The following is a 71,669-nucleotide window of genomic DNA, read 5'->3' on the forward strand; positions in this document are numbered from 1 at the left end:
AATCTCAGGGACCTTAAAAGTGTCATTTCTGGAATCATAGACAAGCAAACTAAATATCCCATTTTTCAGAAACTCCATCAGCACTTGGCCATCTTCTGAAATATATACTACCTTGCTATAGATTGAAAAACCACAAAGTCCCGGCCTGTAAGGAACACTTAACAATTTATTCCAAGACTGTTCATTTCCATATTCGTTCATAATCCAAACATCAACACACAAACCACCGTGCAAAAGCCTGCCACCGTGTGCAAGGATGCACAAGCAACCCCTCAACTCTCCGAATACCATGTTAGAGTCGAATCCATGGTCATAGAGAGGCTGTGAAAGCTTTTGATAGCACTCTTTCTTCAAATCAAGAGAAACAATGATCCATAAAGAACTACAAACATCATATGCCAACCAATTAATGGTGTCACTGACAAATATTCCGAGTCCACAAAATATACAATTGTATGGGATGTCTTGGATCCTTCTCCAATAATGAGTACCCAGAGTATGAACATGAACTTGTTTTTCTTGTTTATCAGGGAAAGAAACAGCTATAATCTTATAAATATTAGCGAAACGATCATAAGCTAAGGTGTAAAGGCTCTGTGCATAGTCTCTGTCTGGATTTTCCAAAGGAGGCAACATCTTAAATTTTCTAATGGAAGGGTTAAATAAAAGAGCTAAAGACTCATCAATTCCAAAACAGAACATGCCATCATAATTAGAAATTGCCCCAAAAGAGTATCCTTTAATAGGAAGGAGAGGGTACCTTAGCTGCGTGACACTAGGAGTGGATACGGAGCTGCTGAAAATAGAGGACAATTGGAAATCAGATAGAAGAAACTCACGTGAGGTGCGCGTAGGGGTTAGGATGAGGTGGCGGCGATGCTGGTTGGAGGTTGACAGAAAAAGGTGCTTCCTGGCGAAATTGGAATCACGAGAGATAAGATAATTCCATGACTTACAGACACAGCAGAGTTGAAGGAGAAATTTCACCGGAAGCCAACACATGATTTCTGTAACGAGATCGAACGGAAGAGTTTCAGATGAGGAGGAAGAATGCGAAGGAGGCTGCAGCGTCATGGTGGTTGTTTCCTCCGACATATTTTTCACTCAAAATCCAAAACCAAAACGGGGATGGGTTTGAGAGTGAAACACTTTGTTGCGTTAATTACAAGGCAAATTCTAGGCTAAATTACCTTTTTTATACTCCAACTATTTAATTGGTATCGTATTGGTCCTCTAACTAAAAATTAATTTATTTCGATCCTCTAAGTTTCTCGCTGTTACTACATTTAGTCATTTCTGTTAGTTTTATTCAAATAAACGTTAGGGTTTGTGTTATGTGGGTCCTCTAACTTTATTTATTAGTATGATTTTGGTCCTATGCCTTATTAAGGTATTATGATTAAATAGTTACCGATATTATTAAAAACTGTTATGGTTCATATGTATGTGTGAAATAGGAGGTCTGATACCCACATAACACAAACCCTAACGTTTATTTGAATAAAACTAACAGGTATGACTAAAATGTAGTAACGGTGAGAAACTTAGAGGACCGAAATAAATCAATTTTTAGTTAGATTGACCAATCCGATACCAATTAGTTAGAGGACCAAAAGGTAATTAAACCCAAATTCTATGATACACCACAAAATTTAAATGTACAGTACACCAAATCACCCAATTGTTAAATTAATAATTAGATGTGTTTTTTTTTTTTAAGAAAAAGAATTATATTTTATTATTGAAAATTATAATAATTAAATCTTATTTACCAAAAGCTTCGACGAAATTTACTTTTAAAATTTTTTTTAAGAAAAAAAAATTATATTTTATTATTGAAAATTATAATAATTAAATCTTATTTACCAAAAGCTTCGACGAAATTTTCTTTTAAAATTTACTTTTTTTTTTGTCAGGTAGCATTAAATCTTATTTACCAAAAGCTTCGACGAAATTTTCTTTTAAAATTTACTTTTTTTTTTTGTCAGGTAGCCTAGTGGTTAGAATTCACTTTATAAAGTGAATAAGTGGGGTGTCCGGGGTTCGAACACCGGCCCCTGCATATAATAATGCATTGTCCTACCAACTGAGCTATGCTCACGGGACACTTTTTTTAATATCTATAAAGAATATTGATTGTTTTTAATGATAAAATGTTAAAATTTAATATAGTAAACCCTCATTTGGGTCTCTGAAAGTGTGCCTCGTTATCAGGCACATCCCTGGAACAAGGAAATGAATAAAAAACTCCCCCAATGTCTCTTCCGTTAGTCATTGAGGTCCAAAACGTTATCTGCGTGTTAACTGTGCTGATCTGGCCTCTTTTTTTCCACTTCATGGGCTTGCGTGGCAAATGAGGATATAAAGAGACAAGACTTAAATGAAACTGTTAGAATAACATCAGTTGCTAGCACATATAAAAGGAACATAACGTCATTTTCCCCCTCAAAAGCGTTTGTTTGTTTCAGCTCCTCTAAAAGAAAACCAACTGATAACTTGTCTTTGAGCTTCAACTTGGAACCGTCGCTGTCATCTTCCTAGTGTCTCTTGCTTCTGCTTATTTAAGGTAATAAAAACATCACCTTTAAGCTTTGTTCATGTTGTTGTTGTTTTGTGTAAAAACTTGCAAAATATGAATAATGTGTAAAATACTATGTTAATATGAAGATGAATATCTTATAACATTATTTATTTTAGTTTATTGCATGTTTATTGCATACAACAATAAAATCGATCTCGGTTTTTTTTGGTAAAAAACACTTAGGGTTTGATTTATGTATATGGTTTAGACTGACTATGGTGTTTATGGACATGTTTTGATCAGATGGAACCAAAGGCAACATTGATTTTGTATCATGGTGGACATTTCATCGCTGCTGATGATGATTTGGACTATGTTGGATGGGAATTTTGTGTTTGGGAAGACACATGTACCGATTGCATCAATCGTTTTATGCTTGATGATCTTCTGAAGAGTTGTGCTCGCTATTTTAAGATTTCACACATCTGGTGTTTGGATTCTGAGCTAGGGTTTAGAACTGGATTGTTTGAAGTGGTGAGTGACACTGATGTTGTTGGGATGATGAACATTGCTATTAGATCCAACAATGAAGTTCACTTGTATTATGAGCATGATGTGGATGATCCTGTGATTGAAGCTCCATTAGCATTACTCACTAGTGGTGAAGAAGTTGTTGGTGAGACTGAGAAAGAAGATATTCAAGACCATCATGTGCCTGAAGAAAATGGTGAAGATTAACCTAGTGCAAGCTATGTTGCTGAAGAGATACCTGATCCTAGTGCAAGCTATGTTGCTGAAGAAATACCTGATTTAAATGCAACTGCAAATGATCACATGTCTGGTGATGATGAATCTGAGGATTCTATGTATTTACCTTCTAACACACACACACACACACACACACACACACACACTGAGGATGATTATGAACCTGAGGAAGGATATGATGCTGAGTTTGATTATTATGATGCTGCAGTTGAATATGAAAATGATGCTGATGAGCCAGAAAATATGGAGGAAGTAGCAGAAAATGATTTTAATGTGTCAGTGGAAAATTTTAATGTGCCAGTGACAGGAAATTATGCTAATGTGCATGTTGATGTAGCCAGTGAGAATGATGATGTAAACTCATATCATTCTGAAGAATTGAACAGTCTAATTAGCAGTGATGGAGAGGGGAATGGGAGAGATGTATTCCCTCGGTTTAATCCAAATGCACAGTTTGGTCATGTACACTTGGAAATTGGCATGGAGTTTGATAAGCTGATGACCTTCAAAAATGTTGTCAAAGATTACAACATCTTTTATGGAAGGAACATAAATGGGCTAACAATGACAAAGAAATAGCAAGAGCAAAGTGTGCCCAAGCTGACTGTAGATGGGAGATATATTGTTCATGGAGCAAGGTCAATCAAAGCTTTCAAGTCAAGACTTACTATCCTGATCATACATGTTGGAGAGGTTTCAAGAACAAGCAAGCAACTAGAAAGTGGGTTGTAAACAAGCTTCAAGATCAAATTAAGATTCAACCAAGCATCACTTATAGTGAGTGTTTTGATTACTTGAAGAGGGATTTTGGCATACATGTCAATGACTCAAATTTGTTTAGGGCAATCAAAGAGGCTAGAGAATTGGTGGAAGGCAGTCTGAGGGAGCAATATGGTAGGATATGGGATTATTCTCATGAAATATTAAGGAGCAATCCAGGATCATCATGCTTCATAGATGTGATACTATCCCTAATGCCCCTCCTCAATTTCAAAGGATTTACATATGCTTGGAGGCTTGCAAATTGGGTTTTTAGGCTGGCTGCAGACTCTTTATTGGGCTTGATGGTTGTTTTTTGAAAGTATATTATGATGGGCAGTTGCTTGCAGCAGTGGGTCAAGATGCTAATAACCAAATTTTTGTTATTGCATATGCAATTGTTGATGTTGAAAATAAGGACAACTGGAAGTGGTTTTTGACATTGCTTCATGCTGATTTAGGTGATTTCAAGGAACATGGATGGAATTTTATGAGTGACATGGAGAAGGTACATATTTATTGCATATACTGTTTTGATTTTTTGTCTTAACTATCAGGGATACATATGACAGTAAGTGGCAACTTTAGGGGACCACGAGTAAAAATATATCTTTATTGATTGTGTGTTTTTTTGCTAGGGTTTGATACCGGCCATTGATGACTGCTAGTCAACACTATGTTTTTAGTTCGTTTTGTGTCATTTTGTTAAGTTTTTAGTGTTGGAGAAGGTCACTTTACATGTAAAACATCAGAAAATTGGTTATTTGGAGCCAAGGCAAGAGTTGCTGCAACATGCCACGTTTGAAGATTGTGGGACATCAAATTGGTTCGTAAATTATCGTGGCACGTTTGACCCTGTCACGTGCCACGTTTGGGATTAATGTCTGCTGCCACGTCAGATAAGTGTATGAAACGTGCCACGTGAAGGTGAAAACGTGGCACGTTGATGCGAATGCTGTAACCCTAATTTTGTGATATAAAAGGGAGAGGACAGCAAAGGACCAGGGGTTCGGAATTTTCTGGTTTTTGAAGCATAAGATTGGAGCTGGAAACTGAGATCAGAGGTGGGAGACCATCCAAAACTCATTGCCGGTTATCGATTTATGTAATGAACTCTTCCTTATCACTAGTTATTTATGCTCTAGCCATGAGTAGCTAAATTTTAGATTGATTAAGCCTATGATGAATCTGATGTAATGTGTAATTTGTGATTGCCAAAACTCTCTTTTATCAATGGAACAAAGTCTTTATTCAGAATTATTTGAGCTTAATGCGTTTCATATATTTTTGCATGACTATTAACCCTAGCTTCAATTGTGCTATGAAATTGATCCTTGATGTTAGATGACTATTAACCCTAGCTTCTAAATCCGTTTTAATAATTCTGTTTAACTCAACATATGAACTAGAGGTAGGAATTTGAGGGTTATGACTTTGGGATTAACGCACTAGATATTGCTTCCAAGATTATTCAATCGACTTAAGAGATTAAGAGGTTATAGTTTAGGAATGGGTCATGAGTCAAGAGATTGATCATGACTATTTTGTTAATCCGTCGTCTAGATAAGTTTCATTAGTATAAAAGAGGAAGTGATCACAGTTGCAACAACATCAGAGGATTCTAAGGCTTGGTCAATTGTTTTAATCCGTTCGTTTCAAACACATTTTGCATTTGTTGATTTCTCTTAATCATTTCAAACCAACTTAACTGCCTAGGGCAACCCCCCATTTTATTACATCCTTATGATAATAATATGACTAGTTGATAGGGCCAAACCGCAAGTGCACGGCCTATCGAAGTAATAGTAGTAAGTAAGAGTATCGTTCCGCTAGGGAGTTGGTCAATCTAATTAACTTTTAGATATTGATTAGAGGAGAAAGAATTAAGAAGTTGGAGAGTGCAGTTTTTGAAAGTAAATAACAATGATAATAAAAAGCCTCGGGATCATTGGTTCATCATAATAACGAATCTTTTCACAAGTAAGCCTTAAACTTATAATTAAACGTTGATCCTAATTACTAAGGACAAGTTTCTCTTTAGCATATCACAGCTCCTCTCGAAGTCAGTGAGTGTATCCCTCCAACAACCACACCTATTCTCATGGGTGATTGCCTTTGGGACCCTTGAAGATCGAAACTTTATGTGTCCCAAGGTTTGCTAGACTATTCTCATGTTTCGCAAACCTTGTCTAAATCCACTTGTTCGGATATCAAAGCTCCGCGTTCGCTTTATGAATTGATATCTGTGATGATGAATTAACCATTATCAAACCCTCCGCGTTCGCTTCCACAGTTTGATAATAATTAATTCATGTTAAAACGGTGAATTTAGATTAGGAATTAGGGTAACAATTAATTAAGGTTTAAGACTTGGCTTGATCCGGATTACGTCATTAGACTTATCCAATGATCCCAAGACAAAGAGGTCTACTCACTCATGTTCATCGTAGACATGGGGGAAGAAGAGAGAATGCGATAAAAGTAAATTGCAAAGAAAGTAAAAGGAAATAAAGACTTTTTATTGAAATAAAACTTGAAATAAACAAAGTAAAGGATGATTGTTTATGGTGGAGAGCTACTCTATTTATAGCTTTTACAATCGACTTAGAAACTAAGCAACAAAAAGGGTAAAACAGTAAAGCTGCAACAGGGTAACTTGGCCTTGAAGAAAAAGCAGCAAAAGTGGCTCTGGAGGGTGGCACGGCCGTGCCACATGTTGGCACTGGCCGTGCCAAGCTTCTGACTTGGTGGGAACATATTTTTGTCCAGTATCTTCGTATTCTTGCGCTGTATTTGCTCCAGTCCTCTTTCTTTTGCTCCAAGACACCTTCCACCATATATTTATTCCTAAAATAAAATAAAACACAATTTGAAGTAAAATATTCTAAACTAAAATAAAATGCAATAAAATAAAATCAAATCTAAAATAAAACTAAACTAAATAAGGCAATAAATAATACTATCTATGACTCATCAAACTCCCCCACACTTGAATCTTTGCTTGTCCTCAAGCAAAAGGCAGCAAACATAGTAGCAACAAAAGATTTGATTATGGCAATATTAAGAACAAATGTCTCAAAAGAAAGGCCTTGCCTCAAGTACACTAATTACAATTTCAAATACTTCTCATGAACCTATTCTACCCGACATCAAGTCTCAAGTGAGTGAGTGTGTGCAGTCCAACCCTTTTCTTGCTCCTGTATAAGACAGATATTATGAGGAATAGGTTCTATCCTTAGTGCTAAAGTAACCGAGAAAAGTCCTTTCTTCATTTCATATAAGAGTGATGGGAATTTGAGTTAAACATTAAATTAGATATAACAATTAAGCACAAGGGGCTGCAGGTGCTTAGGGGCTATCTATCCTCGTAGGGAGTCTTCTCGGATGTAATTGTCCTTTCCCCCTAGATTCAAAATCACCCTAAGTAGTGCTGCAAATTTATTGTTTGTTTCATCTCCGCGTAGGAAGTCTTTTTGGATGTAATTGTCCTTTCCCCCTAGCATTGATGAATTTGTTTCACTTTAGGTTCAAATTAGGGAGTCACCACCACAATTAGGAAGTTAGGGATTGTCCTTTCCCCCACATGTTGGTGCCATTCTCCCGCCCCATTTAACATTAACAAATTAATAAGAATGTAACAATTAAGAACAATTTGGTTAATTTTCCCACACAAACTTATACTACTTTTACTCTTAAGACTTTAAAGGGTCTAAGTTAACACTAAAGATAGAACGTGTTCCTTAAAATACCTATTCATACATTTACTCAAGGATTGCAACCGGGTGCTTTTCTCATTGGAGAATTTCACAATAAAACATGATATGGGTATAGCAAGAACATAAGAAACACAAGAAACTATTTTCATGTACAAGAGGCGACCTAAAGAAGAGACAAAACAAAAATTTTCATGCCATATTTACATTAAAAACAAGCTACTTAGTCATGCCTCTTGCTATAAAAACAAAGCAAAAGAATAAAGTTCAAGGGAGTTTGGACACTACGACTCTAGACACTTTATTAGGCCCCCCCCACACTTAGGGGAAGCATTGTCCTCAATGAGTCAAAAGAAAAAGAAATTAAAAGAAGAAGAAGAAGAAGAAGAAGATGAAAGAAGGAGATGAGTAGAAGAATGAGAGAGATAGGGAGAAGAAGAAGGGAAGAGAGGAAGAGGAAAGCTCACATTTGTTTATTGAGGTCCGTAAGGAGGACCTTGAAGTTGGAGGTGTTGCATCATCCGACGGAGCATCTCATTATTTTCATCATTGACACGGTTGCCCCTTTGAACTTCATTGCGAAGGCCGGAGATCTCAACACCTTGCCTTTGTTGCTCGGTGCTCATCCTCTCGATTTCATTGTGAATCCATGTCCATCTTTGATTTTCATTAAGCTCACCGGCTTCATGGCCATGGTGCTCCTCTTGGTGCAAGTTAGCACCTTCTCCTTCATCATGGTGCAAGCTAGCACCCTCTCCTTCATCATCTTGTTGTTCTAGAACCTGCACATCATCAACATACAACCAATTTTCTTCCACCTCGGTGGTAGTCCGAGATGGGTTAGGCAATAAAAACACGATTGGCACATTTAGCTTAAGTTGGTAATGGAGTGGTGGACGATGTTTAATGAAATTCATAGCAATGAGGGTTTCCCGGTTAAGCTTATTGTTTCCCTCAATTGGTTTGATCCCCTCATCCTCACTCACACCAAAACACTTAGCTATGTATGTAATGATGCCACCCACCACTATGTCTCCCCTACCGGCTGGTCTAGTAGCTACAAAGTCTAGGTAATCAATCAAATAAAAGCCAGTGTTGACGGGGTGGTTGTAGAGCATTGCCCATAACATGAACAACTCATCGGTTCTAGTGTTTCCTAGCTCGGTTCTACCCCAAATGGTGCAAGCCATGACCCTCTGAAGGTACCTAAGTACGGGGTTGTGAATGTTGCTAGCTTTGTTGGCTCTAGGGACATAGTTATCAAGGCCGGTGATACGGTTCCAAAAGGCAGCTGGGTCATAGTTATCCGGTTTCAGACTATCATCCCAATGATCATGAATATACCCCTCATTGACAAAACCTAAGGCTTCACAAAAGTGCTGAAGAGACATATTATAATCAATGTTCATTAACCGGAAAACAACTCTATGATTAGGGTTATCAAAATTCAACTTATCTTTGGTAAAAACAAGTGAGCTTAAAAATTCATAAGTAAAATTCTCATAACCCCTCATAGGTGTTAGCATATCAGTCCAACCTAGCCTACCCATCAACCTAAAAACATCATCTCTAAGCCCTAGCACTTGCAAATCATAGGGATCAGGATATCTAGAGGGATGTAAGGTTTTAGAAGTAAGAATTTTGTACCTGTCCCTTTGTTTGTTGTCTTTGAACTGAATTCCATGATTCTTGACTTGTGTTTGCTTCTTTGGGGGAGGACCGGAAGAACTTGCTGGTTCCTTTCCACTTCTTCTTCTTGAAGCCATTTGACCTTGGTTGTGGTTGGTATGAAAGTTTGGGGTTTGGGAAGATTTTTGGTGGAAAGGATTGGTTTAGGATTGGGGTTGATGTTTAAGGAAGGTTTGTTGGTTTGGATGTGGAGATTGGTTAAGGTTTTGTGGTTTTTGGGTTAGGTTTTGAAGGATTAGGGTTTTGGTGAATTGTGGGTTTGGATGGATGAAAGATGTTTTTGATTGGTGGTTTTTGTTTTGGGTGAAGTTTGTGGTTGATTGGTGAAAGAATGGAGTGATTTGGTTAAGAATTGAGGGAGATATGGTGGTTTGAAGGTTTGAAGGTTATGGAGGTTTAGAGAGAAGTTTGAAAGATGAAAGAGGGTTGTGGTTTGTGAATGAGGAAGAAGGAAGAAAAATTTGATGTTATAGGGTGTGCAGAGATCGGGCACGGCCGTGCCACCCTTGGCACGGGCCGTGCCAACTTTCTGTGGCTCATGTCCCTTTTTTTGTTCACAAACCTGGCACGGCCGTGCCAGCTTCAGCACGGGCCGTGCCAACCTTCTGGTAAGGAGGGCTTCAAAAATTTTCAATTTCTTGATTTTTTCGAATCACACTTGGACAATTACCTACAAAACAACTTAAAACAAAACAAAAGCAGTAAAATGCGTGGGTTGCCTCCCACGAAGCGCTCTTTTAATGTCATTAGCTTGACGGTTAGAAAGAGTCCTTAGAATGGATCAAAGATATCATATTGTGTAGATGACGCTATAAAACGTTCTTTCACAACACGATCGTTAAGCATGCAACAAGAGTAAAGAGCGGGACCCTTCATAACATTTTCCAACTCGTATCCTACCATTTTATCACTCACTTGAAAGACTATCCTACCAAGTTTCACATCAATGAGAGCTCCCGCAGTTGCGAGGAAAGGTCTACCTAGGATTATAGGGACGTCGTCGTCCTCTTCAATGTCAACGACTACAAAATCAGTGGGGATGTATATCCCCTCTATCTTAATAGGTATGTCCTCGACAAATCCTACAAGTTTCATGGTAGAACGATCAGCTATCTTTAGTTCCATTTCGGTAGGTTTCAATTCTCCTATCCCTATCCTTTTAAAAAGAGACAAAGGCAGCAAACTAACACTAGCTCCTAAGTCACATAAGGCTTTGTTTATGGTTTCATTCCCAATTTCACATGGTATGGCAAAGCTACCTGGATCTCTAAGCTTAGGGGGTGCTTCTTGGATGATTGCACTAGTTTCCTTAGCCAAGGCTATCGTCTCATTATGCTCTATAGCCCTTTTCTTTGAAAAAATTTCCTTTAAAAACTTGGCATATAGAGGCATCCTAGACAAAGCTTCAGCAAAGGGAAGTTTAATGCAAATCTTCCTAAGTATGTTAACAAATTTTTCAAACTTACCCTCTAGTTTAAGCTTATCAGGATTTAAGGGGGATGGAGTTTTGTTTTCTTCAAGTGGTTTTGCTTCTTCTATCACGACTTTATCACCTAAGGGCTTGACATTCTCTTTCCCAATGTTTTTAACCTTAGCAAAAGTTTCGCCTAACTTACTACCCCCAAAAGATATGACATTAACTTGGGCTTTGGGATTGGCTTCGGTTTGACCAGGAAAGACTCCCGGTGATTGGGAAGAGGTAGCCACTTGTTGGGCTATTTGAGCGATTTGAGTTTCAAGCATTTTAGAGTGAGTAGCAATAGAATCAACCTTGGTATTGAGCTTGGAAAGAGAATCATTCAGAAATCCAGTTTGGTTTTTGAGTTCTTGAAGTTGTTTGTTTTGGTTGGCAATAGAATTTTCCAACAAAATTTCCAAATTGGATTTCTGAGTGAATCTTTGGTTGTTTGCATAACCGGGTGGTGCTACTTGTCCATAGGGATTTTGGTTTTTATAAAAATTTTGATTTTGTCGCATCCCTTGGTTGTATTGAGCATAATTCATTTGCTCAACACCATTAATAGCACTACCTAGTTGGCAATCAACACCAGCATGACCAGCTATACCACATATTTCACAAGAAGGAGTAGATGCAGAATTGATAGCACTAACATTGAATTTTTCAAGTTTTTCAGTTAGTGTATCAATTTTAGAAGCAAGGTGATCATAGTTAGAGACTTCGTGTATACCTACCTCCTTTTTGGAGGGTGAAGAACTAGAGATGGCTCTCTCGTCGGTCCATTTGTAATGATTCTGAGCCATGTCTTCAATCAAGGCATACGCCTCCGTGTAATTCTTGTTCATAAGTGCTCCACCTGCAGCTGCATCAACAGACATCTTAGTGGTATAAGACAAGCCATTATAAAAAGTGTGGACTATAAGCCACTTCTCTAGGCCATGGTGGGGACAAAGTCTTAGCATTTCTTTGAAACGCTCCCACGCCTCATAGAGAGATTCCCCATCTTTTTGATTAAACCGCGTGATTTGGTCTCTAAGTTTAGCGGTTTTAGATGGTGGAAAGAAACGGGCAAGGAATGCTTGCCTCATCTGATCCCATGAAGTAATGGAACCGACTTCGAGGGAATGGAACCAAGCGCTAGCTCTATCCCTTAAGGAAAAGGGAAAGAGATGAAGTCTTACGGCTTCTTGGTTCTCCTTCATGGTTCCACTAATTCGTAGGAAAACAGAGATGTGAAGATTGGGATCCTCAGTGGGGGATCCCGAGAATTGGTTTTGCTGCACCAAGTTAAGTAGGGCAGGCTTGATTTCAAAGTTGTCATCCTCAACCGTTGGGTACACAATAACAGCTTGTGGCTCAGCCGTAGACGGCGTTGCATACTCTTTGAGAGTGCGATTGGCCATGTCGGTGTTATTTTGTGCTGCTCTCCTCCTTCTATGTAAGAACCTTTCGATCTCGGGTATGAATACCGCTTGATTTCTAGTTCTTCGCATACAAGGTTGAGAACCCAAGAAGTTAACGATAACAGAAAAATAAAAAGTTAAAAATAAAAAGAAAAAGAGAAAGAAGAAGAGAGAATTCTAATCACTAAGAAAAAGCTAATTAAATTAGTTAACTCCCCGGCAACGGCGCCAAAAACTTGATAGGGCCAAACCGCAAGTGCACGGCCTATCGAAGTAATAGTAGTAAGTAAGAGTATCGTTCCGCTAGGGAGTTGGTCAATCTAATTAACTTTTAGATATTGATTAGAGGAGAAAGAATTAAGAAGTTGGAGAGTGCAGTTTTTGAAAGTAAATAACAATGATAATAAAAAGCCTCGGGATCATTGGTTCATCATAATAACGAATCTTTTCACAAGCAAGCCTTAAACTTATAATTAAACGTTGATCCTAATTACTAAGGACAAGTTTCTCTTTAGCATATCACAGCTCCTCTCGAAGTCAGTGAGTGTATCCCTCCAACAACCACACCTATTCTCATGGGTGATTGCCTTTGGGACCCTTGAAGATCGAAACTTTATGTGTCCCAAGGTTTGCTAGACTATTCTCATGTTTCGCAAACCTTGTCTAAATCCACTTGTTCGGATATCAAAGCTCCGCGTTCGCTTTATGAATTGATATCTGTGATGATGAATTAACCATTATCAAACCCTCCGCGTTCGCTTCCACAGTTTGATAATAATTAATTCATGTTAAAACGGTGAATTTAGATTAGGAATTAGGGTAACAATTAATTAAGGTTTAAGACTTGGCTTGATCCGGATTACGTCATTAGACTTATCCAATGATCCCAAGACAAAGAGGTCTACTCACTCATGTTCATCGTAGACATGGGGGAAGAAGAGAGAATGCGATAAAAGTAAATTGCAAAGAAAGTAAAAGGAAATAAAGACTTTTTATTGAAATAAAACTTGAAATAAACAAAGTAAAGGATGATTGTTTATGGTGGAGAGCTACTCTATTTATAGCTTTTACAATCGACTTAGAAACTAAGCAACAAAAAGGGTAAAACAGTAAAGCTGCAACAGGGTAACTTGGCCTTGAAGAAAAAGCAGCAAAAGTGGCTCTGGAGGGTGGCACGGCCGTGCCACATGTTGGCACTGGCCGTGCCAAGCTTCTGACTTGGTGGGAACATATTTTTGTCCCGTATCTTCGTATTCTTGCGCTGTATTTGCTCCAGTTCTCTTTCTTTTGCTCCAAGACACCTTCCACCATATATTTATTCCTAAAATAAAATAAAACACAATTTGAAGTAAAATATTCTAAACTAAAATAAAATGCAATAAAATAAAATCAAATCTAAAATAAAACTAAACTAAATAAGGCAATAAATAATACTATCTATGACTCATCACTAGTTGAGAAGAAATAGTCCCTGTGGATACGAATTATTTATTACTTCGATATAAATTAGTACACTTGCTAATTTGTTATCAAGTTTTTGGCGCCGTTGCCGGGGAAAGTAGGAGTTGATTATGCACGTTCCATTGTGACTGGTCATCCTCTGAGGGTGGATGTGGTTGATTTGAAACCAGTTTACAAAGCTTGGGCATCGTTTATCCACTCAAACATTGAGAGTGTCTCGGCAACATCAGAGTTACCTATTACCCGGTTGTACATCATGGAAGCTATTGTCTTTGGTTATGGGATCAATGTAGGGAGGCTGATTTCTATGAGTATTAAGGAAATGGCTGATTGCAAGACGTCTACCTACTTGGGTCACTGCTGCATAATCAATGCTTTGTGCAAGGCTAAGCTAGTTGAGGTGGAGAGAGGGGATCTTGTGGTGAAGGCTAAAGGAGACATTGATGACACCGCAATGACCAAGTTTGAGAAGAATCCGAGAGAGCCGGAAGGACAACCAAGGGCAAGAGGAAGACAGAATCAGGCAGACCCGATGGAAGAGGATGCGCCTCCGGTACAACAGCACCCACCTTTACACCCTATGATGCGAGACTACATTTGTGGAATGGCCAACTGGGCCCAAGATGCATCATCGCAGTTTTATATTGATAGCCCTTATTTTGGAGTGGAACTCTCGATGGCAGCAGATCAACACCGTCAGGGAGTGCTTCACAGCAATGCTTTCCAGAGGTTTGGTACGGAAGAGGCTATGGAGAACTATTTTGTGGAGCAAAGAGAAAGAGCTCAAGTAAGGGAGCATCGTGTCCGAGAAGATTATGCAAGGGGAAGACAAGCTAGTCAGGAGCAGGCGCAAGCTTTTTATGCTGATCTTCAGAGGCAAGGAGACGATGATCATGATGGGGAGGACGAGTGATTGGATTTGGACATGGAGCAGTAGTGTAGTTTTCCAGCTTTCTTTTCATTTCATTTCTTGTTTTGAATTTGTCTTTGTTTATATTGTGTCGTGTTGAACTATGTGTGACTTTGTCAGTTGTAGTATTTGCTTATTTCCCCTTTTTGTAATGCTCGTACTTGTTTATTATCAAATGAACTCACTTTTTCTTGAATTTTACCAGTTTAGTAACAAAGATTTCACCAATGGTTTGTCAAAAGTTCAAAGGAGGTTGATACTTGCATGGATATCTCAAAGGGAAGTTTACGGCAGGACGAAGCTTAGGTAGCCACAACTTCCAGAAACCTCAACTTGTAAGATCATGGCCTAAATTTTATTTTTCAATTTTTACAAATTAGAGTGTTTCCATGTGGATGCTATTTCTAGGGCTTTCAATCTTTCTTTGCTATTGATTGGTTATGTTTTGCACACACTAAGGCAAATTGCTTGTACCTTGAGCCTTTGAAGCCAACCTGAGTTTATGTTGAATTATTCCTTTGTTTAAGCCAAGTTGAGCCATTAGGATTAGATCCCTTGTTTCGGTGACGAACCACATTACAAGCCTAGAGACTTTAGGATTGTCCCATTGTTCTATTGTTGGAGTTAGGCATAATATATGTGTTTCAAATGATAAAAAAAAGTTCAAGTTTGGGGTTGCTCATGGAATTAGCAACGTTTTAAGTTTGGGGTAGGGGTACTAGAGAATTAAAGACCGTCTTCTGTTTAGTCTTGAAAAAAAAAAAGCATAAAGACCGTCTTCTGTTTAGTCTTGAAAAAAAAGCATGATAAAATAAGCTGGAACATCAAAAATCCAGCTCAAAAAAAAAAAATATATGCTTAAAGACAAAGTTGGTCAGTTAGTTCATCAATTTTAAATCTCTCTAGTCCCCGAAGTTAAATGTGGTACATATTTTGTTTTGTTTTTAGAACAGTAGGATGAGGCTTAACTCCATTGTTTTTCTTTAGCCTACTTTTCCAAATTATCTCACCCTTAACCTAAGCCCTGTTATAACCAAAAAAGTCCTTAAAGTGTGTGCATAATATTGACTTTGATTGATGCTTAGAAATTTTTCAAGTCTTGGTAATATAGTAGTTTGCATGTCGACTGTGTGAACCTTGTTCAATTTTCAAATATGTTGCGAGAAGTTGTGGAATGGATGTGTTACCAAGCAAGTTAGCTCATCATATGCTAACTAAGGAGAATGAACTTTTGACATGACCATTGGTGAAGTAAGTGTTATTTTACTGTTATTTTTCAATTTTAAGTTTGTTCCTTGAGGACAAGTAACGATGTAAGTTTGGGGTTGTGATGACTGCTAGTCAACACTATGTTTTTAGTTCGTTTTGTGTCATTTTGTTAAGTTTTTAGTGTTGGAGAAGGTCACTTTACATGTAAAACATCAGAAAATTGGTTATTTGGAGCCAAGGCAAGAGTTGCTGCAACGTGCCACGTTTGAGATTGTACGTGGCACGTTTGAAGATTGTGGGACATCAAATTGGTTCGTAAATTATTGTGGCACGTTTGACCCTGTCACGTGCCACGTTTGGGATTAATGTCTGCTGCCACGTCAGATAAGTGTATGAAACGTGCCACGTGAAGGTGAAAACGTGGCACGTTGATGCGAATGCTGTAACCCTAATTTTGTGATATAAAAGGGAGAGGACAGCAAAGGACCAGGGGTTCGGAATTTTCTGGTTTTTGAAGCATAAGATTGGAGCTGGAAACTGAGATCAGGGGTGGGAGACCATCCAAAACTCATCGCCGGTTATCGATTTATGTAATGAACTCTTCCTTATCACTAGTTATTTATGCTCTAGCCATGAGTAGCTAAATTTTAGATTGATTAAGCCTATGATGAATCTGATGTAATGTGTAATTTGTGATTGCCAAAACTCTCTTTTATCAATGGAACAAAGTCTTTATTCAGAATTATTTGAGCTTAATGCGTTTCATATATTTTTGCATGACTATTAACCCTAGCTTCAATTGTGCTATGAAATTGATCCTTGATGTTAGATGACTATTAACCCTAGCTTCTAAATCTGTTTTAATAATTTTGTTTAACTCAACATATGAACTAGAGGTAGGAATTTGAGGGTTATGACTTTGGGATTAACGCACTAGATATTGCTTCCAAGATTATTCAATCGACTTAAGAGATTAAGAGGTTATAGTTTAGGAATGGGTCATGAGTCAAGAGATTGATCATGACTATTTTGTTAATCCGTCGTCTAGATAAGTTTCATTAGTATAAAAGAGGAAGTGATCACAGTTGCAACAACATCAGAGGATTCTAAGGCTTGGTCAATTGTTTTAATCCGTTCGTTTCAAACACATTTTGCATTTGTTGATTTCTCTTAATCATTTCAAACCAACTTAACTGCCTAGGGCAACCCCCCATTTTATTACATCCTTATGATAATAATATGACTAGTTGAGAAGAAATAGTCCCTGTGGATACGAATTATTTATTACTTCGATATAAATTAGTACACTTGCTAATTTGTTATCAGCCATGCAAGAGGTTATGTCTGGTGTTCATCAAAAGTATTATGTTATGCATCTTTGAAGAAATTTCACAAAACAATGGAAGGATAAAGAGCTTAGGGGAGCAGTATGGGCATGTGCAAAAGCAACAACATCTGCATAGTTTAACATGCATATGGAGAGGGTTAAGAGAAAGTCTGTTAAGGCATGGGAGTATCTGAACAAATGGCCTGTAACATCTTGGACTTAGTCTCACTTCAGTGAATGGCCTAAAGTGGACAACATTACTAACAACGCATATGAGGTTTTTAATGCTAAGATCCTGAAATTTAGAGGTCATCAAATTCTTATAATGGGTGAAGAAATAAGGTGCTATATCATGAAGACAATGGCTACAAACAAGTTGAAACTAGAAAGTCATCCTGGTCCATTGTGTCCAATGCAGCAATCAAGGTTGGATAAAGAGAAGTTGGAAAATAACAAATGGACACCAATCTGGTGTGGACACGGTGATGGTTACAGGTTTGAGGTACAAAATTGGCAAGAGAAGATGGATTTTAATTTAAGCACTCGTACTTGAACTTGTAGGTTTTGGCAATTGAGAGGTAACCCACTATATATATGTTTATAGACTCAATATGTTTCTAACCCACTATGTTAATTTAAATAATCATTTTCATTGTTTAATATGTTTCTCACCAACTATTTTGAATCTTATTAGGTATGCCACGTGCTCATGTTGTTGCTACCATAGCATATAAAAATAAAAAATCAGAAGATTACTGTCATGGATGGTTAACCATAGGAGCTTATAAAGCATCTTACAATTACTTCATCCAGCCACGTCAAGGACAAGAATTTTGGGAAGTTACTAATTTTAATAAACCAGTTCCCCCACCAATAAGAACACGCACAGGGAGACCAAAGAAGCAAAGAATTAAAGATGGGAATGAAGATGGTGCTAGTTCAAGCAAGCTCAAGAGAAATTACCCTGCAATAACTTATGCAAGGTGTGGTATCCAAGGTCATAATAGCAAAGGGTGTAGTAACTATGATGTCCCAATTACGCTTAGAGGATGGTGCAATTGAGATGGAGTTGCATGACTCACAGCCACAACCTGATTCTCAGGTATTAATATTGAACTAAATATATGATATATCATGTTTCTACTACTATTACTATTGTTGGCCGAATAGAGGAATGCCTTTAAGTTTAGAAACTTGAACTAAATTTATGATGTTTCTAGCGCCGTTATCATGTTTCTACTGATCATGATAAGCTATGTATGAAAGCTATTTAGCAACTAATGGATGAAATTGAAAAGTATGTAACTGAACATATCTTTTGATTTATACTGTTTGTTTAAATTGTATAGGAAATGCATATCCCTGAAGGACCACAAGCTGTACCATTTGTAGCTGGATATGTGTGGCCATTTTCAGGACCAACTGCAGTCATGGCTCCACCAATTAGAGGTTCAAGCTCAACATCAAATATGACTTTCATCCCAACACCAGGGCTTCATGTAAGGCAAAGACATAATGGACCTACTGTGCCCATGTTTGTGCCACCAAGAAATGGAAATTATCAACCTCCTAGGTACCCTTGAAGACATGCTTTTGTTAATGTTTTGAAAGGAGAAGATAGTGTGTGCATTTGATGTTTGTCGCTCCTTATGTTTTTTGTTTTGGACATGTAGTTTATTTGGTATCATCTTTACTTAGTATTTAGGCTTAGAGCCTTTGAGATAGCTTTAAAAACAAGATATTAGGTAATGCTGGTTATGTAAGCTATCTTCATTTTGGTTGTGAAATGTCTATAACAATGGCTACCTTGCAAGATACATTGTTCCTCTTACTTTATCAAATGTTATGACTATGACTAGCTACTTTTTTGCAAATTTTTTATGTTGTTGAATTCATTCCCACTATATTCATAATCATTCATGTTGACAAGGTCTTGCACAGTTGATTCCAAAAATAGACAAACCTTCATTTCGTTTCATAATATAATGTTACATAATTTGGTTTCCAAACCTTCATTTCATTACACAATTGATTCCAAGAAATGAACAAACCTTCATTCATTATACAAGGTCTTACATACTAATGAAACTACAAAAACTAAAGCAAAATACATTGTTCCTCTTATTTCACTTCTTTTGCTTTATCATGTTGAAAAATTTCATGATAATAGATGCAAAGACCAAGTAATTCAGCATCCTTAAATCAACAGCCAAAAGTTCCAATTTAGAGTTGATTCTTGTCATCCATTTTGCATCAATTTCATTTCCCTTGGCAACCTCTCTCCCATCAAGCAGTCTTTCATTTACAGGCTCTCTTCCATCATTTCTACTTAAATGTTTCTCCTCTCCATTTACAGCTGCTTCTAGTGCCAGAATTTCCTCCCATTTATCAAGCCAAATAAAATACTTATAATTTCGGGCATCATTCTGCAATTGCATAAATGGAGAAATCAGAAAAATCAGAAACAAATCAACAATAATGGAATATAAGGTGTATAATGTGTAGATACAATTTTAGAGGTCAATTTTTCTTTCAAATATACCTTGTGAAATGGACATGTGTAGAATGGTCTCCTAGGGTTCCTTGGGGTGTTTGCCTTAAACATGGTTGTCCTCAAGCCACAGTTACAATCAGGTACATGAATAGTTGATCGATTTGTATCCATTCTTGAAAAAGATGACATACTCCATGAACCAGAAGGTGATTTGCTGCTATTGTTGTTGTTCTTGTGCATCTCCCCACCTCCCATCATGTTCAATCTCAATTTGGGTAAGAAATTCGAAAATCAGTGAATAGAAATTGGGACGAACTGGTTTTAGGGTTTCAAATTAGGAATATGGGTGTTTCTTCCAAGTATGAGAAATGGAGATGAGGGTGAAACGCAGATGAAATGGGTGACAATAAAGGCGGGATGAAATTTTACCGTTGCCATCTTTCTATTCACCCTCCAATTTAGTCCCTTCAACGTGGAAAGCCTTCATTGCAGCTGAGATGGCAAAAAAAAAAAAAGGCTAGATCAGCAAAGTTAACGCTCAGTTAACATATTGGATGTTAATGACTAACAGAAGAAACTTTGGGGGAGTTTTTTTTTGCGTTTCCTTGTTCCAGGGATGTGCCTGATAGCGTGATGTAGTATTTTTCAACGATCAAACAAAAGTAAGTATTATATATATCGTCTCCTTAGGGACTAGTGTGATATCACAAATCGTTCGACACCATATATCATTTTAAGTTAAAAGAGTAGTTTGGTTGTTTTTTATAACTATGGAAACTAAAAATACGAAGATAACAGTTGAGAGTAATAAGGCGTAAAAGCGTTAGAATTAGAGTTCCTTGAATAAGCGTCAAACATAACCTAATGTTCACATATATGGATTATAGCGTTTTACCGATATTATCACTTATCGCTCGACGAAATCATTCATGTCCAAATGATCTTGTGAGATCAATTGTATTGTTTAATCGTTGATTTCCCTAATCGTTAAACAATCCAATATTCGCTCGTATCTTTTAATCAATGATTTCTCAATCTATCAAACGATTTGAAAGCCTTAAGATCCGATACTTTGTGTGATTATCAAAGCCTTAATCCTATGTCAAGAATCATTGTTTTGATAGATGAATATTCTATACCTAGATTTAAAAGTACTTTTTAATAACAATTAAATCAAAGATAAGAAATGACTTGCAAGAATAACTTCAATATCATGTAAATTGCTAGAATAATATATTACAAGATCAAAGGAGTACATTGTAAGCTTAAACAAGTACCTCTGATCCCAACTAAGGAGATTTAGTTCATCATTGTCATGTGAACATTACAAAAGTGGATGGAAAGTTGAGAATCCATGCCAAGAACTTGATTTCTCAAAGAATCTTGATGAATTAAAACTCAAACACTCTTGCTCTATGAAAACAATAAAATTTCACCATATTCTCTCTCTAAAAATGTAATAAGATATTGTCTAAAATGAAGGAAATGAGCTTTTTACTTGCTGCATAATTTACGCATCTCGCCAGGCAGGCCATAAGTCGCTATGACGACATCCCCTTTCTTTGCCAGTGGGTTTCTGCCACGTGATCATCCACTTGCCTCAAACCGCCTTACATCGCCAGGCAGCACATTGGTCGCTATGGCGACATCTGATCTCTAAAAACATAGTCCTTGGAATTCACTTCCTGCCAGGGCGACATGTTGTGGCCATGGCGACATTTGGTCTTGAAAACATAGGTTCTGGAAATTCATTCCCGCAAGGGCGACAGGTTTTAGCCATGGCGACAAGTTGTTGTTTTTGCTCCTTTTTATGTTTCTTTCATTAATTCAATTCTTGATCACTTCTTTCCTGCACAAATGGGTTAATTAAGATATAAAAAGCATGGTGAGGCATTTTCTTACTTTTTCATGGCTTTTCCTCAAATACTTGTAAAACAAGTAATCAAAAGTGCTTAATATACATCATAAATTTAACACTTTCTAGCACTTATTAAACTCTCCCCAACTTAACCTTTTTTTTGTCCTTAAACAAAATACTCAAAAGAGAACACAGTTAATCACAAGACATAAGGAGCAAAGGTTTTGAAAGCATGATTTATTCAGATGCATGATTCAAAGTGACTGCACAAACAAGTCTGAAGTTTCCAACTAATCTAGAAATCTACTGCGAATGTGAAATGAGTCATATGCATAAAGTTCATGTCACACAGTTCAAGTCAATAACACACTTATCACGAACCACACCTAACACACTTCTTTGTAAGTAGATAAACAAAGTGAAATCAATGAGTGAGGGTTATGAAACACACATCCGGCAATCAAGCTAACATCCAGATCAAGTTATGTGTTCATCCAAATATCATTTCAAAGAGCACAAAAGCATGGATCAAAAGGTCTTTTAGGATTGTAACTTGGCTTGGCTATAAAAGAAAGGACATTTGTGGGACAATTGAATTCAAATGGCCAAGCATAAGGGAACATTCCTTCTATTCACATTCAAAGATAAATTTACAAGAATCCCTTTAATTCCAAACAAACCCTTGGTGATAAACAATTCACATCATGATCTTGACAACTTATTCTATTTTTGGATTTTTCTTTCTTTTCTTCTTTTTCTTTTTTCTTTCTCTTTTTCATGTACGCATTTTTCTTTTTCTTTAGTATTCACAAATATTAACAACTATTTACAATCATGGCTTCACAAAACGGGTAGTTTAACAATACATAAACATCATTTTCACAAAGATTAACAACATATTAAAGAAAGTTTAACATTAATAAAGACCTCGCCCTCAGACGCCTTCCTGGCCACGTGCACACAGTACCTCCACAGCAGGCTAAAGTTGAAGTAGATAAAATAGTCACAAGGAAGGGGGGTTTGAATTGTGATCCTTTAAAAATTATCCTGTAACTTAAAAAGTAATTCTCAAGTTGAAACTTGAAATGATTAAGTTAATAACAGACTTCAGAATGTTCTGATGTCTGAGTGTAAGAAAAACAGTTAAACAAGTTAAATGTGTTTGTGTGTGTTTGTGTTTGCAGTAAGTAAAGAGTATAGGGAAGAGAGAATCAACACACATAAATTTATAGTGGTTCCCCCAATGTGGGTTAGTCCACTCCTCACAATCTTGTGAGAGTTTCCACTATGATGCTTGAGATAACCTCTCAAATCCTGCACCTTACAATCTGTGTTCACCTGAACATTTACAACTCTGTATTCTCTAAGCCTCAGCAGGCTTGCACCTTGTTGCTAAGTTAACAACTTAGACTTTTACAAACTTAGCTCAAACTAACACTTTAGTACCCCTAAAGCTAGATGAGTTTTGTTTACAATTTGTGAGAAGTTTGAATGTTTGTGAATCAAACAGAAGAGTAGGAAGAAGAAGAAGAAGTTATCTTTAAGTGAGATAACAAAGAGTATTGATGTGCACTTTAAGAAGGTAACCAAAAGGCCTTCAGTGATTGATCAATTTCAATTGCAAGAGCTTCAAACAAAATCAAGTTGTTTTCTTGTATGCTTTGCAATGGTGCAAGTAATGCTGAGCCTTAGATCTCTATTTATAGAGTCTTTGGGCTCATATAGCCGTTGTAGGGTGTCCAATGGTGTTATGCCACATGTCTTGGGCCCCACATACTTTTACTTGAAACTCTGGGTGAACATTCTGACCATCAGAATGTTGTTGTGTTCCCAGGATGAACATCAGAATGTTGCTGTGTTCTTCATCAGAATGTTGTTGTTCATGATGTTCTTCATTTGGGTTCATCAATGATGAATGTCTGATGAGTTTCTGGGTTTGTCCAATGCGTGACATAAGATTTGTTCAGGTTTTATCCTTAAAAAGTTACTTCTCCATATGCATCAAAAGTTGTTGGATAAAGTGAGATAAAGTTACCAAATCTGTCTTGGACTTTGTGCAGGAGAGAGAGGATGGTGGATCTGCAACTTCAGGTCCATGCTTCTAAGAGATTTGCTTGATACTGATCAGAGGATAAGTCAATCTCTGCGCAAGATCTCCTTTTGTTAGTTTTTTCATCTTTCCACCAACTACACTGTTCATGGCTGGAAGCATGTGTAGGAATGAACATTCTGACCTTCAGAATGTTCCATTTGTTCTTACTTTAGGATGATTTGTAAGACTTACTTTTAATGTAATCAATCCTAATAGTAAAGACACACCTCAAGTGCAGTGAATGTAACATTTAGGATAATATTCTCATTGGAATAATCCTAGTACATTACGGCCCGTTTGGTGCGCAGGATAAGAAGACAGGATATGATAATACTATCATATCCTACTTAAATCCACTGTTTGGTGCATCAGTAGGAAAGGATAAAATAAACCTATTATTTATCCTATCCTATTGCTTCTTTGTAATTTTAATCCTTAGTTTTTGGTGGGTTAGCAACCTGATAGTATATAGCTATCAAACGTGCATCCTCTATTCCTCTGAAAGCCTCCTTTGACTCTCTGCTTCTAGTTTTTCATGTTCTATTTTTTTATGTTCTATTTTTTTTTTTATCATTTTTTTTCCTGATTTTCTTCAATCGATATCAATTCCAATCATTTTTCTTCATGTTTTAAAATAACAGTGTCATGTTAGAAAAATGAACAAAGCTGAAAACTTATAACATGCATCAAATGGAAAATAAAATAATAAAAAGTAGTAGAAAAAGTGGGAACTATGAGTTCATGGTTTAAAAAAAAATTCATGAAAGTGAAAAAAAGAAAGAAACAAAACACGAAGACACAATAGACATGATTTTAAAAGTGGGGAAATGAAAAGAACAATTTTATATGGAGTACAGGCACCACAACAACAGAAACAGAACAAACAGGTCGAGTTTAAGATTTATTTTTCTTTTCAAGTGAGACTTTTTTTTCTTTCTATTTTTACGAAACAAAAAATAAAAACTGAATTACCTCGAATAATAAAAAATAAAAACTAAATTGGAAGAAGCAAAACACACACATGAGGGACGCTGAAAAGGAGAAGAAGAAACCCGGAGAAGCAAGACAGGACATGAAGGAGAAGAAGACATGGTATGTGATAGAATAAGAAAGAAAATAGGGATAAAAAAAGTAATTAATTAATTAAGTTGTTTCATTCCATTGTATACCTCCCAAATTGAGGGGAATGAAAAACAATAGGAGAGATGATGGTATAGATTCCATCATGTTTCATTCCACTTCCATCAATCCAAGCAAAGCCTAAATTATCAGAGGTAATTTTAAAGTAGGATAATTTTTTGAGGAAAGACTATTTTAAAGTAGGATAATTTTTTCCAGGAAAGTCTAGCTAACAATCCTTAAAACACTATTTTAAAGTTAGGTAATTTTTTTTTTACTCTTATAATGATCAGAGGTAATATGGATCGTTATAATGATCTTATGATGATGGTCAAGTTATCGGATCAAATAAAGAACATGGTTTTATGACACTCAACACTATATTTTTTTAACACTATCTTCCACCACCCTTCTATCCTCCATCTCCATGCCACACTCACCACCACAAACATCAACCTTAGAATCTTATACAACTCCAGACTTGTTTGAATTCTCTACAGCTAACAAAGGATTTTCACATAGATAAACAAAATCAAAAGTTTCATTTGCATTATTGAATATTAACATCTGTGAACACAATCATCACTTGAGGATCCTATTTACAAAAAATCAGAAGTTTCATTTCCATCGTTGGATATTAAAAATCTAGTATCGATTGTCTGCAATGTGAAACAAAACTAAATGATCAATGACTTCATCAAAACTTCGTCACTTTCTTGAAGGATTTACCACCTAACCTGCAATTAATTTGGGATAACAAAGTTTAGGACAAAAAAAAAAAAAAAAAGAACACATGAATTAGAGATGAAAAAACTGATACTCACAAATACATGAGCTCAATATCGAGTGTCCGGTGATTTTTTTTGTCTATTCTTATCGCCAAGGAACCCTCAATACTCTGATATTGTTCTACCTCGATAACATCCTCGCAGTCAATTAATGTCTACACAACAATCATATACCACATAAATGACTTGGATAAAAAACAAAACAACAACAACCAAAGTCTTATCCCATTAAATGGAGCGGCTACATGGATCACATTACGCCACAATGTTCTATCATAAATCATATTTTGATCCAACTCATTAATCTCCAAGTCTTTTCTAAAAGGGCTGAACCCATTAATAATGGAGTATGCTAGTGAGAAAAAATGATGCAGGGCCTAAGATATGGTGAGTGTATGAGAGAAGAAGTAAGAAAGTGTGACTGCCTAGCTGTGTGTGTTACAGGGGTGTCAGTTGTTCCTGCCAAGTGTGCAGTGTGTTACAAGGCCAATTCCATAGAATGTCAAAGGGGTGCGGGGATTCCTCGGTTTGATGGGGTATTACAGGAAATTTACTGTGAATTATGGCAAAATAGCTAGACCTCTCACTGACTTAACAAAGAAAGAGGGTTTTATGTGGAACGCAATGGCAGAATTGGCAGTAAAAGAAGGCACTGATCATTGCTCCAGTGCTGGTCCAGCCAAACTTCAAATTGCCGTTTGAGATTGAGTGTGATGCTTCAGGTAAAGGTGTGGGAGCTGTCTTGATGCAACAAAAACACCTAATTTCTTATTTTAGTAATGCTTTCTCTCCAGCTAAGTTTTCTAAATCTACCTATGATAAAGAGCTTATGGCCTTGGTGTTAGCCATTCAACCCGGGTGACATTATTTGTTAGGAAAAAAGTTCACTGTGCACTCTGATCAGAAAAGTCTTAAGCACCTATTGCAGCAACATATCACCACTGCAGATCAGCAGGAATGGATGGCGAAATTGCAGGGTTTTGATTTTAAGGTGATATACAAGTAGGAGTTGAGAACAAGGCAGCTTAAGCACTTTCTATGTAGCATGAGGGATCAGAAATTAATACTATGCTCTCATACCCAGTCTTTGAGTTGACTTAACTAAGACTTTCATTCGACGCCTAGTGGGGGACACTCAAGGTAGGTACATACTTATAGAAGGGTGACACTAGGTTTTGGCAGGGGATGATGAAGCGAGTGAAAGAATTTGTCAAGGCTTATGACACTTGTCAAATACAAAAGTACGCGGCTACCACTCCCAGTTGCCTCTTACAACCATTGCCTATTCCAGTTTTGATGTGGATTTCATTACAAAAGTAGCCAAAAGTAACGGTTGTCTCTGGTACAACACTTCATCAAAAGCTAGCTCCCCGTTTCTTTGGCCCGTATCAGGTCATTATGAAGGTTAGGCCAGTTGCTTATAAGCTACAGCTATCTGCTACTTCCAGAATTCACCCAACATTCCATGTGCAACAATTAAAGAAAACAGTGTGCAATTATTTACCAACTAAAAAGCTTCTTTCAAATTAGGATATAGATAAAGGGAGGGATAAATTTGAAGCTGGACAGCACACGAGAGAATGGCTTGTGCAGTGGGAAGGTATGGACGTAGGTGATGCCACTTAGGATTTTAAAACAAAATAAAAGAGAATAAAAGCTGCACCTGCTTCCAATGCGTTGGCGGTGCTCCAGGTGCAGTAGATAAGACATGTGCTGGAGCAGCCTCAATATTTGTAGCTAGTTTGTTGTCGGGACGTAGTTCAACTTTTCTCGGAGAGAAATCGGTTTCAAACCATAGCGCAAAACCATGCAGTGGTGCTAAAGAAAACATAAAAGAAAACATAATAGATACAAAAGTCGCAAAATAAAATACATGCAAAAGCAGAGCCATAAGAAATTTACCGCTCTTTAGTGAGTTGAACTTAAATGTTGAGGTTACAGAATATAGGTCAGAAACGGTAACCGAATATATGTCGATGTTTATCACCTAATACAAAAAAATAAAATAAAATCAAAGGACAACTAAAGCACACAAAGAAATACATCACAAGAGACCAAATGATAATAATTTACACAAAAACAATACATCACTATTTGTAAGCACTAAAGTTCACATACTGCTGCCTTTAGTAGAGGAATCAAAATGAGTTTTTTTTTTTTGTTGAGGGAAGAATCAAAATGAGTTTGCAAGTGAGAGATACTCTATTTATTTATAAAAAAAACAAATAAAAACAAACCAAGAAACGACTGCATACTTCATAAAACTAAATCAATTATAAATTTCAAAGGCAAACATACAATGAAGTGATAGGTAAGTAATTTGCGAAACTCCAAACTATTACCAAACAAACAACCATTCTCACCTAATAATGAGAGTGATCAAGTCAGAAATTTTTAATTTATTAATTAATACGTATACAATGCTACTTTCAAAACTAGCGTCTCACAATTCTTTCACTAAAATATATAAACAAATAAGCATGTCTTCAAATAATTACTATTTACTGTGCCATATTGAAGAAATTAAATTTCACATTAGTGGATAACGTTCAAAGTTGAAAATAAATGGATGACTAACACCAGACTTTTTTGCCCACTTCAACATATGGCCATCAGGCCATTAACTAAGGCAACATGAAACAATGGACTCACCTCATGAGGCTTTCCCAAAAGATTTTCAGTACCTATTGTTTCCACATTAGGTTCATCATAAAAATACGACTCAGCAGATGGCATGAAAGCAGACACTGCAAAAACAAACACAAAATTAATGTCAGCTAAATGCTTTCATAAATCAACATTGTTGATCAGAGGTATGCAAACACGGTAAAAATTAGTTAAATAGTTAGAGTAGTGTACTTACTATCAATTCCATCAACGTTAGACCAGAATCCAACGTTCTCGTGATATCTCGAATGATGTGTGAATGGAGCTATGAACAGCTGCAATGATGCATATTAAAATATTTTAGAAAAATTTTCATGATTAAATAAATACATATAATAAACAAATTCAGAAGGAATTTACCTTTGCACTAGAAGGAAGGAGTAATCCTTCATCTTTTAGCCAACGATTTCTAGCTGTAATAATGCTCGGAAGCATATTCTAAAATAAAATAAAAAATTAATAACGTGATTAATAATAAAATGTTTGTCCAATCTCCAAAAATTAATAATTATAAGTACCTCATGAAAAAGCATATAACCCATCCACTCCGAAACGATGACATCAACATGTTCATCAATTTTGACATCCTACAGATATAAGTTTTTAGTTAACGCTTAATAGAAGATTGAACAATTTTGATATTGGTTATAATTAATGGTTTTTCCTAGCAATAATTTTTCACCTCAACTCTGCCATGGTGTACAGTTATGATATCAGCTAGATTGTTGTCCTTAATAACAGATTTAGTCGTTAAAGCAACATTAGCTGCTTCAACAGCATACACCTGCCAAATGTGAAAATCAGTTGTCAAAAGTGAGGTAACAGAAAAAATCTCTTTCTCAAAATGCATGTATACCTTTTTTGCCCCTGCCTGGGCACAATAGATGGACAATATACCAGTCCCACACCCCACGTCAAGCACAACCTGAACAAAAGCATGCAAAACATGAAAGGAGTGAGATATAAATCACTACAAGAATTCATTGAATTGCCGGCATAATTTACCGGCGACTTTAAACCCACGGTAACTTCCGGCAGTTTTTTATGTGTTTCCGGTGGCTAAATCCGCAGCTAACATGGTATTGAGTTGACTACTTTGTGATATTGAATAGAAAAAGGATGTATAAATTCATGAATTTTTCTTGTTCAGCTAAAAATGTTCTTAGGTTGCTTCCGATAAAGCAGCAGCAGAAGCTAGCATGTGCTCTCTATTTCTATTTTTTTAAAAACCTGTTACCGGTTACTTTTCAGGCGGCTTTGTCTGTCGCTAACATTTTTAAGCCACTACACTTGAAATCAGGCAAGATTTCAAGGTAAACATATTGGCTGGAGAGCTGCTATCAACATTATTATCTCAAATGTTTATCTCTCAGCCACTAAAACTTCTAAAACAGCTGCAGCTTCCATGACTGAGTTTGTAATCTTAAAGGCTTTCAGAATCAACATTCACCCCCCTAAAGCTCCATCCATTAAGGAAGTTCTCCGGCAGCCTCCTATTTTTCATTGGATCAAAGCTAACACTGATGGTGCCATGGTCAAGAACCCCACAAGAGCAGCTTCTGGAGGGATATACAGAGACAGTAACAGCTTATTTAACGGAGGTTTTGCTCAAAATGTAGATACAGACTCACCTTTTGAGGCTGAACTAGTAGCAGCCTTTATTGCTATAGAAATTGCCTTTTCAAAAGGATGGCTCAACCTTTGGTTATAAACTGATTCACAACTTGTTATGCTTGCTTTTAAAACCAAAGCCTTGATCCCTCGCTCCTTAAGAAACAGATGGTTAAACAGCTTAGAGATGCTTAAGGACATGAATTTTTTGTAAGTCGTCACATCTATAGAGAAGGGAACTCCTGTGCAGATAGTTTTGCTAACTTAGGTTTAGCACTGTCTTCATTTGTTTGGTTCCCTTCCCTACCTGTTTCTATTAGGCAGGATTATGTTAGAAATAGGTTAGGATTACCTAACTACAGGTTTACCTACTCTTGAAGAGGTCTTGACTTAGCTCCCCGCTTCTTTTTTGTACTAATCTTTTTTAATATTTTAGCTAATGCTAAATGCATTACTTTTGGTTAAAAAAATAAAAAATAATTTAAAAAATGTATATTATTTCCACGCGGTTTTAACCGCCACAATTTTTGTGTGCCATTTACGGTGGCTTTTTGGCAGCCAATACTGTCTTATTAAAAAGGAAAAAAACGGTCGAGTATTGCCGTAGTTGAAACCTCCGGTAACTGTGCACCGCTAATTTGTGGTGTTTTTTATAAAATAAAAAAAAAGCTGCTGGAATGGTTTCCAACAGAAGAATAAGCGATGGCCAAGAATTTCGCCGGTTGCCACCGAAGATGTTCGTTTGTGGTTTTTTTCACCGAGTCTGGAGGATTTTGACCGCCAATAAAGACTAATTTTCTTGTAGTGAATAGAGAAGAGCGTATTGAAATATAAACGAAAAAATGTCTTACTTTTCCATTAATCAAATGATGATAGAATGATATAGCGGACTTGTATGCTTGCAACCTTGGTGTATCCTATATTATACAAAATAATGAAAATCATGAAGATAGCATAAAATAAAATGTTACACATTAAAATGAAATGTTGAGCATTTCGTAAGCATATGCAAGTTGGGGGCTCTAAATGGAAGACAATACAGTAACATGCTTCAAGCCCTCATGAGTATATTTGGGGCTTGTAGGCTTGTATAGGGGTTTGGGACCAAGCTGCTGGGATTTTTTTCATGGGTTACGAAGCTTGCAAGAGATTACTTGTTGAAAAAGAAGAAAATTAGTAGTAGCTACCAATGGTGTTCCGCACATTCTTTCCAAAGATATAATTAACCGAGCCCTCACTCTATAAGCCACCAAAGTAGTTAGCTTAAACTTTTTTTTTTTTTTTTACAGAATAGTTGGCTTAAACTTCATACATACAAGGAAATTAATATAATCTTTGGCTATCACTAAGGGCAGATATAACTTGTAATTGACACATAGTAACAAATAACACAAAAATATTTCTAACATTCCAAAAGTTCAAATTCCAAAATCAAGAAAAGTAAGGTGATAGCAAATGCCGAATACAGAAACAGAGAAGTGATAGCATGCAAAAAGCAGAGAAAGAATGAATGAAAACCTGAATCATGGTGCGATGCACCGATATATCTTCATACGAATCAAAAAACTGTTTGTCGAACACTCGTTCCCTTACAGTGCTGCTAGGAACCTCAGATGCCATATCTCTGCTGCAATGCCGATGAAAAACTGTTGTTGTTGTGAGAAAAACTGTTTTTGTTTTGCAATGCTGAGTGTTTATAACTAACTCACTGACAACCTAGAAAAACTGTTTTTTGTTTTGCAATGCTGAGTGTTTATAACTAACTCACTCAGAACCTTATAGGAAATAGAAAGGTTGTTTTTTTTTTTTTTTTTTTTGTTGGACTATAGAGAGCGGGGAAATACTTTTTCTCTAATTGAATTTTTGTAATTGCTTGTATTCCCCAACTAACTAACCGACTAAAACAACCGAACAGTTACTCATTCTAACCGTATCCGGTTGGTTGGTTATTTCTCATTTCATTGAACTTTGATAATACGAATAGCCGCCATTCCATTATTCCTCTTACTACCCAAATCAGAAGATTAAATAAAGGAGGAGGAAAGGTGAGAGAATAAGAGCTACGCCCATTTTCCATCGTATACGCCGGCCTGAAGGTGGTGGCTGTTGTGGTTGACGGCGGAAGGCGAGTGGTTTACTGCTTTAAGGCTGTACAGCTGTTTTCTATTTTGATTTCATTTGAAACTGGTTCATATCTTACACCTTTGTTCTAGGTTGTCTAAGTTGGCACGTGCGGAAAAACAGTAGTTTCCAAAAATTAAAAAAATTTCTCAAGGGCCTGATTTCATGGCCCATTTCTACACGACAATAACACTAAAAATGTTTTACTTAATAATTTTATTTTGATAAAAATATCATTACTTAGTAATTAGTACTAGTAATTAGCTCCTTTATTTTCTAGAATTTTGATATTTTGACCCATAATCGGTTCGGTTCATAACTTCCCATCAACTTTCTTTTCTGTGTTCATAAGTACTTTGAGAGATCTTTCAAAAAAAAAAAGTACTCTGAGAGATATCTCTCAAACATTATTTTAAAATTAAAAGTTTAAAGAGTAAATAGGAAATCATTAGAGTGACTCCAAAATAGAACTTTGTTACGAAGGCTCTAAGTTGCTTAACCTTTGAAAAAAGAAGATCCAAAGATATCTTTCAATGCAAAAAATTAAATAAAAATCGATTACAATAAATTGATGGACTTTTGAACAAATTTGATAACCTTATAGAGCAAAATATTCTTAAAATAAAACTGAAGTAAAATTTCTTTCATATTTGTCATTTACAAAAGTGAAATGGTATTTGTAATTTTTGAACAACTATCTCTTTCGTACTATATTATGTTCTTAAACAACTCTATTTTTTCTCTCCTTTTTTTTTTAACCAATAAGACAAAGAAAAAAGAGATTGTCGCAAAAGTTGTCATAAATATCATTATTCTTTACAAAATCGATATCCCTCCAATCATATTTTGTTCTAACGTCAATATTTTTTTCTGGGATAGTTCTAACGTCAATTGTGTTGCTAAATTTCCTTAATTTTATTTCCATAGTTCTAAAGTTAATATATTTTCTTTGATGTTCTGAATATGTTTTGGTGTTAATTTTTGTATCACTTTGATCCAATTTTGATTATGATATTTGGATTGCATAATCCTGTTTAGATAGGTGGACATGTTTTCTAAGGATTGGTTATATTGCGGCTTCATGAACTATAAACATAACAGTACTTACAAGAATATATAATAAACAACAATAATATTCCTATTTACTTAAATAGGTCGACCTAACAAGTCAGTGGCATTTTTGAATAACATGTGGTCTGAACTATCATTGGTTAAGCTGTATGCACCTATACTCTGGCCCGGTATAGCCTATTTCCATCCCTAATTCTAGACTTAAAACTTTTCCTTAAATATTGTTTAAGTAAATATTGGTAACTTTTGCAAGGAAAATTGTATAATTACTACTTTTCCTTGTGTGACGTGCATTTTTAAGATTAAATTCTTAATTATAAGTTTCTTAAATAATGTCATTAGGATACTTGTTATTACAATCCATTTTCTTCTTCTTTGATCTATACAATAGGGATTATTCAAGGTTATTTTTACCCGAAATCACCCCTCTAAAATATTTTTCTTTTTCTCTTTCAGTTAAATAAGTGATTTCTACATATTTCCAATTTTCTTTCATATGCTTTTTTGATATTGTTATTGTTTGTGTTGACTGTTTAGTTACCGTCTTTGTGTGGTCTATTTTTGATTTTATATCTTAGTACAACATTTATTTAATTCAGATTGAAAGAGTAGCTTTGATCAAGTGTAGATCCAATCAATGATTTTGACGTCGTCAACGTTGCGAATTTGGAAGTAGTATTATTGAGATTTGAATATAATCATATTTGTATGAACATGTACACTGCCGTTTTAAACTATTAACATGGATGATGTAAGTTTGTTTACAAATTTATCCTTTATATTTTTAGTGACTTTGAATTTGTATTGTACCAGCGTAGTTTATAACTTTTAACATAAATAGTTGTTTTGAATCTTCTTTCCCTACCTCATTATAATTTGAGTCCATAACTTTTAAACAAGTCAAATTGATCTCTTTAACTCATACTAGTGAACGCAAGTTGGTCCTTTCCGTTGAAATGAACTAAACGGTGTTATTAATTAGTAATATGGCACTTGATGTATTTTTAACAGAAATAATCGTTTTGAATCTTCTTCCCCTACCTCATTCTTCTACCCTAAACTTTGATACTCTATACATGAAAGTTCTTTTACAGCCCATTAGATTAAATACAGTACATTCCTTCCTGCACATCCTTTCGTTGTATATGAGCTCAAAAAGGTAACCAAAAATTTCATGCTCATTGCCAATATGTTGAGTCACAATTTAATAAATCAATCCGAGTAAAAAATGTGAACACATAAAACAATCACAAACTCAAATTATTAATAGATTGGTTTAACACTCGGCGCCCTCTAGAGTATGCAACTGTTGCATATCGCCTACGGCACAAGAGCGGGTTTATGGTAGATGTGGTTGTATCATATCCCTCCCTCAACTCTTCCCCCTCTCTCACCATTGCCGTTAATCTTTTCACTATAATCTTGAAAAATGAATGTTCATTGCTTCAAGCCGTCAACCAAACCAATAATCAAAGCATTGAAGGGATCCTTGCTCAAGCAAGATCTAAATTTTTGCATCACCTCTTTGTTTAAAGCAAAAGGTTGAAGAATGGCGGAGAGAGAAAATTCTCTCTAGATTCATATTCAAAGGATGAAGATGAAGCTTCATTGTATGATGCATGCAGTTAATTAGGACAGTTGGATTTTTTCACCATTTTCTGAGTCCATGACACTAGCAAAAATTAAAGTGGGCTTCATTTCATCCTCTCATCTCTCCACCTTTCGCCATAGCCCCACTGCTCCTCTCTCTTATTTTCATGGTGATGATGGGGATATGCTGGCGGGTGTAATGTTGGTGTCACTTTTTCACACGAAGCTTTCTCAAGATTTGTATGTAAATGTTGGAGTTACATTGTTTGTACCAATTTCAGTGTGATTTTTTTTCCAAGGGATGCTAAGCTTTTGGTTTCATGGTGGTGATGGAGATGATGGAGATATTTGAGGTGGTGATGTCTGATTGATATGGTAGAGAGGTTGGAGGCGGTGCTGGGAATTGTAGAATAACAGTGATGGATAACTTATGGATTAAATGAATCTAAGGTAAAAATCAACTCATGCAAGGTAAGCTCCTTCCTTCACTTGCGCACCAAAGCCTTAGCCTTAAAACTTTGGTAAACACGGCAATACAATTTATGAAGTTTGTCAATACCTTGAGGAGACATCATGCAATCTTGTGTTTGGTAAATAGGTTAGATCGTAATGAAACAGTTCATTATATTTTATAAAAAAAAAGAGTTTTTTTAAAAAAAGAAATTTACTGTGACTTCACTTAAGATGTGAACTTCAAGATAATAGAACAATTAATTGTTTTACTTAATTCTGTTTGCATGTTATTATATACTAATCTATAAATAGTTAGAAACTATTCGAGAACACGGTTCAATCTTAAGATGGGAGGGACCATGAAAGAAACTACTAAGCAGATAATAATAAAAATAATTAAAAAAAATATTGCTTGTTTGTGACCGAAAGAAACTTCGGCACCACCTTTTCTGGAAACAAAACCTCCATTTACGCAAAAAAAATACCTCCATTTAAACATAATTTTTCTTCATGAAAGCAATCCTGTATGGAGTAGACCAACGAGTATTTCGTGAAATTCATAAAAGTAGATCAATCAATGTTTGGGCATAAACATAGTGATTTCAATTTGAATGGAAAACTAAATAGGGGAGGGGGGGAACCTATTGTTTTTGGATAACAACTGAATTGGCTATACCAGCTTGCTCTATAGTCTGGTCCAAATCAGTAAGTTGTTTGGGAGGAAAACCCATTGTCTGCAGTTGGTAATTTCTTGCCCCACCAGGTCTTGATGCATCAATGAATGCTCGAATATCCCTGATTGCATGGTGGTGATTGAAGCGAGAAACCATTCGTGTACCATCAGATAACCTTAGCTGGATTGAGGTCACTGGCTTCGAGTCATCTACAACTAAACCCATTGCTGGTGCTGGAGCAGTAAGTGGGGAAGCACCGGCAGTAGTTTGACTAGGTCCACTAGCAGCTTCACCATTTGAACTGCTGTCACCTAAAGTTCTTCCAACCCCACGGAAAGCAGTATTGCGTGGCTTCACGGGTTCCTATACATATATTGCCAAAAAGAAAATAGATAAGTAAAAAATTTAAATATACAAATAGAACACAAACTCAAAGCTGATGACAATAAACAAGAGGCATACCGGGTAGTTTTCATCCCGCCTTGTGAGGTTGAGACGGACAGAAGTTCGGCGATCAGTTGGTTCAAGCTCTTTAGGACATTCAGACTTCTTTATGCTCTGCATTGAGGTAAAATAATGAGAATCATATAGTACTTCAACAATAAAACATTAGAAACCCGATTCAAGAGAAACAGAAACTCTATTTAATTGAAAATGAAGGAACAACTATAGAAGAGAACACTTGTAAATCCAAAGCAAAGTTCTTCATAGAATTAAAAGCATTAATTTATCCTTATAAAGTTACAAATGAACATAATAAACGGACACATGATTGCGCTATAGGCCTTCAACAGATCAAACCATTTGTCAATAACAATTTTCTGATCTTGATGCATCAAACCCAATAAAACCTTTGTAAGAATAAATTCTCCATAAATATATAAAATAATTTATTAATAAATATTAATTTACATATATCATACAGCATATTGTCATAAAAGAACGATACAACATAATAAACAACAATATAAAACAAAACAAAGAATTGAAGCAGATCACGAAAATCAATAAAAAAACGCAATACAACATAGCAAGGAGTTAAGGACAACATAGCAACAGTGCAATAGAAGCAAACAAATAAACATAAAATACAAGATGTGGTACAAAAATGTCACAGAAAAGCTCTAAGAGAAGATATGATTCTCTCTGCTGAACCTCTAAGCTTTTCTCACAGAAAAGGTACCTAATTATCTCCCACTTATCCTCCATTCTCCCTATTAGCTATGTTACCTCTTCGAACCTACTAGCCACATCAGCAATTGTTCTCCAACTTCTCTATTCAGACTAGTTGCCAGACTTATGCCTAAACCCAATATCCCATTAGAAGATGACATGAATAACATCCACAAGTTGCAAATAATGGGACCAAGCAATAGTTTTCAATAAATTTAGAAGATGTCAAGACAATTGTTAAAATTTACAAAATATGGATATAAACCACCAAAAAGAACTCATGGAAACAGAGTGGATTGCGAGTTAAGTTACCTCAAGGAATTCTACATTTTGCGGATCTTCCAACCTCCGTAAAGGACCATCATTGACAGAAAACCCATTCCTCCAAAAGGTGACCACATGTGTAACTGATTCTACAGGCTGAGGAGCAGATGGCACTGCCTCGCCGGAAAGCAATCTGGCGGTTCCAGTAAAACTCCTAGACCTTGAAGAGTTTTCAGCAGGAGGCTCAACAGCTACCTGTTTAGCCTGATCAAAAATATCATCCACAGAATTACCACCCCTGGTAGGATCTTGGACAAGCATACCGCTGCGACAATGAAAACAAAAGGTACATTAAGAAGATTTTTAGCTTATTGAAACCTGTCAATTACATCAAATAAAACTAAGTTCCAAGATGGGCCTCTAACTAATTGCAACTGTCAATATAATACAATTATACAATACCTCACTAACCAATAAGTCTTTCTAAGTTAAGGGTCTGTTTGAATCGATTTATTCGAGCTTTTCTACTGACATAATATTTGTGAGACTGTTAGGGAGAATTTATGAAAACAACCCATGATGTTCATAAGTTGTTTTAAGCATAATTTCACAAGTTCTTCAAAACAGCTTATCCGAAAACAATTTAACTTTGTTTTATCTTTTGCTATAGAAATAGCTTATACATAAGCACTTGCCTTGTGCTATAATCTACAAATACGATGTTTATTCAAACAGGGCCTACATCAAATAAAAGAGCTTTTGATAAACTAAATATGGTAGTAAGTACCCCACAATACGTATACAATAGAACACAAATATAGCCATGGCCGATATGTATCATGCCATGGATCGCAAATCAGCTTGTATCACTGGTGGTAAGACGTTTGTTTATTCAAACAGGGCCTACTTCAAATAAAAGAGCTTATGATAAACCTAGATAGCTTATGTATAAGCTCTCTCTATAGCAAGTGATAAAATAACGTTTTTTTTTTTTTTTTTTTGTATAAGCCATCTTGGACAACTTACGGAAATAAGTTGAAAATGACTAATGAACATGTGTTAAGCTGTTTTCATAAGGTGTCCCAAACAGTTTCACAAAACTTACGTTTGTTTTGGATATTTTTGAAAAAAAATCTATTTTTTTAACCAAAAATCATTATTTTAATTTTAATAGTGTTTATTTTAGATTTTTAAAAAATAAATTTTGTTAAAAAAATCATTTTTAACCTGAAAATGAAAAGCTGGTTCCAAAATCTATTTTTTTTTTAAAATACAAGTAACTCAAATATAATAGCTTCAAATCTTTAAACCAAAAAAAAAAAAAAGATTTTTATGATAGTAAACAGAGGGAAATTAACTTAAGCTTTTGTCAAAATCTCTAAAAAATTTAAAACGAAATCATTTTTTTAAGCAAAAACAAACACACCTAAACTCAAATAAGCCAATTCAAATAGTTTCTAAGAGCCTGTTTGGATTGACTTATTTTTGAGTTTATGCAAATAAATAAGCTTTTATATAGAATTCATAAGGTTGTCAAGGTAGTTTATAAAAAACAGCTTATAAAGATAAAATTTTAGTTAGTAAGAACTTATGAATTAACCTAAAAAGTTATTTATTTGCATAAGCTATTTTTCATAAACTCAAAAATAAGCCAATCCAAACAGGCCCTAAGTCAAACAAAAGAGCTTATGATAACTATGATACATAACTAATTTCACCATTTGTTTAATAAATCACTTTTTATTTAAAACTTTAATGTTTAAAAAATCATTTTATTTTAAAACTTTAACCAAACCACTCTAAGTATATTCTGTTTTTTTGATCAATAAGTATATTCTACATTCAAGAAAAGAAACCTAAAATTTTTTGACGTAAAAAGAAACAAAATCTCACAATTCAGAAAAAGATAAAAAACCTAAACCTAATATCACAATTAATCATTATCAATTTCCCTAAGCAATCACACACATTTTAATAATCAAAATCAATAAAAAGTTAAGATATAATTAAAAAAAAAGAAATTTACCTCTTCTGACCACCAGCATAATACTCCTGCGGTTCATCAGAATCAGAATCGGAATCTTGATCGCGTTTCACATCACGCAAAGTCCGAATCCCACTTTGCCTACTACCAGAGCCGCTTTTCTTACCAATCGACCTTCGAGATCGAAGCTCATATGGAGCACGTGACGGTGACTGTGATGGCGATTGTGAAGGAGGAGAATCATCAGGGTGAAAATCAGGGGAAAGAGAATCGGAAGGTGAAACGGGGTCGTTTTGAGGAAGAGTAGCGGTGGTGTCGTTTAGAGGGAGAGTGGTGTCGTTGTCTAAGAAAGATGAAACGGCAGCGTCGAGATCGAAATTGTGACTTTCGAGAAAGAAAAGAGCTTCTTGTTTGGTTGAAGAAGTGATTTCGATGAATGAGTTGATTAGTGCGGTGGAATCGCTTGATGAGGGTTTCGGATTTTCGCTTTCCATTCTTTCTGTTTCTTCACGTTTTCTCTTCTCAGATTTTGATTTCATTATGTTGCTTTCTTTCTTTCTTCGCACTTTATAGTGTGTATCACTTTGATTTATAAAATCAGGCCCACTATATATATAACACGTCATATTAAATTCAGATTTTTTTTTTTATTGTTTTCCTAATGATACATCTTAAAAATCTGATTACACCTCTTAATGATGATTAAAATATTCTTAAATTTAAGTTAAATTTCCAAAAGTGTAGAGATTTTTTAGATTTTTTTAAGGGGATTTTAGGCTGTCTATCATATTTGTTTGATTGTTTAAGAAAGTTTGAATTTCATCACATCTTATCTTATACAAATAGTTATTTATGTTTGATTGAGATTAAACAAAGTGTTCTATGTACAATTATATTTTTCAATAAAATTTCAATCTTTATATTAAAAAATAATTTAAATCATATTTTTTTAATAATAGTATTTTAAAGGTTTAAAAAATAATTATTTAAATCACCAAATTTAGCGCAAGTGGTTGGTGCTTAGAGGTGTGAGTATTGCAAACTCTTGAGTATGGAGTTCAACTCTTACTAATAACAAAAAAAAAAATGATGATAAATGAATTGTAGGATGTTTTAAATAAAACAAATAAATCTAGATTTAGAAAGGAAAAAAAAGTTGGCATGAGTTATATGAATTTTTTTTTCGAGAGAGAATTATATGAATGTTATATATTTTGAAAATGTTGTCGAAAAAAAATAAAATACAGTGAGATTTAATAATCCTACGGTGGAAAATAAATTTTTTGCGTGATGCAATATTAATTTACTTGGGCACATTAGACAAAATCATTTTTTTCATCCATAAAGTGCATGTTCCTTGCTATAGTATTTTTTAGTTTGCACAAAAAGCTCTTGTTTGCAGTCATTTTCAAAAATCTATATGTTTCCTTGACAAAAACTTCGTAATTCATAATTCACTATCCCTTGTCCATCCAGTTTTATGCCAAGCCTAGCAGAGGTTACTAGTACTCAATAGTTAAAATGTATTCTTAACAAATCAAATAACGTTCTCCAATTTTAGTTCTTGAATGCAGTTGGGACATCTTCGCCACATCTGGTTAAATGTTTGTATGAACAAATGAAATTCGTCTAAACAAAAAAAAACTGATTCTTGTTACCCAAGAATTGTATTTGATGAATTAACATGGGCCACTATGTGCTTACACATGGCCAACAAGGAGATTCCAATGTGTACTGACTCTACACTATCCTCAAAACTGAGTAACTGGTAAACTTGATTTGCTTTCTGCTGTGCTGCAATATGTGACAGGAGCGAAAAAATTACCGTCATATATTCTTTGTTGAAAGACCATTATAAATTTCCTCTTTTCACGTTATGTGTGTTCCTGATCTGGCAAAACCTGAAAATATAGAATATTCATTAAATATTAATGCGTACAAAATCCATATAGGTGTCACAAATTTGTAAAGGACATCGACACCGGCCAAAGGAATCAAACCTTATCTCCAACCTGAGCCCAAACTTGTGCGCAACCATCGACCTTTAAGATGCATATGAACATGGTGATTTCATTAACATTGGCATCTTTTGCATTGCCATTCACTTGTATCCAAGTTTTGAAGTGGTGTAATCTATAATAACTGCAGAGCTATTTCATAGCCACAGAAGCTGAGACAGCTGCTGCCTCAGTTATTAGGGAAATAGGTTGGCAAGCCTGGAGGCAAGCACCTATATCAAATGGAAACAACTTAGAACCGTCAAATATAAGATTAACACCAGGAAGGATTGCCTCTTTACTATCGTTTTCTTCTGCTTCAGTTTTCATTGTATCCGCTTGAGTTGCTTCTTTAACAGCCGTTGTGGCAGCTTCATCATCTGTACTTAACGAGTATGATCTGCATGTACCATTCAATATAATACACTTCCTGAGACTTAGGATAATTAGGAGATAAAAAATACGAGCCTTATAAAAAACAATCCTTCTGGTTTATGTTTGTCAATATAATGCTAAAAGAATTTTATGTAATGAATCTTATTGAATTAATAGAAGCTCGGCAACAAACCTAAGAATACTGCCATCAAAGCTCAACACTTCAGTTCGACTGCGCTGCCGGGTAGCAAGTTTTAACCTCTGATCGACACTTGATGCCCCTGAAATGGGAGAAGAAGGATCAAGAAGTGGATTCCACCTTCCACTGGCATGGTTCTGAAGCTTCCCGAAAGACTCCTTTGTTGGCTGTTTCTGGTGAAGAAGCTTTGCAGTGAAACCTGTTGATTGGTACTCAGCACAAATGTCATACAACTTCTTCCTTAAGTTTTGCATCGCATCTTGGTGTCCAACAAATGACCCAGACTGAAGCATCTCCGATGAAACTATCCTTCTACATATATTACTACACAAGGTTGGACTAAATAGTGGCATCCCAAATTCCAAGCTCAACGGAACCCATTCATACTTCATTTCAGAAGATAACTGACCCGATTCTTTTCCAATAAATAATCTCAATAGCCGAATATAACCAACTGTCCACAGTTCAATCTTGTCGGCCAAATTCGCCAACAGAGAATTCAGATTTGAATTTTCCTCTTTACAAAGTCCTAACTCTTCTCCTACAGAGGCAATAGTCCCATCTGCATTCTTTACGGGTAAAGGGATATCCAAAGTAGCTGCTTTTCCAGATTTATTAAGATCGTACTTACTGAGAGGCAGTACCAACACCGCAGAATGTTTAAGAAGTGAATTTAAACAATGTAAGAGTATACTTCCCTTTACTAAATTTCCTTCAAATTTCCTTCCAAGCCCTCCTACCGTATTACCGTCCCAAGACCATATAAGGGCTTTCTCACAACCAGCTAATGGAGCAGGAAGCAAGCGCATACACTGTCCTTTCATCAGAACAACTGACAGAGGCCCACTAGCTGCAGTTGAATATAATACCAACTTCATCCAAGGACTCATAGAAGAATATGTGGGAGGACCAAAATGAACTGGACCTGTAGGTCTTGGAAGAATTGAGGAATGGGAAAGAGGCACTATGGACACAAGTATATCATAGTCACGAATAAACAATCGGTTAAGAGTTGCTGGTGCAAGAGAAGCTAAGCTTTCAGACCGGAGAATGTCTACACGATATTTCTTTTTCTTTTGCATTTCTGTTCCAACATCTGATCCTTCCACTTCTACTAGTTTATCATCGGTATGTAAATTTGTATCTGACTTATCGACATGCTGATCGTGATTACTGCCATCTTCCAAAGTATTAGAATGGACTCCATCATCCATACCACTAGGAATATGTACTGAGGAATCAGAAGTCTCTGCTACATTCTTCTCTGATTCAAAATTTTCTAAATCATCGGTTTTTATTACGGCTTTGTTATCACCAGAGTTGCTTGATCTGTCGGCCACAGAGGTTTCAGGCTCGGCTATCACAGAACATGACTTATCATTGCTTAAGGTAGTGGCACCCAGTTTATCTATATCGTCCACTTCTTTTTTATCAGCAGGTATTCCACCTGAATGCAGACACTCTAATACACAACGCAGACTATATGCATGATTTGCAAATTCTTGTAGCTCTCCCTCAAATTTTGCACCCTCCAGGGTGCTAAGATCCTTGCAAAGATCAGCAATGCTGGCATGACCCAATTTCCCCGCTTCATAGAGTGTAACGGCATGAGTTTTCAGGCCTGACAAAGTTCAACAAGTAGGTTGATCTTAGTAAAACATACAAACCAATATCAACCACAGGACAATATTGAACACTGATTTTTCCAAGTCAAGAAGAGTAGACTCACTTAAGGGAAGTACCTCTCCTACCAGTATCTATTTTTCTCATTTACAAGACATCATTGAAACATTGTTCAAGAGAAACCAAGCACTTTACCACTTCAACTAACAGACATAGTAGATCGGCATTTTACTTTAGCAACAAGAAAGTCCAAAAAAGAGAAGTGGGAGAAAATGGAAACCTATATAGATTTATTAGCCCAACATAGTTATTAAAGTTGAGTTTCTACCTTGATTTTTCTTGTCAGATACTTTCATTAAATATTACAATACATGCCCTAGCTGACAGTCACACCATATCTCTTATTCCTGCTGAAATGGATTCACATGACTGATTTTCTATGCTATCGATAAGCACATTAACGGAAAAAAGTAAACAACAGCAGGAGTTTTATTAAATTATTTCAGGAACCCTGTAAAACTGTTAATAACTTTAAATTTATATACTGAGGATTTTCTGGATTACGTATTAATCTCTGGCAATCAGTTCTAAATATAGCAAGATTGCTATAAGTTGTTGTTTATGCCCTAAAACAAAAAGGTGGCCAGTACTAGAAGAAAAATTATTGTCACACATACTTTGATGTCTAGCAAAACAGAAACCGGAAAATTTTGGCACTTTGAAGCTTGAAAACATTATCTTTCACTAAAAACTATCGGAACCAGGGCAGGATTGAACTATAGAGCTAAAAACATCTGCATGAAATGTGAATGATAATGATAGCTTACTTGTATACATCATCATTAAAATGTCATGAGCACCCTTAATATCGATTACTCACAACTTTCTACGTCAGCACAAATCAACATAACAGTAATGTTTTAATAACATAATTCTGAGAACTATACCAAATGAATTTAAGCTTCAAGAAAGGAGCAAAAGATCTATACCTGGTGAAACTGATCCCATCATAAGATAGGACGTAATATTAGCGTCAACTATGAAAGCAACACGAGTAAAGGCAGAACGTGGACCATTGTTTCCTGAAACTGAAACATCCCCTTGATGAGTGGAGTCATTGTCAGTAAACATATTCTCAGAACCCTGACTAGCAACCGAAGCATCTTCGTCACTGACTGTACTTCTAGGCGACATTGGTATACTTGAATCTCCAAGAATAGATTCTGGATCAATCACTTTTGTCGCCCATCCCAAACGACACACAAAAGAAGCAGCAGACTGTAATTGTAACAATTCAGCCTGTAGGGTTGTTGCCAGCTCACGAACAGTTGCATTTTCATTTGAGACTACAAAAACTGCATACAACAGCCTGAAAACAAAAGGTCCATAATTACTCGAACTATATGGAAACATAAAATTTGAACAAAAATGATGTAAACACAGACTGAAACAGCTGCTTTACTCTTCAATAGGATCTTCATAAGACTGCTCCCTGTTGGAAACAAAACCTTCAAGCCTCGAAACTGAGCCACCATAAATACAAATATTATTGAAATCACTTAAAGAGACAGCTTTTGAAAATGGTGTTTTACATGCTATATATCTACATCTTCCTTTCATTATTTTTTTATCTTTAAGTATCCACTTATGAATTATGATTTTGTAACCAAATAAGACCATGGGTAGTAGGACGAGTTTGATTGTTTGAGTCTCTTGACAAACTCAAATATTTGTAGCACTTCAATACCATACAAAATTTAATAAAAGAAATTATATATTACTTTTTTAAAACATTCTTTGGTCAGTAATTTTATTTTTGTAATATCAAGTTATTAGTCGATAAGGGGTCGACTAAGGAAATCATATACCAACCAACATCAGAAAAAAAATAAGTTCCTTTTGACAAGAACTCAAATGGCCAATGGTGACTGACTGGATCACTCTTATTTATTGGAAAAGAAAAACAAAAGGTTCTTTCACATAAATAATAATGAGAAGGTTCTTAGTAGAAGAGGGACAATTTATGTCTACTTTTAAGAAAAAAGTTTAAGAAAAAAGATCTGTATATGGACTGATATCTGTTAGGCAACACTATATAGATTCTCTCCATCCCCTCCAGCAAAATCTCAGTCATTGGATTAGTCTACAACTGAGATTATCTCTTAGCCGTTAATTCAACATCTGAGATTTCACCGGAGAGACAGGAAAGGCTAGATAAGATTTAGCTGCGTGGGCAACAACTTCCATGTCTATCTTTATACCTGACAGAGAGTACCACAACTGAATCTTAATAAAATAAAAATGCTTTCTATGTATTCAAGTACCTATTGGATTGTTTTCGATATTAATCAAATAAAATTGCAAGAGGAGTACCACAACTTCCATGTCTATTCAATTGTTTTGGATATTTTTTAATCACTTAGGGTTGATGTATTCTTGTAAATGAAACTAATTTGGATATGCTTGGTTTAGTTCAGTTGTGCTGCCATAAACACAACTGATTCTGTCCTCCTTATTTAAATTATGAAGCTTCGGACAAAAACTCAGGAATTATACTTTTGATGAAGAAGTTATCAAAGCAATGCTTATTAAGTTAAAATATATAGAACAAACCATAATCGGAATGCACCTTTAAACCGGTCATCAGGATATAAAGGAACTTCAAAATAGATAAGTCCTCGTCTGCAAAGACCCCTTACGATATCAGCATCAAACATGATGAATGAATTTGCTTCCTCCTTACAGACTTTGTCTACTGTGGCCGTTTCCTCATTTGATAGTTTCTATTAAAGGTGAAAATAAATAGGCAACAAAGTAAGAGTAGATAATTTCTAGCACTTCTCCAAATGTTATTTCTCACTGCCAATGAACCAAAAAAATAGTAAATCCTTCTCTATTTTATAAGGGTGAAAAACATACCCCACCTTAAATTCTTCCAAGGTAAAGTTCACAAGACAAACTCCCCACCAAGGTTCAATTGGAAAATCCACAGGTTGAGTAGGCAAAAGTTCTTTTGCTATTGACTTGTTCAGTTTCCACATTATTTTCTGGATATTCCCAAACGAGCATTGGCAGGTGAGTAAGCATAATATAAGTTGCAAGCATACTTTGAGCATAATGATATATTCGAGATTAGTTGAGTATATTATCCAAAACCAAATCATTGTCTCGAGTAAGGGACAGCAAAGTTGATGGACTCGTAAACTCAAATTGCTGAGCATAATGATTTGAAAAGAATAAATCACCTATTTTATCTCTAAGTAATGTCATAGAGAATATATAATACAAGCATATGTCTGTCTTACAAGGATCCGAACCATAAATGATTTCTTTTCTACATCGACTTCAATGGCATGTCATCTTATACAATGGTTCATTGAATTTTACTTTTTACCTATTGAACAGGATCCTAGAAAGTAACATCGAAACAAGGATTGCTACAGGTAAATATGCATACAACAGCATAGATGCAATTCAAGTATTAAATATACTTTTATATGTAACTTACAGGAAAAATATATGTAGTACCTTAGATCTGCACTTATTCATTATATCAATAAACTCATTTCTCCCAATTCCAGTAAGTCTTAAAGCATCTGCAGCACTAAAATTAGGGATGCTGTCGTAAGGTTGCTCTGCAAATATTCAATACAAGCAGGAAATTTTAAAAGGCCAGTTTCTATGAAACAAAGTTAGGCACGATCGTCATGTACGGAGCTAATTCAATTGGAATTTTAATAAGCGAGCAACATAGTTACCATTTTTCATTACTTCAAAAATCATATCACAGTAATATCTGAAAGGTGATACTCTCATTACACGACAAACATATTCTGCCAGATGATAAGGAAATAGCTGCAAGTGACAACAAGGACATTAAATGCAGATGTCCTACAGAAAAAGCAAAAGATGAGAGCATTGGCCAAAATCAGAAAAAACTGGATATATCTGGACTCTAGAGTTCTTAAATACCAAGTATAAAGATGAAAAAATTCTCTCTCTTTTTTTTTTTTTTATAAATAAAATCACAAGGTAACTAGATCAAATTAGCTATTAGAAAGTGCTCTCAGAGCTAAAGAAACTAAGATATCCTCTAATTGCAACACCACACTTTTGATTTTCGAAGCATAATATAAAATTCAATCCTCTCCACAAAATTCTATCATTGCTTTCTGATAGCTTAAGAGCAAAGACATTTAAAGATTTGTAACAATGTTTGATATATATATTTATAAGTTCAAATTTCAGGAGTCAAACAGAGTACTGGACATTCTGTAAAGCACATACAGCTAGATTCTTCCGCAAGTAGCGCATCATATTTTCATAATACTCGCTTTCTTTACAAAATGTACGAGCAAAACAACTATTCCATTGAAGTCTCTTCTTTACGCAGTATTCAATTATCCTGGATAAAATACCCATCGTCAGCAATAGAGAAGGAAGTATTAAATTATGAAGTTACCTAAAAAAAAAAAAAGAGACATGTCATTCAAGAAATTGACACATGATCCTTGAAATGAATGAAGTGTAACCCCTTATGGAAACCTCATAAAATAAGGGAAAAAAACTCAAATGAGAAATATCTAAAATCAAAACCTACTGTTTATTATATGGATTTTCTGGTTAAATGCGCAATGCGGTACAGCCTTTGAAACTAAAAGCTTCCTCGTTCCTGTGCAAATTTAATCTATTATGCCGTTGAAATGTATGCTTCTCTCTAAACAACTATGAAACACATGAAAAACTACACTAAGCTCCTCGTCCTTGATAATTCCATAATGAAGATATTTCTGTCGTATGAAGTCGTGAGTTTACCCTTCAGGCATGACACAGAAAGAAACATAGAGGATGAAAAAACCAGATAGTGAGTAGCAGCAGCAGCAGGAGGACTCGACTCTGTGAATATTGTTGAAAACAATAATGTAACGAAATTTCTTCTTTTTTGAAAACGTTGTATCATAATAAGAGTTATAGAAGCTTAAGAAAAGATCTCTAATCTCTTTCTTTGAACTTCAATAATAAAAAGCCTTACCCAAAAAGGGGCGGGCGTGAGTGAAACACTGCAGAGATGGCAAACAAGCAACTGCAATGCTCTCTAAAACTCAAAGTTATGACGGCTCTAAAATCCACTACTTAGGCATCAGCTGTTCTCAATTTATTGGTGACTCGAAAAAATGTTGTTTTTAGCGAATCCGTGGTAAAAACTAAATAACAATTTAACTCTTTCAACAGTCATAAGAATAAAATATGTACGAGTAAATAACTTAAATAAGCACTCTATAATCATAGACATATTGAGGTTAAACTATTTTCAAACAAGTTTTAAACTGCTTCGATAAGCCATCCTCTCAAACCTACTGAAATAGGTTAAAATAGCTTAAGAACATGCCTCTCTCAAACACTTGCGCAGGTGTTCGTGTTATAAATAAGCTCAAAAAAACAGCAAATAAGCTCTTTCCAGTTAAGTAGAGCTTATTTAAGCCTGCTTAATGATAAAGTATTTATGAGCACTGTTGAATTACTTGGTGATTATTGTGTACTTAGGGTATGTTTGGTTCCATTTGTAGAGGAGCCAAAATTGATTCTAGAGGTGTAGAATTATTTTTGATATGTTTAGTTGCTTTCAACTATAATTGATTTTGACTCCAGTAATGATGCTAACTTAAACCTATAAATTGAAGCTTTTGATTCTAGAATTGATCTTTACACTTAAATTTATTCTTTAACTCACTTTTATATGAATGTATACAAATATAAATCACTTCACTTTACTTTCAACTCACTTTTAGACTTGGAATCCATTATACAAAATCAATTTTTGTTACCATAGAAGCAAACACACACGTAATTAAATCAGGTAAGTTCTTATTTATAATTAGCAAATACTAACCATAAGAGGTAATGAAGGAAATTAGTATTTGTTACCTTGCCATCCATTCTTCCTTGGAATGAACCGTTTGATGAAGTCGTCTAGGAAGATTCTCCCATTGACATTCCTCCTTAATCGCTTTTTCCAACAACTGTTCTTCAACCGTCACTGGAGCACGCTGCATTTTCCACCACTCATTCAACAACACCACAGTACCTACAGAAAAAGAAAAGAAATTCATCTGCGATTAATCTACGTTGGATTGATTAATGAGATAATTGTCTATTACGCACAGAGATACAACAATTATTATATAATGTAACTGATTATTGTAACTAACTATTACATCTTATAACATATTAGAACCTTGGAATTCAAGATACGATCCACGATGGCTCAATCTGAGAATTCGCGAAACCAGAAACGTTAATAATAGAAGCCGAAAACAGAAATGAAGGATTGGATTGAATTGAAGCGATTGGATTTCACGTGAATTGATGGGATCGGATACGTGGTTAACGTTGAGACTGAAGCGATGGTGTGAGTGGGAATGTGGATGAGAGAAATGGCGAGAGAGTTGGATTCAGCTTCATCATGGTTTGGTTAACGTAATGGAATGTTGACGAACGCATACATAGAGTTTTTGTATGTTCTTCTTTTCTTTCTTTGCATGAGAGCGATCTCAATTAAAAGATGATCCTAGTTGCATGGCATTTACCAAATTCATTGTAGTAAAAACTACTTTATACTTATGGTCCAGATTTAAATAAAAAATTACTTAAAAAACATCTAAAATATTTTATTAATATATTTTTTATTGGAAAACTAAGAATGAACACAAATAAATATCCCTAAACTCCTAAGATTTGGCCCAACAATATAAAACATATAATTTGATTTCGGAGGTTCCGGATTTGAGCCCCAACAATGCTCTTGAAGAAAGGTAAATGTAAATGTTTTTGTAAATGTTCTTTGAGTCTTGAGGTCTTCTCTACTCTAAATTTTTATTATAAAAAAAACTAAAATAACACAAATTATTTTGGGTGGTTCTTGATGGCTAGTCTATTCGATTCTGGCATGAAGATTGGATTTCTGGTTTTATTTCTATTCTCCCTTTTTTTGTAATTTCATGGTTATGTGGTTAGAATTGGAACTCAATTAATCAAATCCTTCCCCCTCGTATTTGTATAAGGACGCCTACTTCCGGTATTGAGGATATTCCTTGCTAACGAGCATTTTTTAAATAATCTTTAAATGTATCAGCACTCAATTCATCACAACTCACAACCTCTTCCTTCACCTCTCCATCATGGTTGTTCACATGAAACACAAAATTAATGTGAAATCGTATGCCTCTCCTCCGAATCACTTCAAGCATAATATTGATGGATCACACATCAATAGTATTGGCCTTACAGCTTGTAAGGTCGTATAAGAGATTCCACGAGCATATATACTCCGGTCAGTATTATAAGTAAAAATCAATTCATTCATTAAATGATGTATATGGTCTATAATAAAGACCATATACATTATTAATAATTGAATAAATCTAAAATATAATTTTTTGCTTATAACAATGACCGAAAAGTGTATATCTTACGGTTTTTCTTGTAACATGAAGCGTTCTACTTCAACTACAGTTAAGCTTTGGGGACTTGTTCATGATCCGAGAGGCGAGAGTGACAAAAAGATTGAGCTTTTCTTCCATATGATATCATCGGTCAATCTTATTTTAATTAGCTTTTTCTTTCTAATGTGAAGTTTTAAAAATTAAAATAACATCGATTGTGTGTAAAATCTTAAAAAAAAAAATCAATTGTTTGAAAAAGAATTGTTTTGAAAATTATTTGTAAAACAATTGATCTTTGTAATGTCTCAGTGGTATTTTGAAAATTAAATATGACATCGAAGTACTTTTTTACTGTTTTGATAAAGGACCTTAAAATATTTTGAACATTTGTTAAAAACTTTGTGTATGTGTGTCTAAATTAGCTGGTGTGCATTTTTTTATTTGGAGAAAAAAAATTATTTTTTACTATTTGAAGTCACTAAGAAATCAAGGGTAATTTTATAAATTTTGATCAAAGTGGGTGGAAATTAAGATGAATATTTATAATTGTATTAGAGCATCGACCCGTGCTAACGCACGGGTCATATCGAAGGTAAATATTTGACGGCAATAGGTAACAAAATAGTTTAGATGAATGTCATATAGTATTTCATAAAAAATAGGTTAAGTATAGCGAGACGGATTAACATTTTTTTTTTTTGAAAGGAGCGAGACGGATTAACATTTATAAGTAAGAGATGCATGTTTTCCTTGTTTTTGTTTATGAGTGTTTTTTTTTTTTTTTTTTTTTTTATAAAAACATTTGTCTAATTTTTTAAGGACACATCGTGTTTCGCGTGGTAATATTTTTCTTTTCCTAGAGTACAGACGGCACTCAACTCAGCTCAGCACCGTCGTCTGTCAAAAAATAAATATTTATATTTTTTTTTTTTTGAAGAAAAATAAATATTTATATTTAAATAATAACCATACGTTGCACGCGTTAATATTATTATAGATACTCTATTATTTGATTATTTATATAAGCTAAAGTAGCATTTTAGAGAGACACTGTACAAGAGTAACACATAGCCATGGCAGTTCACTCTACTTCAAAGCTGAACCTCACTTTATGCTTATCATCAATCCTTTTGCTACTTTCTTCCTCTCATGCACAAGCTGAATCTCACTCTCTTAAATACTGTGGTAATTAACTAAACTACTCTTTGTTTTATATCATGATGATTTTGTTTTAACATTCATTATTGCTGTCTTATATTATGTTTTTTGTATATCCAATGTTTGTGAGGTTAATTATAGATACAATACAATAATAATAATAGACCCACAACCCAACAGAAGACCATGGGTCAAAGGTTTTTAATCTTTGATGTCTGCCTTAATTAGAAAATGGAATGGGGTTTCTGTTTAATTTTTCATTTTAAACAATTTTATTGATTTTTACCCTTTCTTCGATTTTGATCTTGTTTTTTGTCCTGTGTTTGTTAAACTATTTGTCTATGCAGAAAAGAGTGCCAACTATTGATTTTGTTTTTAACATAGATCAATTCGTATATCCAATGTTTTTGAGCTTCCTATATGATCAGGTTAATTCTAACTTGCAATTAGGGAGAGACAATAATAATAGACCCGAAACAAAAGACTAAGGGGTCAAAGGGTGTTCAGTGAATTTGAATTCGAATCATTTAAATCTTTGTTGGCTAAATTAGAAGCGAAGGAGTGAACTAAACTAAAATGGAATGCAGTTCCTGCGTGATTCTAAATTTAAATTTATTTATTTGATTATTTTTAGCTTTTCTGTTTTTTGTAAATATGCAAGTGTGGTGTGGTACTGTAATGAGTCGTACATTGCAGAGCCCTCATCTAATAAGTGGGATTTACAGGTCTAGAACATGTTTTCATCCAACGAACTGGTTTTTTAGGATAAACTCTCCTTTTGGGTTGATGCGGCTTTTAATTACAGGCCAACTTCACTGAAAGATACCCATGAAGGGTTCTAACTAGTGTAGCGTTTGGATATAGAACTTTAGACTTATAGTGAAGTGTTGTGGAGTGATTTCATTTAGACTTTTAAACCTAGGAGATTTTTCTGTTTGGACAGTCTTTCGAGATGCGTTCCACCTTTGAACCTATGCTTTAACTATGAAGTATTTTAGTAGATTCCCGACTTTCATTATCAAACTCTAAAATGCTGAGTTCTTAAAGTAAAATCTTAAGCTACATGTGAACTTCAGCATGTGTGTAATGTGATTTGTGAGCTTTGGTGTTGGTATCTATTAGAGTATGAATAATCAACTATGGTTAGTTGATAGGTTAACTAGAGTTAGTAGTTTGGTAAAGAGTTAGTTAGAGTTAGTTACATAACTAATCTCTATATATAGGAACACTATTGTACTCATTCTTCATCTTTTATCAATCTATTCATTCTCTAATGAGTTCCTTTGAGTATCTCCCTCATGAGTACTCTTATGCTTGCTATCTTGCTTACATCTATGACTTCTCTCCCTATGATTCCATGATTTATTACATGGTATCAGAGCAAACTTGGTATCCACCTTAAAGGATATTTTCCGCTGCATTTTCTCGAGAAAATCTAATTTTCTCTCTTTCACTTTCTTTCTCTTGTTTCATTTTCCTTCATTTTCTTTTCTTTCTCGATCATTTTCATCGATTTCTTCAACTTTCTTCTTGATTTTGTTATAATCTCAAACTTGAGATTCAGTCTCTGTTCTTGATTTGTTCAATCAATTTCTCTTTTGATATGCATCTCAGTTTCATATGATCAACATTTTCCAGTTTGTGATTGCGTTTTGATCGATTTTTTTCTTTGCTCTCACCTCTTTCCCTAATTTCTAGGGTTCGGTGATTCAGTTTCTCTCTGTTAGTTTTTCTGGTTCAATATCATGTGCGATTCAAAAGTCTTATTCAAATTCTTACTTGATTGCAATTTTCAGTTTCTTAATCTCTGGATTTCGTGATTGTGTTTTGTCCTTGCGATCTCTACTCTATTTTCAGATTCCGTTTTTCATCATAGTTTTGTTTTCGTATACTCTTAATCCCAAATTCTAGGTTTTACGTTTTCAACTTCTTGATCAGAATTAATTTTCTGATTCAATTTGACAATTGAGGGTTTCATACAGTTTCTTCGTTACGACTCGAATCATCGTTAGATTCAATGCATCAGTTCCTTTCATTTGTGTTGTTCCTCCCAGAAATTCTGATGACAAATTGTGCTTCCAAGGTGTTTGTTGAATGTCCTCAATGGAAAATAGATTGACATTGTGTTCAGATTGATTGCTGCTGATTGCTGATTGCTACTGCTGATTGCTGCACATATTTCCCGTGGCATTCACCTTTCGTATGTTGATGAGGTCACCTTTGTTGGTACTTGTTGGTTCATTCTCTCATTTACTGAATTTTTTGGTTCCGATATCTTGCTTCATTGTGGTGTTACTCCTAGTTTTCTTTGTTATTGCCAAGAAGCTGCTTATATCCTTGTTGATGAACTCTTGGATACACATTTGTGTTAGCTTTGGCAGAATGTACATTGCATGTGAATTTGGTCACATGGTTGAGTTTTTGTTATGCGCACATGTTGCTGGTGGTTGTTGTTGCTAGGACTTGCAGCCTCTAATTCTCTTTGGAGCAGCCTTGGGTTTTTTTTTATTTTCATTCATAGTTTGAGAATTAACTTTGGAGCAGTTTGTGAAGCATGTCTGTGTTGGGAATTATCCAAGTTTATGGAAGAGCTTTGTTGGAAATTTGAAGTTTGTGAAGCATATGTTTGTTGTGGCTATCTGCTGCACAAGTGCTTTCTTCAAAATGGTTATGGCCATATATTTCCATTTGGCTAGTTGAAACTGCTTGAAGTGCTTTTCTGCTTGCTGGAAGTTATTTGATTGTTTGGTCTTGTGCCTTATGTGCACAAACTTGTTTGCTATTTTGTTGAAGCCATTGGTTTTCAACATGTTGGTTTCTTTGTTGAGCTCTAGCATGCTGTCCTTGGATTGCTTGGAAGCATTGGTTTGGCCTATGGTTTGAATGCATCAACATGGCTTTGTTTTCTATGGTTTGAAGACACATCACATGGTTATGCATCTCTATTGGCTTGCATTTGGTTTTTTCTTGTCTCGGCTTGGCATAGGAGGGCATCACTTTTATCTTTGGAACCTTGGTCTTGTATATGACCTCCTTCCATTGTAGACTATGGCCCTTCCTTGCATTTGATTTTTCTTGTCTCGGCTCGGCATCGGAGGGCATCACTTTTATCTTTGGAACCTTGGTCTTACATATGATCTCCTTCCATTGTAGACTATGGCCCTTCCTTGCACTTCTTTTTGGATATCATCATTGTTTTTGGATATCCTTGTTCTTCTTGTCTTGTGCTTCTTTCTTGAGTTCTTGAGAACTCTTGATGGTTAAGCGTTGTGCCTTAATTGGCTTTGTTGATATTGGCTTCTACCGGATGGTGGTTAAGCGTTGCTTGGATGCTTATTCCTTCAATTGGTTCAACCTTGAGTTGTGGTTGCTTCTTGTTGGATAAGCACTTGTTTGATGACTTTGTTCTTTTTTTTTTAGCCGATGTGTTTCCGGCATCTTTCCTTGTATTTTCATTTGCTTGATGCATTTCCTTGTATTTTCCCATTTCAAGTTGGAAGTGTTTTGAACACCTTCCAACTTGAGGGGGACTATTAGAGATACTAGTTGGTAGTGGTATATATACTTGTAATAACCCCATTAGTGGGATATCTTCATCATTTGTAATATTCACTTTTATCATCAATACAAATATTACATGGTATCAGAGCGATACCCAAGGGAGGAAGATGATGATGATACTTCCGCTTCCGCTTCCGATTCTGACTTTGATGAAGCTGAAGAATCTGGTGTTGATGAAGTTGTTACAACTTCTACACAGCTTCTGGAATCTTCCGCTTCGCACAATCAATTCATTTTTGGCAGTTTCGTTTCTTCAATTATTCCGATTTCTAATCCTTCAATTGAACCAATATTCGATGGATTTTCCATCAAGGTTGGTGAGATTTCTTGCGCAATCGTCGATCCTTGCTGCAACATCGTCAAAGAAGACGAATGTGTGTTCGTTGATTCGCAAGAAGATGAGAAATTGGAGGTTCTTGAAACTGACTTGAAGATTTGCAACTCTGATTTCGTCGCTTCTGAAGCACCGGATGTTCTCGTCATAGCTTTACCGGTGAGATTATGCAGCGCTGTTTACGGCGTCGCCGCCGTGAGGTTTTTCGCCTCGTGGTTGTTCGTCGAGAAGCAGTCTGAGCATCCTGTTTCTGCCTTCAATAATCTGCTTCTGTTTCTCAAATTACATGACGAATCCATCGTCGATTTCGATCCTGGTGGAAGTGTTTTATCGTGTTCACTCTTCTCCGATTCCAGTGTTCTACGGTGCACCTCTTTCTGTTTGTTGTGGATACCTTGGGATCGAGGAAAGCAGCGTTTCTCAGCATTGATCTCAAACAACAGAAGTAATGGTACGTGTTGTGCTATATCACGCTTTCGATTTTCAGAATTTGAAACAAGTTTCACCTTTAGTTGTTGGAAAAGCACGTTTGGAGAAGTGCTTCTTAAAGAAAGGTGGTTTGGTTACGTTCAGAATCACGTTTGGATTTGGCTTACAGCTTAACTCTCAACCAGTCCAGAAGTTATTGCAAGAAAAAGCTATTTTCAATGAATTCGCGTTTGCAGATTTTGAATAGCAAAAGCATGTTTTTTAGATAAGTGCTTCTGACTTTGGATAAGTGTGATTCTGCAAGCTGTTTTGGTAGATTTTGAAAAGCAAAACCACGTTTTTAGATAAGTGATTATGACTTTGGATAAGTGTGTTTCTGGAAAGCTGTTTTGGTTCCAAACGCCTGTTTCAGCAGTTGCAATTCTAATACTTCAAAGAAGAAGACTTGCGTGTTGTGCTGTTATGGTAGTCTCCACTAAGACTCTTCTCATCAGAATTGGGAGTCTCATTTGGCATGGGCTTGATCAGTTCGTTGGCCTACATTCTAGCTTTGCTTGTTTTTCCTTAGTTTTTTGCGTTTTTCTAGTTTACCCCCAATTTTACCTAGTTACTTCAATAAAAATAAATTGTAATTTTCATTGTGTTTCAAACTCAAATTGGTGAATTTTCTCACTTTGAGTTTGAGGGGGACTATTAGAGTATGAATAATCAACTATGGTTAGTTGATAGGTTAACTAGAGTTAGTAGTTTGGTAAAGAGTTAGTTAGAGTTAGTTACATAACTAATCTCTATATATAGGAACACTATTGTACTCATTCTTCATCTTTTATCAATCTATTCATTCTCTAATGAGTTCCTTTGAGTATCTCCCTCATGAGTACTCTTATGCTTGCTATCTTGCTTACATCTATGACTTCTCTCCCTATGATTCCATGATTTATTACAGTATCAACGGCTAGCTAACTTTGATAACATTTTTCTTAGTTATATTTTTGAACTATTTATCTACTGATTTGAGTTTTGTCCTATGCAGAAAAGGGTGCAAACTATGCAGTGCAGATCAGCAATGTAGAAATATTACCTAACCCTGTGGTCAGAGGAGAGCCATTCACCTTCAAAATCAAAGCTTATACTGGTCATATATACTTCTTTCCCTCCTTGAATTCTTTTCATGAACCAAAAAGTGGCCATGTAATTTTTTCCTATTGGAGACTTTTGGAAGGAGGGTTGGTACTTGTACATTATCATCAGTAATTAATGGATATGGTATGTTTCTTTGATGCAGGTGAACCAATTATTAGTGGTGACTTAATATATGAAATTTCATTTCCTGGGATAGAAGGACAACCTGCTATATTTCACCATGCTCTCAGTGAGGAAACACCACTTCCCGTCGCTCCAGGCCACTTTTTGCTCACTCACACCGAATTATTGCCTCCTGTCACTCCACCGGTAAGTTTCTCTTTTAGGCTCTAGCTTTAAATAGGCAAAACGTATTGTGAAATTGATGTTCGTAACTAGGAAGTAGTGATAAAGACAATGATATTTTGTTATTCGTGATCAAGAAAAATTGATTTTTCATCTTCATCCCCTGCTTGTGCTGGCTTTATCTTTATGTGTAAGCTGTTGCAGCAAAGATTTTGTGGAATCACTTTTGTTGTCGTTATATTCATTTAAAATTTTAGTTTTAGAAGGTTCTATCTGTAATTCTGTAAGAGTACTTCATTACTAGATCAACATTATTCTAATTCTGTACTCAAACACCTTGGATTCTTAAGGGTAGTTTTGTTTTGGTCTTCAACAATTTCCGATATTATAGCATTTCTGTCTTTCTTTAACATTTAATTAAGATAACTTGTTGAGTTCACTTCTTAATCTCTATTATAATTGTGCTTCTTTTGCAGGGCACCTATAATGTGAAGCTGACATTTAAGGATCAGAACGACAAGCAGTTAACTTGCGTTGTCTTTCCCTTCACCATCGGTGCTAAATCTTCGGTATCTGCTATTTAGCTGTCTAGGACTAATCTGAACTTAGATGTTACTTATGGTTTAGTTTTCAACCCATATGTGAACTAGTGAAATGCCATGCTACGGGCTATGAGTTACTGAAATGTTCTTTTACTTATAATAATAAATAAGTTGCCCGAGCTGAATTTAACTGTCACACTTCATCTCTGCTATCACATTTCAATTTCATCTATGTTGTTTATCTTTAATAAAGTTTAACCTTTATCAGCAAAAGTAAACAGGTGCTACCTGTTCATGTTAATTTTTGTGGTGTTCATAGACAGGTCTAACCAAATGCAGACTGTATAAACTTCAAAGTGAGAAAACCAAAAACTGAATTTGTTTTTTAGATTGTATTGGTTTTTAAATCCAGTCTTGAAAATTAATCTAGTCAAATCCAAATTGAATTTGCACTACCCACATATAATTTTGATTATAAAAAAAAATCATAAAACTTATGTAAATGTATATTTAAAGCATAAATGATATTTGCACACAACATTTTGGACAAATACGGGACACTAAGGGCAGTTTTGTCATCCCTCAAATAAAGAGGGGCAATTCAGCAATTTCGCACACCTTTACTTTTTCCCCTTTCCTCTCTTTCCCCACTTTGCCTCCTTCTTTGCAAAGAGTTTTGTAGTCAAAGGTGTTTCTATTTTGGTAATTTTTCAAAGGCACTGTTATTACGAAGAGTGCTGCTATTCTTTAGCAAAGAAACTAGGAAGAAAAGCAAGAATGTACGTTTTGAGCACGTGTTATACAAAATGGGATTGATAACAATACATGGGGTGCATATTAATCAATTGTTTTTCCCAATCATAATATGTCACCTCATTTTCTTCGCTTTCTTGCATCAACTCTTCCGTAAATTTAGCATTTTTCTATTATGAAATACTATAATGAATGATTTGAAATCAGCTAGTTATGTATCAAGAAGCTAAATTAGTCCATCTTTTTTAAGAATATAAATTAGTCCATCTAAACTGACACCAGGAGAATTGAATCTGATACCTTAAGGAGGATCACACTCCAACGTTTCAATTCAAGCCAACCTAAACCCTAAAATATGAACTAGTTAAAAATCATTTTTTTTTTTAAAAAAAGTGATTTTAAATATTCGTGTGGAATATTTGTAGTACACAATAACATGACTATTTTATTTTTTATTTTTTTTACACAATGTTTTAATAATTAAATTAAAATCAAAATTGAAGTTAACTGCAATTCCCACCCCTCTATTAACTGCAATTGAACTGTTAACTGCAAAGTTCTCTGTTATGTATCAATAATTTAAATAATCAATTTGTGAAGCATATATATTGTGTAATAATTAATATTGTTATTCTGAAAGGAAAAAAAAATCATGTTTTGTAATCTAATTATTGGGATAATTTAATGATGCCACTCTTTAGTGTTTCTTCACTTTTCTAGTATAGTTGTATGAATGTTATTTGAAGAATAAGTAGAATTGTAATTTTCCCAATACTGAATTGGAGGAAATGATTGAGAAATTACAAGTAGTAGTAGCATTGGAAATGTTAAAGCTTATTATAAACTCATTGCAGGTTTTTGTTTACATTTGTTATATTTTGCTTCAAATTTGAGTCTGAAGCTTCCTGCATCTATAATAATGGCTTTTATAGCACCTATTGCTTCCGAGTTCTGAGTCAGGTATATCAGAGGTGAAGGTTTACCTAAACGGTATTTTTTAAACCAACTATGTTTGTAAAGGTATGTATATGCATTAAAATTTTTGCCTCTTTTTACCGTGACAAAGATAACCGTGGAGCCTGTTAATAAGATGGAAATACTGCATATGACACTGATTTGTTCTGATATTCTATGTGATATTATAATTCATATTTCTGATGGTTTTTGTAGTTCTTATGCCACATAAGCAAATTATAATATTGTACAATGCTAAAATAAGAAAAATTTGACACTGCCTTGACTACTTTCCTTATGAAATGAGAAGTAGCAGCATTGGTCCCTGCATGATCAAAATCATAACAGAGCTCTCGAAAGAAAGAACTCCGATATACTTTACAATTCTAGCCTTTCAGAATATATGCAGTGACACAAAAAGGAAGACCTTTGCTTTGACTACCTTTCTATGTAGTTTTTGGATTACTTTGTATTACTTTTAGCCTTTTTCATTTATTCTTCTCACTATCAGTTTCTATTTCTCCATTATAGATGAATGGTTTGTCATAAGGGATCCATTTTTGTAGAGGGTACATGTCATGTTCAGAATTTGGTGCTTTCCTTCTCACCTTTTTAATTTTTTACTTAACCTTTCTGAGCTCATTAGGATCCATATTATATGTGTAAGTCTGTGTGACTTGCTGATAGACATAAATTGACAAAAAAAAAAAAAAAAAAAAGCATTCAGGATGAACGTTTCATTAAGGATACAAAAATATCACAAACTAGATGTAAGTCCGCACGTTGCGCGGATATCTTGAATATTTGATTTTTATAAGAGAATATCTTGAACAATTAGTTTGTGAATAGTTTACGAAAAAATATAACGACTAATTACACATGGACTATAGTTGTTCATAACCTATAAAATTGAATATAACGATAAAAGACATAGGTTGACATTGATTAAAAAGTATGCAAGTAAATAGTTACAACTGAGTGTAACTTATTGTGCAGGAAAGGTAGTTAGAGTGAGAGGTGAAGCTGAAAGTGAAAAATTGCTTTTATGGACAATAATAGAACAATTTGCTGTCATGTCATCCCAAACCCTTTTGTTCCATTTAGACTAACGTCGGTTTTATTCGATTAAGGACCGACATTGTCAGACTAGGATTTAAAATATGAATAATTGCGATGCTAGAAAGACGTTTGCTGGGATAAAGCTAATACGAGCTATTCTGATTCTATGTTGTATCCAAGTTTGTGCAATATTGGAATGTGTTTTCCCCGTCAAAATTGGCAGGTTCAGACGGATATCTACGTGGTCGAATTCCATTGCCATAGCTACTCATATTTGCCACTTTTGGAAGCAAAAGAGTGATACTTTTTTGCAATGGCGAAGTAACAACTTCTTGATATGATATTTTTCTTCCCAATTTTCCCTAATAATAGAACAGATTCCTAACAAACTCAAGCATCATATGATAGCACTTGTATTGATACCAGAAAACCAAATACTATCTAGAAATGTGGCATGTTTCCATATTTTTGGGATAAACAATGTGGCATTGCTGAAATTTTTCCTAGATATGTTGCTTGACTTGACATTCCTTTTGTTTTCATGGGTGTATTGCCCCATTTCTTAGAATTCTAGTCTTTGAGAGGATATGCAGTGACACAAAAGCAATCTTTTGATTCGCTGTCTTGAAATATTGTCAAACTAACCGTCATCCCAAACATGTACTAAATTGTCAACAACAAGAATGAAATTTTTTAAAATTATTAAAGGGAGTTAGGCTTTAAATGTTGTTTCAATATTTTGTCTTTCATGTGCTGCTACTTTTTTTTTTTTTGAAAGACTACTACTTATGTTTCTCTGTTTTAGTTGTTTCAATATTTTCTATTTCTTTGATGAAGGATAACAAAACCATAATTGTTCTCAAAACAATCAATTTGATTGTTTTTTTATTTTATTTTTTACAATATCAATTAATTATGACTATAATGACAAGGGATCATAGTCTATTAGATAGGATATCTCAGGTTGTTCTTCTTCATATATCATCATATCACATATAATAATATAAAATTTGGACTACACATTTATTAGCCAAAAAACCCTCATAAAGGATCGTTGCTCTTTTGGTCTCCTTATTTGCTTGTTTTCTTAAAAAATAATAACATTAAGGACTTATCATCTCGAAGCCTGAAGCTTTTAAAAATACAAAAAATAATAACATTAACGATTTGTGTATTTGTGACGCTATTTGTTCTACCTGAAGTGTTATTAAAGACAATTTTGTAATAGAGAAATGATATTTTGACAACCACTTTTTGACAACTTTCTCTCTCATACTCACATGATGTTGTTATCCTCTCTCTTCCTTTTTCTCTCTCCATTGTTTTTGATCAATAAGAAGTGAGAAAAACAAGGTTGTCAACAAAGTTGTCATCAAATAGATGTCAAAATATCATTACTCTTTGTAATTTTGGGAGGCCTAAAGAGATATGGAGGGGGCCTAAAAAGAAACCTCCAATATTATTTGAGGCCCATTTAGATGAGGCCCATATAAGATAATATGATATTTTGCTTAAAAAACTCATTTAGTTGTTGTCGGTGTCGATATCCTAATGCCACAAAAGCGTATGATGTGTAAGAAAACTTGACACTTAAACAAAATAATGGAAAATAACATGCCATGAATCTCTTGATATTTTTCTTTATCCTTTTTATTAGACCACTTTTAAATTCTTAACTATATCAATTATTTATTTAACAACATATCCCTTAATTATAGTATTATAAATTTTCTTCAACCTCTTACAAAAAAAAAAAAAAAATTCTTCAACTATAATAGAATTATGATTGGAAAATAAATTAATTCCCTATTGAAGAATATACTTGTAACACAATATCATTAGTCGATAAACTTAATGTAATTACCAACTTTTTTTAATTGAAATGAATATTTTGAGGACCAATTTCAATATGTAAATATATTTTACAATGACTAAAACAAAATACCATTGACCAAAACAAAATATATTCTATTTTTATATGAACTAAATTAAATTAATAATAGTTTTAAAGTTACTAAAACAAAATACCATTGATCAAAACCTGTGAAGCTCAGATACGAGATACAATACGGATACGATACTGCACCGATACGCTGATACGAGAAAATTTCAAAAATCAAGATACGATACGACTGTGATACGTTAATAAAAAAAATTATATAATTAAATGTACAATATAATTATAACCATTTTTTTAATATGCAAATATATTAACAAACAAAAGAAACCAATCATAGGCTCGTAGCACATCAACATGAATATAAATAATATTAACGATTAAGAGAGTGATGATTAGTCAATTACATACTCCCTCCGTCTCACAATAATTGTCTTTTTATCATTTTTTCTTTTTCTTAAAATAATTGTCACTTTAGAATACCAATGCAACATTTATTATTTTTTTCCATTATTATACCCTTATTTATTGAATTTCATCCAACTTAACTACTCCACTAACTACAATTAATAAGGGTGTTTTAGTAAATGATACTAATTTTACCATTAAAATCAACACAATTAATCATTTCCTTAATACCCGTGCATAAACCTTAAACGACCATTATTTAGAGACGGAGGGAGTACACAATATATCCCAAAAAGAGCGCCATAAGTGCTATATTATATCCAAAAGGAACATTGTTAGTGTTATACTATATCGATCCAAAAAAGAAGCACTATATATTCAAGAGTTAAGTTATTTTAGGTAACATTATTTGGGAATTATTGGGGCAGGTATAGGTGCAAGATAATTATCGGATACTTTCCTGATACGTATCGGGAAGTATCGGATAATTATTTTTTTAAAAAAATAAAATTTAATCTTTGGATACTCTTCTGATACGTATCGGTAAGTATCGGGTAGGTATCGGTGCAGGATACGCAGGGGATACGATACGTCATCCATTTTGAAGTATCGGGGCTTCACAGATCAAAACAAAATATTCTATATTTACAAAAACTAAAATAAAATAAATAATAGTTTTAAAGTGACTAAAATGAAAACGCTTGACATTTACAATAACCATTTGCATATTCAAATCCTTAAACTATAATTGAGAACACAAGTTTAATTTTTATCTCCCTCTATATCATTATACTATATAAAAAGAAGTAGACAATTTTGGTATGACCTTTTCTACTTCCAATTATTCCCTTAAGTAGATTTGATCTTACGAATATTGTTTTGTTGGTGTCATTTAAAAAGATAAGAATTAATATTATATTTGTTATATTTTCTATATTGTTGGTATCATTGAAAAAAGATAAGTTTAATTTGTCACAATATGAAAGTACAAAATATATATTATTCATACCTATAATTTTAATCAAAATCAAATTAATTTTAGACAAAATTTTATAAAAATTACCTTTCATAATTACCTTTCATGATTTTTTATTTATCTGTGTTGAAATAAATTTGCTTTTGAAACTAAACTTGCGCAAGCTTATTTTTTGTTCTTCTGAGTGTGGATTGTTTTTTCTTCTGTGCAAACCGTGTAAACTTGCGCCACTTTTGATTTTTCTTCAGTGCACTCTAAAAAATGCAGTAAGGAAAGTAAAGTTTTTAATTTTAAACGCGGTTGATAATATTCAATTGCTTGATTAAGTCTTTGATTTTGTTCTTAAATAGTAATAAGGTCGTTTTCTAAAAGAAAATAAAAAACAGTTCAGTCAACAATAAGGTAATCTTACAGAAATTTCTTTGAATCGTAATGTTAAAATAAGTACATTAAAATTTGAATAAGTAACTCAACTTCAATAATTCAAACAAAAATATTAGTAATAGTAACAATAATAGTCGATGACTCATAAAACGGTTAATTTAGGCATTTAAATAGAAAATAATCGTTTTCTTAGTTTCAGTCTCTTCTCATTTTGTTAGTTGATGGTTTTACTATGTCTTCTTCTATTTAAGTCTTCCCATAAAGTCCCACTCTTAAATATTTTGTTTATGAATGTGAGAAGTAATAAGTTGATTTATTACTTAGGCTGAACAAGATGAAGATGATGAGTACCGTTGTTTCTATCAAGTTAGTTGGAGCAATCTTTATTGTGTCGCAATTTGTGATTCTTTTGTCCAACTATTCTGGAGCTGTAGCTGCTGCAAAAAATGTTGCTTCTGTTTCTGGTGGTTGCAAAGAGAATGAGAAACATGCTCTCCTCGAGCTGAAGGCAAGCATGGTGTTAGATAACACTTCCCTTTTGCCTACTTGGGACAGTAAGAGTGATGGCTGCTGTGCATGGGAAGGAATCATCTGTAGCAATCAAACTGGCCATGTTGAAATGCTTGATCTAAATGGCGATCAGTTTGGTCCTTTTCGTGGCAAGATCAACGCATCATTGATGGAGTTGCGGCATTTAGAGTATTTGAACCTAAGTTTGAATTGGTTTTCAAAAAGTAATATCCCAGAATTATTTGGTTCTCTAAGTAACTTGAGATTCCTCGACCTCCAAAGTTCATTTCGTGGCGGAAGAATTCCAAATGATCTTGCTCGTCTTTCGCACTTGCAATATCTCGATCTTTCATGGAATGGCCTCGAGGGTACAATCCCGCATCAACTTGGAAATCTCTCTCATTTGCAGCATCTTGATCTCAGTGGGAATTTTGCCCTTGCTGGAACAATCCCTCATCAACTTGGAAATCTTTCTTATTTGCAGTACCTTGATCTTAGTAGGAGTGATCTTGTTGGAACCATTCCTCATCAACTTGGAAATCTTTCTCATTTGCAGCATCTTGATCTCAGTTCGACTTATGCCCTTGCTGGAAAAATCCCTCATCAACTTGGAAATCTCTCTCATTTGCAGTACCTTGATCTTAGTCGGAATGATCTTGTTGGAACCATTCCTCATCAACTTGGAAGCCTTTCAAAATTACAGGAGCTTCATCTTGGAGACAATCAAGGACTGAAAATTCATGACAAGAATAGCCATGCTGGAGGTGAGTGGCTTTCTAATCTCACTCTTTTAACCCATCTCGACTTGAGTTACGTACAAAATCTCAATTCTTCTCATGTCTGGCTGCAAATGATTGGTAATCTTAAAAAATTAGAAGAATTGAAGCTATCTCGTTGTGAGCTTTCTCTCTCTCATTCAATATTAAATTTATCTAATTCTCTTAGAATCCTTGACTTGTCTGGTAATAATGTACACATTGGAACTCTGGAATCTTCTAGAGATATGTGTAACTTACACTCACTATTCCTTGATAATAGCAATTTGAATGAAGACATTTCAACAATTCTTCTCAAATTATCTGGTTGTGCTAGAAACTCATTGCAAGATTTAAGTTTAACCAGCAACAAAATTAATGGCAAATTTCCAGACCTCTCAATATTCCCATCTCTAATAGAAATTAGCCTTTCAAATAATCTGTTAAGTGGGAAGGTGCCAGATGGTGACAGATTTCTTCCAACTAAATTGGAGTCTTTGAGATTTCGATCCAACTCTTTAGAAGGTGGAATTCCAGATTCATTTGGTAAGCTATGTTCATTAAAGTCACTAGACCTGTCAAGCAACAAGTTGAGTGAATATCTTTCAGTGATACTTCAAAATTTATCTGTTGGGTGTGCAAAGTTTTCGTTGCAAGATTTAAATTTGGGTAGAAACCAAATTATTGGCACGATACCTGACATGTCACCATTCTCAGCTTTAGAAAACTTGCTGCTATCTAAAAATCAATTATATGGCAAGATAATGCAAAAGTCTCCATTCCCTGATCAATTAATGAGTCTGTACTTGGATTCCAATAGTTTTGAAGGTGTGATCACAGACTCTCACTTTGAAAACATGTCGAGTTTAATGGATTTAAACTTGAGCTCCAATTCATTGACTCTGAAATTCAGTGAAAATTGGGTGCCCCCATTTCAATTGAATACCTTATATTTAAGGTCTTGTACTCTGGGACCTAGTTTTCCAAAATGGTTGCGGAGTCAAAAACATCTTGAACTAGTGGACATTTCTAATGCTGGAATCGAAGATGTAGTTCCTGCGTGGTTTTGGAATCAAACAACATATCAAATGTTTATGAATATTTCTTACAATAATCTCACAGGCACAATTCCAAAGTTGCCCATAAGGTTTTCTGAATATTCTCAAGTAATTCTGGATTCAAATCAATTTGAAGGTTCAATCCCACCATTTTTTCGAAGTGCAACATTGCTACAGATGTCCAAGAACAGGTTTTCAGATACTGATTTGTTGTTGTGTACCAATACTACGGTTGATAGATTGCGTATATTGGATCTTTCAAAGAATCAATTATCAAGCCAACTCGCTGATTGTTGGAGTCATTTGAAAGCTTTGGAATTTATAGATTTGAGTGACAATACTTTGACTGGTGAAGTTCCAACCTCGATGGGATCATTACTTGAACTTAAGGTATTGATATTGCGCAACAATAGCTTAACAGGGAAGTTACCAGTCTCCTTAAAAAATTGCTCAAACCTGATCATGCTAGATCTTGGAGATAATAGATTCTCAGGACCAATACCACATTGGTTAGGACAACAATTACAAATGTTAAGCTTACGAAGGAACCAATTCTATGGTAGTCTTCCACAAAGTCTTTGTTACTTAACAAACATTCAGTTGTTGGATCTCTCTCAAAACAAATTATCAGGACAAATTTTCAAATGCTTGAAGAATTTTTCAGCAATGTCTCAAAATGTTTTCTCTAATAGAACCATAATCTTGGCTTTATCTTACCCAATTGGATTTAGAATTGCCCTTGGTTATGAAGGCTATGATTTGGTTGCATTGTTGATGTGGAAAGGTGCAGAACGACTATTCAAGAATAATGAACTAATTTTGAGAAGTATCGATATATCAAGCAATCAATTGACAGGAGACATTCCAGAACAAATAGGAAACTTGGTAAAATTGGTGTCATTGAACTTATCAAGCAACAATTTGACCGGAGAAATTACTTCAAGGATTGGAAGGTTAACATCACTTGAATTTCTTGACTTGTCAAGAAACCACTTCTCTGGTCCGATTCCTCCTTCTCTAGCTCTAATTGATCGCCTTTCTTTGTTGAATCTGTCCGATAACAACTTGTCTGGAAGAATTCCAATTGGCACACAGTTACAGAGTTTCGATCCCTCAAGTTATCAACAAAATGCTGATCTTTGTGGGAAACCACTTGACAAAGTATGTCCAGAAGATGAAGAAAATGAACATAAAAAACCAGAAACACCTGAAGAAAGCAGTCAAGAAGATAAAAAGCCAATTTATTTGAGTGTGGCATTGGGATTTATCACAGGATTTTGGGGACTCTGGGGATCATTGCTGCTTAGCCAGAACTGGAGACATAAATACGTCCTGTTCTTGAACAATATAATTGACACCGTGTATGTGTTTATGATGCTCAATGCAACTAAATTTCAAAGGTGGCTTAGAAGCTTGCTGGTAACGTTTTCTTTCCCTCCTTTATTCTTACCGTTATATACTGTAGTCAAAAGTCTAACCACTTAAATAAGGCATGAATACATTACAAATATAGAGATATATTTGTAATTACTTGATAAGTGTATTAGGCCTACTAGCCAATATCGTGATCTCAATTTGTTTATAGGTTTTCTGTTAATCAGTTAAGCTTGAGCATTTTACTCAAAAAATTGTAGACCAATTTTGATAAGGATGACTAAAGACTTAGAGCATTTTACTCAAAAAATATTAATTTAAAGCAAATAATAAGACACATGAATAGCCTATATATGAATCCCCAACTGACCTTACAACCAAACTGTTACGTAAATATTATAATTTTATTTTCTAAACAAAACATTTGTGTATATTTTTCTAAATTTTAGGATGATTAAAGACTTCAAGCATCTTAGTCAGAAAATTTAAATTTAAAAAGGAATAATGAAAGTTCATGGTTTATTAAGACATGGGAATAGCTTATACATGGTGTTACCTTTCATATTATTTTCATGATTATTTTGCTCAAACATATCTTTTATTTATTTCTTTGTTTATTTTATTTCTCTCAAACTTAAGCATGTCCTATGATTATTTTGTACTTTCCACAGGAAAAGTTTGTCTAAGCATCTCCAATTGAACCATCTGGAACTTGGTTGAAGAAAGGTACAAGAACGAGTAGTTGTTCTGATCAGACATAAATAAAGGAGTTCAAAGTTTTCTGTTATGTATAAATAACATAAATAATCAATTTGTGAAGCATATATGTTGTGTGTTTAATATTGTTATTCTGAAAGGAAAATAAATGCTTTGTAATATAGTTATTGGTATACTGTAATGATGCCACTCTTAGTGTTTCTTCACTTTTCTAGTAATGTTGTATGAATGTTATTTGAAGAATAAGTAGAATTGTAATTTTCCCAATACTGGATTGGAGGAAATGGTTGTGAACCACCATTTTATTGTGTTTCTTAACATGTACCATTTTATTGGAGAAAAGTGGTTAATGTAATTTTGGCTATTGAAACCAGCTTGATATAAGTAAATAACGTGAGATATGATTACAACTATTATTTTGTATGGTAACTCAAATGGGGCAGATGAATTATGCTCACACTCATGTATATCATTCAAAGTGATAAAATTGGGTTGAGTGTAACAGTTATAGCTCAGAAAAAGGAATGGTTTTGACACTATTTTTTTTTACAGAAGTTCCACCGAATCTTGGTTGCTTTGAGTGAGAAGTCCTCAAGTAATATCAACCAAAAGTATTCTCGTAAACTATAACGTTCTTGATACGGATCATTGAACTAGAGCTCAACATCAAACCACTTCATATACCAAAATAAGAGTCAAGATCCCCTCCATTTACTAGTTTCGTCTCCTGTAACAAATTGCATGATACTTCAAACTAATCATTTCCTTGAACTGCGCATAATCTTTAAAAGACAATTTAATGACACGGAGGGAGTATTAATCTTATAGTTTAAGTCTGCTCTCTTCCCTTTCGGAAGAATGTCTACACTATTCAAACATAAATACAATAGTTCATTTGGTAAGAAGGCTTCTTCATACAACCTTCGTAAGTGAGCTCATATGAGTCTCTAACTTCCCAACATGGCTAATATACATTTGAAGACTAAGGAAAACAATTTATTTTCTTTTTAACATGTACTTATTTATTTTAGAACTGGCCCTAAAATTTTTAGTACCCTAGGCAAATCAATAAAGTTGTACTTTTTTTAATTATTCAAATGTTTTTTTCTTGCATTTTTTGTGGTAAAATATTCATTTATAATCAAGGTTCTTTAAAAATATATTTTCAATAGAATTAATCAAAACTAATGAAAAATAGTTTTTTTTGAGCAAAGTGAAAAATAAATATATCTTTATAATACTAACTATCAAGTGAAAATAATAGTCTTAATTCTTAGACGACCGTTCTTCCCGCCCATGCTCAAAGCCACCCCTGATTTATTTATTAATAATAATCTCGTTCGACCTATTAAACAACAACTCGAAAGTTTCACCGGTTCGATCTCTGTTCTGTTTTTGAAAACATTGGTTAACATTATTTTTGCTCATGTGATATGTGTAATTAATGATATCTCCTCCTAAGGTTTCACCTTCTACGAGAGAATCACTTCACCATTCACTATATATTTACATTAGGGGGCGTTGATGTATTTATTTCTTTTTTCTTTTATTTTTTTATTTTTTGGAATGACTAAGATTCCATTTTGTTTTGTAAAAAAAAAGATTCCATTTTGTAAATATATTTATTTATTGAGGAAATTACACTGACCACCATAAACTTTAGTTAATTGTGTATTATTTGAACAATCAATTGTGATAACTTTTATGATAACCATAAATTTACAAAAAAATAGATATTGACACGGAAACCAAAACAATATAGTGAAAATAAAAATATAATATGAGTATGAAAATGAAAATTGTCACGAAATGGTTGTACAAATATCATTTCTCTATAACAATTTCATAATTGATAGAAGTTTAAAAAGACTTTTCCTTAAAATGTTAAAATTTTACCAAACACATTTATGAGAATAATATTCCCACTAATAGGAATCATGAGAAACATGGTCCTAGAATATATAATGAAACCATGAGATAAACCACATATGTTTGGATTGATGGAAGATCGGTGGAATGAAGCATGATGAAATGAAGTAGAACATACTCCATCCGTTTCAAAATGAGTGTCGCTTTAGTCAATTACACACAGATTAAGGAATAGAATAATGTTGTCCAAAGATATGTTACTTTTACTAAAATAGCCTCGCTAGTTATTGGTGCATTTGTCATCATTATAAATTAAAGTACAAAATGATACTTTGGAAGTTGTGTGGATAACAATAATTAAGGATACTATTGGAAAAAAATAATTAATAGTACATTGAAATGTGAGAATGACATTCATTTTGAAATAAATTATTTTTGCTAAAGCAACACTCATTTTGAAACGGAGGGAGTAGTAGATTGGGACACAAATTTCATTTCATTGTTTGGAAATTTTATATGGGGTAATGGTCACCTTGGTTCTTGAATATGTAATGAGTAGTCACAATAATCCTTGAATGTATTGAAATTCCAAAATAGTTTATGATTGTGCGCTTTGTTAGTCAAAATAGTCCCCCGCATTAAAATGTTATATTAATAATGACATATCGGTCTCTCAATATATGTACTTA

The 71,669-nt window shown here is 34.7% G+C and overlaps 5 protein-coding genes, 1 non-coding gene and 1 pseudogene across 10 annotated transcripts in view; 3 read left to right on the forward strand and 4 right to left on the reverse strand.

Moving 5' to 3' along the window:
* LOC146924398 (F-box/kelch-repeat protein At3g23880-like) overlaps window positions 1–1,149 on the reverse strand; it is a 1,405-nt gene extending 256 nt beyond the window's left edge. Inside the window, exon 1 of the mRNA XM_085709423.1 lies at window positions 1–1,149. This exon is cut by the window's left edge and continues 256 nt beyond it. Within this exon, the coding sequence (XP_085565549.1) occupies window positions 1–1,095 (1,095 nt within the window). The 5' untranslated portion in view covers window positions 1,096–1,149.
* A 10,693-nt stretch (window positions 1,150–11,842) lies between these two features.
* LOC146924399 (small nucleolar RNA R71) lies at window positions 11,843–11,949 on the forward strand. The gene has a single exon (XR_015012924.1). It is a non-coding gene; the product is annotated as a small nucleolar RNA R71 (small nucleolar RNA).
* A 13,356-nt stretch (window positions 11,950–25,305) lies between these two features.
* Window positions 25,306–32,024, reverse strand: LOC146924400 (putative protein arginine N-methyltransferase 6). 2 transcript variants are annotated; one of them, XM_085709426.1, is made up of 12 exons: window positions 31,367–32,024; window positions 30,700–30,765; window positions 29,094–29,162; window positions 28,920–29,021; window positions 28,756–28,824; window positions 28,598–28,675; window positions 28,434–28,512; window positions 28,223–28,317; window positions 27,473–27,557; window positions 27,234–27,388; window positions 25,607–25,725; window positions 25,306–25,519 (listed from the first exon to the last, which is right to left on the reverse strand). In XM_085709426.1, exons 1-12 carry the CDS (start codon window positions 31,466–31,468, stop codon window positions 25,480–25,482), a joined length of 1,059 nt encoding a protein of 352 aa, XP_085565552.1. In that variant the 5' UTR covers window positions 31,469–32,024; the 3' UTR covers window positions 25,306–25,479. The 2 variants fall into 2 exon arrangements, with proteins under 2 accessions (XP_085565552.1, XP_085565550.1); XM_085709424.1 differs by having other exon boundaries at window positions 28,920–29,162; window positions 31,367–32,023.
* A 3,504-nt stretch (window positions 32,025–35,528) lies between these two features.
* LOC146924401 (plant UBX domain-containing protein 4-like) lies at window positions 35,529–39,720 on the reverse strand. The gene is made up of 4 exons (XM_085709427.1): window positions 39,221–39,720; window positions 37,243–37,519; window positions 36,220–36,315; window positions 35,529–36,120 (listed from the first exon to the last, which is right to left on the reverse strand). Exons 1-4 carry the CDS (start codon window positions 39,715–39,717, stop codon window positions 35,725–35,727), a joined length of 1,266 nt encoding a protein of 421 aa, XP_085565553.1. The 5' UTR covers window positions 39,718–39,720; the 3' UTR covers window positions 35,529–35,724.
* A 984-nt stretch (window positions 39,721–40,704) lies between these two features.
* LOC146924402 (uncharacterized) lies at window positions 40,705–49,982 on the reverse strand. Of its 3 annotated transcripts, none has more exons than XM_085709428.1 (12): window positions 49,608–49,982; window positions 49,298–49,457; window positions 47,660–47,777; window positions 47,131–47,227; window positions 46,901–47,007; window positions 46,297–46,419; window positions 46,002–46,155; window positions 44,835–44,895; window positions 44,362–44,741; window positions 41,744–43,370; window positions 41,179–41,575; window positions 40,705–41,079 (listed from the first exon to the last, which is right to left on the reverse strand). In XM_085709428.1, the coding sequence occupies exons 2-11, from the start codon at window positions 49,423–49,425 to the stop codon at window positions 41,329–41,331; spliced, it is 3,042 nt and encodes a 1,013-aa protein (XP_085565554.1). In that variant the 5' UTR covers window positions 49,426–49,457; window positions 49,608–49,982; the 3' UTR covers window positions 40,705–41,079; window positions 41,179–41,328. The 3 variants fall into 3 exon arrangements, with proteins under 3 accessions (XP_085565554.1, XP_085565555.1, XP_085565556.1); XM_085709429.1 differs by having other exon boundaries at window positions 49,588–49,744; XM_085709430.1 differs by lacking the exons at window positions 49,298–49,457; window positions 49,608–49,982 and having other exon boundaries at window positions 47,131–47,263; window positions 47,660–47,764.
* A 1,855-nt stretch (window positions 49,983–51,837) lies between these two features.
* Window positions 51,838–58,462, forward strand: LOC146924403 (uncharacterized). Its single transcript, XM_085709435.1, has 4 exons — window positions 51,838–51,999; window positions 57,330–57,431; window positions 57,582–57,748; window positions 58,201–58,462. The coding sequence occupies exons 1-4, from the start codon at window positions 51,888–51,890 to the stop codon at window positions 58,306–58,308; spliced, it is 489 nt and encodes a 162-aa protein (XP_085565561.1). The 5' UTR covers window positions 51,838–51,887; the 3' UTR covers window positions 58,309–58,462.
* A 6,322-nt stretch (window positions 58,463–64,784) lies between these two features.
* LOC146924404 (receptor-like protein EIX2) lies at window positions 64,785–68,516 on the forward strand (annotated as a pseudogene). The gene has a single exon (XR_015011192.1). The product of XR_015011192.1 is annotated as a receptor-like protein EIX2 (transcript).
* Window positions 68,517–71,669: the final 3,153 nt, after the last annotated feature.

This window comes from Medicago sativa, chromosome 5 (genome assembly GCF_051527215.1).
Source record: "Medicago sativa cultivar Bolivia chromosome 5, Bolivia_mono, whole genome shotgun sequence".
NCBI classification, from domain to species: domain Eukaryota; kingdom Viridiplantae; phylum Streptophyta; class Magnoliopsida; order Fabales; family Fabaceae; genus Medicago; species Medicago sativa.

Bases quoted from the DNA above. Each gene is read 5' to 3' on its own strand.
- LOC146924403 (XM_085709435.1), top strand. From the start codon at position 51,888: ATGGCAGTTCACTCTACTTCAAAGCTGAACCTCACTTTATGCTTATCA. The intron at 52,000-57,329 runs GTAATTAACTAA...TGTCCTATGCAG, and splicing joins TCACTCTCTTAAATACTGTG to AAAAGGGTGCAAACTATGCA. The intron at 57,432-57,581 runs GTCATATATACT...TCTTTGATGCAG, and splicing joins CAAAATCAAAGCTTATACTG to GTGAACCAATTATTAGTGGT.
- LOC146924401 (XM_085709427.1), bottom strand. From the start codon at position 39,717: ATGAAATCAAAATCTGAGAAGAGAAAACGTGAAGAAACAGAAAGAATG. The intron at 37,520-39,220 runs GTAAATTTCTTT...TCATTGTCGCAG, and splicing joins TATGCTGGTGGTCAGAAGAG to CGGTATGCTTGTCCAAGATC. The intron at 36,121-36,219 runs GTATGCCTCTTG...ATATATGTATAG, and splicing joins GGCGGGATGAAAACTACCCG to GAACCCGTGAAGCCACGCAA.
- LOC146924400 (XM_085709424.1), bottom strand. From the start codon at position 31,468: ATGGCATCTGAGGTTCCTAGCAGCACTGTAAGGGAACGAGTGTTCGAC. The intron at 28,825-28,919 runs GTGAAAAATTAT...TTATATCTGTAG, and splicing joins TACACCATGGCAGAGTTGAG to GATGTCAAAATTGATGAACA. The intron at 28,513-28,597 runs GTAAATTCCTTC...GCATCATTGCAG, and splicing joins TCCTTCCTTCTAGTGCAAAG to CTGTTCATAGCTCCATTCAC.
- LOC146924402 (XM_085709428.1), bottom strand. From the start codon at position 49,425: ATGCAGCGTGCTCCAGTGACGGTTGAAGAACAGTTGTTGGAAAAAGCG. The intron at 44,896-46,001 runs GTGCATTCCGAT...ATGGTGGCTCAG, and splicing joins TCCTGATGACCGGTTTAAAG to TTTCGAGGCTTGAAGGTTTT. The intron at 41,576-41,743 runs GTTTGTTGCCGA...TGGTACATGCAG, and splicing joins TTTGATGGCAGTATTCTTAG to ATCATACTCGTTAAGTACAG.